The sequence below is a fragment of the Gymnodraco acuticeps genome, unplaced genomic scaffold (genome assembly GCF_902827175.1).
Source record: "Gymnodraco acuticeps unplaced genomic scaffold, fGymAcu1.1, whole genome shotgun sequence".
NCBI lineage: Eukaryota > Metazoa > Chordata > Actinopteri > Perciformes > Bathydraconidae > Gymnodraco > Gymnodraco acuticeps.
This window is the reverse complement of record NW_022992122.1, coordinates 22,501-87,330: the sequence shown is the minus strand read 5'-3', so window position 1 is coordinate 87,330 and position 64,830 is coordinate 22,501. Positions and strand designations below refer to the sequence as shown.

Below are 64,830 nucleotides of genomic sequence, written 5' to 3'. Positions count from 1 at the left end.
GTGTGTGTGTGTGTGTGACGTCTGGTGTGTGTGTTGGTGTGTTGGTGTGTGACGTCTGGTGTGTGTGTGTGACGTCTGGTGTGTGTGTGGTGTCTCTGTGTGTGTGTGTGACGTCTGGTGTGTGTGTGTGTCGTCTGGTGTGTGTGTGTGTCGTCTGGTGTGTGTGTGTGTCGTCTGGTGTGTGTGTGTGACGTCTGGTGTGTGTGTGTGTCGTCTGGTGTGTGTGTGTGACGTCTGGTGTGTGTGTGTGTCGTCTGGTGTGTGTGTGTGTGTCGTCTGGTGTGTGTGTGTGTGTCGTCTGGTGTGTGTGTGACGTCTGGTGTGTGTTGTGCTGCAGGTGTGACCAGCTGGGTGAAGACCTGGAAGGTGAACGGCTGGAGGCTGAAGACTGGAGGTCCGATCACAAACAAAGAGGACTTCATGAAGCTGGACGAACTGAACGCGGAGGTGGAGGTGGTCTGGGTAAATGCAGAAACACTGAAAGCTAAGGAGTTGATATTGTTAAATGAAAAGTCGCCCCATTTCTAACTTGTACTTTCTGAAATGGATGATTTAGAGAGCTTTCATTTCTCCTCCACCAAAGCAGCAACGTACAAAAACGTTGTTGTGTGACTCTGCCTTCATTTAGTGAAAAACAATGTGTATTATAGAACAGCTACGTTTTGTTCTTGTTTCTCATATTTTAAGCTTAACGTGAAGACAGTCAACATAAGGATCAATTACAAATCAATCTAGAACACATAGGTGTGAGCAAGCTCTCTGATTGGTCAATAGGCGTGTTTGATTCCACGATCAAACAACGATCAAATAGAACGTGCCTTTTCACAACAAGTCAGTATCCCTCCGCGTCTGAGAAAAACAGTATACCGTTGGGCCGAAAAGCAGACTGGAACAAGAAAGCAGCGGAGAAGCAACGGGGCAGGAAACCCTCCTTTTCACGCAGCGCTCCAGACATAGACATCAGACGGCGACACATATTCAGTGTGCAGTTCCTCTGGCATCAGGGCAGGATATCTAGATACTTTCCAAGGTTTGACTTCATGAATTGAGCTACTTTTAAAGCAAGGAACGATGTTTTCAAATCTGTAATCAAAGAGGTCCTCAAAAATGCTATCGACCAATCAGATTGCTTGATTTGACTTGTCAGTTTTATAAATATATTTAAATTTCCTCCGTTACGAAACAAACTTACAAAGCATAAGATGGAAACATTTAAGATTAACTTCGACCTCCGGAATAAGGATCAATTACAAATCAATATAACACCAATGTTAGGTTTAACAGACTGGCACTGTTTTAATGTTAGCCTGTAAAGTGTCTTTGAGTACCTGTAATGGCATCCAAGGTTTCCTCTTGCCACTACAGAGCGGGGTTGACGACACGCAATCCAAAGCAATAAGCAGCCGAAGGTCTTCAGTCAAAACATGTAATTTATTAACAAAAAAGTATTGACTTACTTAAATAGTCTCAAAATAGCAAATCTAAATCAATATTTCGGCGGTATGCTTTCCTATATAAACTATACTTTGCAGTCCAATTTGCAACACTAATCTCTCTTTACAATTTGCGGTCGAAAAACTGTTCCGCTCCCCGTGTCATCAGGTCTCCGAGCACGCCGGCTGTCCTCAATTACCTCACTTAAATACACACCGGAAGGTACAAGGAAACAGATCATATGTACGATATAAAATGAACAATCATTTCCTCAAAACATATTCACCATGGCAACATAAATCATTTTCCATCATTAAATCATTTATCAAATTATGAATCGAAATAATAACTTTGTGGCTCGAACAATACCCTTCAAAAACTGAGAGGGCTTTCAAATGTATTATTCTGTCATTTCAATTACAAAATATATTCAAGGTAACATGAGAGGCACAGATAAAAGCATGGGATATTAATATCTAAGCCTGAAGACAGCTTTTTCTGACTCTTATGTGTGAAAGATTGTGTTAATTAATATGGTTAGTGATTATTTGTCACTTATCGTCTCTGCTCTCTGTGGTTTTAAAACTTTCACAATTATTGAATTATTGATCGAGGTTACGTTGGATGAAAGGTGTTTATGACTTAAAATAATTTACGTGACGACTCCGAGTGACGTTGCCCATGTGAGGATAATAAATAGGTACCACTACCATCACATTTTGACCTCAGGGAATTATATTTGTCATTTTAATTGGAGCTTTCTGGAGAATCTGAGTTTATTTGGAACGACAACACTATCTTAAAAGTCAAATCAGTCCGAACAAGCAGCTCGAGCTGAGGTAGTCACATTAGAAGCCTGGTCAGAAAACTAATGTATTTGTTCCTCTTCTTCCTCCAGTTGCATGTCCCGGGTCACTCGGGCATCAGAGGGAACGAGGAGGCGGACAGGCTGTCGAGGGAAGGAGCTCTGAAGCCTCTCCCCAAGAAGCAGCAGTAGCTCGGAGAAAGACACTTTTATTTAGAAGAGATTTGCTGCAGGACAGTTTGGCCTCTTTCTCTACAGGAGAGGACGAGTTTCTGTTAAATGTTCATTTTAATTATTTGTTTTTGCTCTAAATAAAGCTTATTCCACATCTGGATGTTTGTTTTCAGAATCAGAACCAGGTTTATCGCCAGGTAGGTTCACACATTTGACTTGATGTCATGGTGCAGATATAAAACAAGAAATCTTTAAGGACACCGTAATAAAATACAGTTAAATAGCAATAAAATAAAGCAGTCATTTACATGGAAACAGAATGCAATGAATGAATTAGAGGATATGAAACATGTGCAGTAAGCAGTATGAACATTGTGTGCATTAATGCATAAAGAGACTACGTTGTGGCTGAGGTAAGTGTCAGTGGGGGGCCGGGCCGTGTTTAAGAGGCCGGCAGCGGAGGGGAAGAGACTGTTCAGGTGGAGAGAGGTTTTGGTCCTGATGGAGCCTCCTGCCAGAGGGGAGGGGGGTGGACAGTTTGTGGGAGGGGTCGGCCACTCTCTTCCCTGCCCGTGATGCAGCACGACATTAAAGTATGAGGTTTTTTCTGAGGATTGGTGCTTTGTTAATTTTTGAGGAAAGTTTAGAAACGTTTTATTCAAACCGTAACAAAAGTTTTCTCCACCATATCTGTCAACTTCTCCTCTCCTCTGATTTTTAACGTGAAACCACTTAATTCACAGTTTTTAACACTTTTAATCCGTGTTTCTCTCACACTGTTTTGCTGCTGCTAATGTTTTCTCAGCTTGTTTGTCTGATAACTAAAACCCTTCATCCAGTTAGAATATAGAAATAAAAAGCACCTATCAAGTATGGTAAAGATGTGCCTTAAAACCAGATAAAGTCAATTCATGCGAAACAAATATATAACTTCTTTACTTAAGGAAAAGTAAAGAGGTATGGGCTCTGAAATGTACTTCAGTAAAAAGTACCCATAACTACCAGCTGTTTTAAAGAGTACCTGACCTCCCTTTATATTAAAGGTCCCAGGTCATGGCCATTTCTACTGATCATAGTTCCATTGTTGAGGTCTACTAGAATAGATTCACATTGTTCAATGTTCCAAACTCACATTGGTTTCTCACCGCATCTCTGTAAAGTCTGTGTATTCACTCTCTGTCCTACACGGCTTGTTGGAGCCTCTGCTCCCCCCCCCCCCCCCCCCTTCCTGTGAGCCCAGTGTGCTCTGATTGGTCGGGACGTTGCGAGGCTCGTTGCTGCGAGGAGCGGACAGATTTCCGGGTCGACGATACAGCGAGAACAAGCGAAACTCATCCTGAGCACACAAACACTCACAGCCGAAGTAAAAACAATAAGTGTGGCTTGATATTGAGGAAGAAAAAGGTTTCTAACGCTATGAGAATGGGTCTGCGGAGAGCATTCCTCCGCGATCCCAACTCCTCTATTACTAGCGTTCAGGGAGCTCTATGCAAGTCAATGGGGACTCCCTGTTATGGTGCATTTCCACTACACGGCCTCGCTCGGTATGGCTAGGCCTCGTTAGGCCTTGTTAGGACTGGCTCACTTTATGCTACATTTCCATTACAGTTTAGGAACTGGGGCAGTAACTATAGTAACGCAGTGTAGGCGGAGCCGTGACGTCATCTTCAATGCGAAACACAAAAACAACATCAGCCGTTAGCTGTTAGCACTCAGAGCTCACAGCTCCTCATATCTGTTCAGAAACTAGACAGAAGTTAAACAAGTACAAACCACAGACTGCCTGTGTCATGGAGAATACAGTCGCTGGTTTATTTCTGTCTGTAGGCCGTTGTTGTGAGTGTGGACGGTCGGAGCATATAGAACATTAGCTTAGCCGATCTCCATTCAGAAAACACGCATTTTAAAAGGTTTTCCGCCTGCCGTCTGTCTGCAGACTTGTCAAAGCATTAATTCATGGGTTTTACTAACCGGTATCAGTATGTTGTTACTTCGGCATCATTTTGAAACGTGTATTACAATTACATCACGGTCAAATATGTTCATCTTGTTGTAGTTGTAGCCCCCTTGCCAGCGATTCTCTCTCTAGTTTAGCATACTCAGCCCGACTCAGCCTGGTTGTTGGCCCGGAAAGAACCTCGATTTTATGGGGCCAGAAAAACTATGAAATAGTACCCGCTAGCCGGAACTACGTTAAGTGGAAACGCAACCAAAAACGGGCCCCGCGCGGCTCGGCACGCTTAAAGCGAGCTCCGCGCTGTAGTGGAAATGCGCCATTATTAGTTAGCCAAGGGATCCTGGTGTGTGAGCTGCTCCGCGGATTGGTCCATTTGGGCCAATCCGGCCATTTGTTGTTGATTTGGGTGTTCACACGTCACAGAACCCAGGAAGTAAACAATGGAAAATTAGAAATCTCCAACGAGGCGTTCTGGGGCAGCACAGACAGGTATTTTCTGTGTTCGAGTTTTACTCGCTACAGGGTGTACTTTGAGGGTTTGTGACTCTGCAGACCATTTACATGCAGAAAAACCTTCATAACACAAGGGGACGGGTGATAACCGGAAAAGCATGACATGGGACCTTTAATAGAACAATAATGTCATTGCTAGCTAATGAATGTTTCCATGCTGAACAACGGCAACATGACAACGTTTCCATTGGTCCCTCTTCTTTAGAGAAGACCAGGAAATGATGGATACACGGATCGTGTTCAAATCAATAGACACGCAATGACTCTAAAGAATAATGATCACGCATCAAACACACATTCAGACTAAAGGAACCAGCTGTTTGGAAAATGAGAGAAGTAGAAAGTACAGGTATTTGAGTTCAACATGTGAGAAGTAGAAAGTACAGGTATTTGAGTTCAACATGTAAGAAGTAGAAAGTACAGGTATTTGGGTTCAACATGTAAGAAGTAGAAAGTACAGGTATTTGTGTTCAACATGTAAGAAGTAGAAAGTACAGGTATTTGGGTTCAACATGTAAGAAGTAGAAAGTACAGGTATTTGAGTTCAACATGTAAGAAGTAGAAAGTACAGGTATTTGAGTTCAACATGTAAGAAGTAGAAAGTACAGGTATTTGTGTTCAACATGTAAGAAGTAGAAAGTACAGGTATTTGGGTTCAACATGTAAGAAGTAGAAAGTACAGGTATTTGAGTTCAACATGTAGAAGTAGAAAGTACAGTATTTGGGTTTCAACATGTAGAAGTAGAAGAAGTACAGGTATTTGATGTTTCCAACATGTAAGAAGTAGAAAAGTACAGGTATTTGAGGTTCAACATGTAAGAAGTAGAAAAGTACAGGTATTTGGGTTCAACATGTAAGAAGTAGAAAGATACAGGTATTTGAGTTCAACATGTAGAAGTAGAAAGTACAGGTATTTGGGTTCAACATGTAAGAAGTAGAAAGTACAGGTATTTGAGTTCAACATGTGAGAAGTAGAAAGTACAGGTATTTGGGTTCAACATGTAAGAAGTAGAAAGTACAGTATTGTGGTTCAACATGTAAGAAGTTAGAAAGTACAGGGTATTTGGGTTCAACATGTAAGAAGTAGAAAGTACAGGTATTTGTGTTCAACATGTAAGAAGTAGAAAGTACAGGTATTTGGGTTCAACATGTAAGAAGTAGAAAGTACAGATATTGGTGTTCAAAATGTAAGAAGTCAAAGTTAAAAGTCGTCAGAAAAATAAGTTGTGGAGTAAAGTACTACCAGAAAGATGTACTTGAGTACAGTAAAAAAGCATTTGTACTCCACTACTTCCCCCCTCTGATTGGTCGGTTTCATTGAGTTGTTCTCTTACCATGGAAATCTCCCCCGGTAAGAAGTGAACCAGCTTCGTAGGCAGTGGCGGCGGGTCATTAGGGGCAGGTGGGGCACAGCCCCACCTAGTGTCAGAAGAAAGTATTATAAATAATGATTACAAAAAAATACTAAAAAATAAATAAAAAAACATATAAAATATATTTTAAGGTCATGTTTAATAATCTGATTCGTCTGTACATTTCTGTTTTAGTCTGTGTTCTTCTAATTAGTGTCTAGAGTGCCGTTTTGAGCTGTTTAGAGCCATGTGGGACAAAACCCGATCCTGCCCCTCCCTCTCACTGTCTAAGTGAACGGTGATTGTAAAAACTACACTGCGCATGCTCAGAGTATTTTTCTATTTAATGTGTGTGGCAAAAAAATAATGACCGTAGGGGCATAGTGCTCCCATCCCCACCATACGTCATCTCACATAATTCAGAATTGATTGGCTGTAACTACTCACGTGTGCAGTGCTGCGAAACGTCACGTGTAGTTTGAAGAGGAGACGAGAGAGCAGCATATAGCTAACATCACCAGCGATTAAAAGAAGTAAAAAACTGAAAGAAAATGAATGAAGTTGACCATTTACTGGAGCACACGTTTGAGACACTTAGTCTCGGAGAGAAACTGGAGGTAAAGCGCCTCGGTGCCCACCATCCACCGGATTTCCAAATGGTCCAGACTGCGGGCAAAGTTAAACGTGGGTTTAACGCTGAGTGGTTTGCTAAAAAGAAATGGCTAACGGCGAGCATCCAGAAGAATTCCCTCTTTTGCTTTCCTTGCCTGCTTTTTGGTGAAGATCAAGGTACTTGGTCGAGGACAGGTTACAAGGACTTAAAGCATCTTTCGGAGAGGACAATGAAGCATGAGAGCAGCAACAGTCATTTGGAAAATGCCGTAAAATTGGGATTACTTGGAAGGGTGAATGTTGCAGCTCAGATTGACAGCGCCTACAGACGCGGCATTGATTCTCATAATAGGAAGGTGGAAGAAAACAGGTACGTGCTTGGTCGGATCATCACCTGTATTAAACTGTGTTGGAAATGTGAGACAGCACTGCGGGGCCACAACGAGTCGGCGGACTCTCTGAATCCAGGGATATTCAGGTCAATTTTCGAGACAATGTGTGAGGGCGATTCCAGGCTTCAACGGCACTACGAAGCTCAGCTTGTTTTCAAAGGGACATCAAGCACCATACAGAATGAACTCTTGGACTGCATGTATGATGTGTACAGGGAGGAAATAGCCAAGCAAGTGGACAACACATCATTTGTTGCCGTTCAGGCCGACGAGACAACCGATGTCTCCTGTAAATCGCAAATGGTGATTGTGCTGCGATACATTATGCCTGACCTCACAGTTACAGAGCGTTTTTTGGAGTTTGTGGAAGTAAAGGACAAAACTGGTGTAGGTCTCTCTAACAGCATCAAGGCTGTTCCCCTGAAGCTGAAAGAAAAGCTAATCGCTCAGACCTATGACGGGGCGGCCGTCATGAGCGGTAACGTGCGCGGGGTACAGACGGTGATGAAGGAGACGTACCCAAACGCTCAGTTTGTTCACTGCTACGCCCACCAACTGAACCTGACCCTGCAGCAACTGTGTTCAGCAAGGATGAGCATCCTGAAGGGGTTTTTTGCAGATCTAACTGCTTTTTCCACTTTTTTCTCCGGTGCTCCAAAACGTGTTGCAGCTCTTGCAGAGGCAACACAGAGACGCATCCCACGGCCACCGGCTGTGAGATGGAACGCGGTTTGGGAGACCCGAGATGCACTACTTCAGTGTATGAAGCATATACGCGCACAACCAGGATGGGATGCGCTCACCATAAGTGAGGCATACGGCCTGTCAAAGAAACTGCGGGACCGAGCATTTATGCAGCTCCTGGAGTTTTTTTCGTTGCTTATGCCAGAAGTGGATGTTCTATACAACACTCTGCAAAAACGAAGCATCGATGCACCTGGGATCAACAGCGCGCTCGGCCGTTTCAAGGAAAATGTTCAGAAAATGAGGCAGAAAACTGATGCATTGGCCGCCACTGCTCATGATGGAACAGACGAGCCAGGCCGACGAGTCAGCAGCACAGCGCCGGTGATGAAGGAGGCTTGTGACACAGTCATCTCACAGGTGGAACAGAGGTTCTCACAGAGTGACCATTTGATCGCTGCAAAGCTTGTTGACAGCTCATTCTTCCCACAGCATGTCCTGTCATTTCCTACACCTGAGCTTGACTGCGCCGTGAAACTGGCCTGCGTTGGGAAACAAGGAGAAGTTGAAGTCTGAGCTGACCACGCTCTACCGCCACAGTGAGCTTCACACTGGAAACACTGCCCTGTCTCTGTTGAAATCCATTCACGAGAACAACTTGGAGGAAACGTTTGCTGAGACTGTTATTTTGGTCAAAATAATAGTGACAACTCCGATGACGACATCCGAGTCAGAGAGGAACTTTTCCACCCTCAAAAGGATAAAGACTTTCACTCGCAACACCATGGGACAGCCGCGACTTAACGCATTGGCCATGCTTTCAATTGAAAGCCAGTTGATCCAGCAACTACAGGACTTCATCCCCAAAGTGACACATTCTGTCAGAGGAAGGACCGCCGTGCCGCTTTTCTTTTCAAGTGAGCCTTCAGCTTTGGTAAGTTCATTTATGTCATATATTTTGTTGATCTTCTGTGTTTTGCCTCTGCTGGATCGATTGATATTGTGACCTCGATGATGAGTGTCTGTGTTTTCCTTATATTTACAGTCTATGGTGTTTTAATGCTAAAGCATTACGGTTGTTGTTATTGTTAAGAATTACTTTGTGATGGTGACCTTTACTCCATGTATGAAGGTGCATTACTATGACATCCCCACGCTGTGTACGTAAATGTATGCGCTCACAGTGTTGCTCCTGTGGTCTTCAGTATGTAATTTGACACTCCCCCTCTCTCTCTCCTCCCCCCCTCTCTCTGTCCCCCCACTCTCTCTCCTCTCTCTCTCTCTCCCCCGACCTCTTTCTGCCCCCCCAGTTTTGTACACCTAGAAACGCCACTGTTCGTAGGACAGAAAACTCTGAGTTAAACCTGAAGTTACCTCGCTAACCGCAAATCCTGCTTCTTAGTACAGACCTCAGACGTTACCTTGGTTACAAAAAACTATTTCTAGGGGTTTCAACATTGTTGGAAACATTTGGGTTAATGGAAGTACACAACTTGACTAAATACCGTAGGTCAAAGTAGTAAAAAAAAATGTTAGTGCCGATATGTTACTGGTTTTACCTTTGCATCGAAACATAAATGATGACACTCAAAAAAGAAGATGATAAAGACTGGTGGGGTAGAGTAGGAAAACATTTAGTTTGATTTTTGTGGGGACTGCAGAAATGACTCAGTCTGGCTGTAATACAGGAAACTGTCCACCAGGAGGAGCTCCAGGTCGTTGAGAGAGCCCAGACTAAGATCATTTAGGGTTTATTTTAGGATAACACACACACACACACACACACACACACACACACACACACACACACACACTGAAAGAAAGATGTTGCTTCTACAGTAGCTTCCCTACTACGATAACCCGATTTACTGTTCATCCAAAGTGAAGATGAATTAATTATGACAATTTACTGACATAACAGAGCCAAGAAGTAACAGATTAAGTCATGAAGATGGAGATGAAATAGATTACACTTATTATACCACCTTTCATCCAAAAATGCAGTCAAAAGAAAGAAAAATAGACAGTAAATGACACAATTTGGAGTTTTTAAAGGGCCCCCATGCTTTTCCGGTTATTACCCGTCCCCTTGTGTGTTATGGATGTTGTCTGCACGTAAACGGTCTGCAGAGTCACAAACCCTCAAAGTACACCCTGCAGCGAGTCCAACTCTAACACAGAAAAGACCTGTCTTCCTCACACACACACTCAATCTTTTCTCAGCTGCAGCTCCGCCGATTTCTCCTCCCTGCCAGGCTGCGGGTGTGTGTGTGTGTTTCGGGCTGGGTTCCGCGGTGTCTCGCTGTCTCGCAGACGGCCACTGGGCTCATAGGGAGGCGGGGTGCGGGGGGGGGAGTTGGAGCTCCAACAAGCCGTGTAGGACAGAGAGTGAATACACAGACTATACAGGGATGCTGTGAGAAACCAATGTGAGTTTGGAACATTGAACAATGTGAATCTATTCTAGTAGACCTCAACGATGGAACTATGATCAGTAGAAATGGCCATGACATGGGACCTTTAAGATAAAGGGAGGTCAGGTACTCTTTAAAACAGGCAGACATGGGACCTTTAAATAAGAACATTTTTGAAAATGAATAAAATGTAACACCAGGGATAAAAAGTAATGTAAAAACCAATGTTTAAATAAAATAAAAATGCAAGTTATAACTTAATACTATATTAAAATCCAGATTTAAACGATACGTCTCTAATTTTCTTTTTAAAATATTGAGAGGCAGTGACTTCCACAGTTTAGCGGCACTAAAATCAAAAGGCACTCTCACTGCTCATTTTATGGGAGGAATATGGAGCATTTAACGTAAAAATAAAAAGGTAGTTTATTCTCATATTTAGCTCAGATGCAGAATCAGAAACAGGTTTATTGCCAGTTAATTATTGTTTTTGTTCCATACATGAAAATAAAACAAGAATTAAAAACACTGATAAAAACTATTTTAAGAAAACTACAATAACATTAAAATAATATTTACATTGAATACGGTAGCAGGTATACCCATACAGTACCATAGGAATAACATATGTGATGTTACAATGTGATAGCAGGAGATAAGATTCTGCACACTGACTTATATTCATCAAATGTTAGCAGACAAAACATTTCAACACTTTCAACAGTATAATGTAATATATAATCAGAACCACAGATGAGGGGATGACCTGAGTTTGGAGAAGTTGTAGGAAGATAAATTCTCTTGGGTCTAAAAAGGCCAACGGGGACTTGAAGAAAAACTCCGTAAAGTTTCTGCTATCGATTTGTTTTCACACCACGCAACAAGCTCCGACATGTCTCCTTACAACGTGGTTTTTTAACCGCCAACTTGTGAGCAAACAGTTTCAGGCGCAGAGCAACATTAAGATTTAGAAACATGTGAGTGTCTGCGTGATGGAGTCCAATTTACAGTCTGATTGTATCTTGTGTCTCCACCAGCTGCTGAGGGACATCTCGGTGCAGCAGCAGCGATACAGTATCTTCATTGTCTGTTACTTTATTACATCATATCCTCCTCTGTAGTAGCAGGTTTTATTGATGTTGCCAATGTACGTTGTTTGTTGCGTATCGGGGTCATTTTAGGAATGCAACACATGTTTTAAGAAGCTGAGAGGGGGGGGGGGGGGGGAGGGGGGAGTTACATATTTCATGAAAGAAAACACAGAATTTCTGATGTTAAAGTTGTTCATATGTTCTGATCAGAGGTGGGAGAAGTACTCTGATGTTGTACTTGAGTAAAAGTAGAAGTACTCAGATCTCCTCCTCCTCCTCCTCCTCCCTCCTCCTCCTCCTCCTCCTCCTCCTCCTCCTCCTCCTCCTCCTCCTCTCTGACCTCATCTCGACCTCGCTGGAGGCAGCTCAGTCAGAGAGAAAGAGTTTCCTCTCGGAGGTCAAAGGTCGCCCTGCAGCGTCTTCACCTCCTCGCTGGCTGAGCCTCGTTAACACTCTTCCTCCTCCTCCTCCTCTTCCTCCTCAGACTCTGGCACCGGTCCACCGCTGCCCTGCTGCAGGGGAAGAAGACGAGCAAACTGCAAAGAAACTTAACAACCCAGACATTAGAAACGTCCTGCTCGCACTGAACATGGAGGGTTTGTAAATGTTTAGACAGAGTCTGAAATGAAACCTGCATGTTCTGCTGGGGTTCAAAAAGAAGCTCTCTGACCCCTCAGACTGTCGGACACTGAGCGGAGGAGGTTAACTCGTAGAGGGATGATGGAGAAGAGAGAACACTTCATCAGCTTCTAGACAAATCCTTAGGTCCAAGTCGAGTCCTGCTAAATGTTCTATTCGATACATGCTCATGTTCGGTGTAAAGTCCAGCATCCTCTTCTGTGACCTTCTTTATAACCAGAGAACAGTCTGTCTGGTTTAGCTTTGGCTTCTTTGTGAATCTGCCCGTCTTCAAACAGCGTCACTGAGCTGCTGAAATCACTGAAGGTCCAGGTAGCACTCTCACACTCATCCTGATCATGGAGCACATTGTCAAAAGGCAAAGTGACTTCATCTCCAGCTCTGACAATGAGGAAGTGATCTTTCACATCTGCAGCTACAGAAGTTTGAAAATGTATCTCTGTGAGAGGTTGGTTTCCAAGAGTTCTCTAAAGTCACCACGTTACAAACACAACTCACCATTCTCAGTTAAAGGAACAGTACGAAGTAAAGCACCGTTAGTGATATTAGAGCTGTTTATTTAACGTGTGTTTTCTGCATCCTGCAGGTCATTGTTTTCGGAGCCAAGGAAGAACTGGTAAAATGTGCTTCTGCTCAACAGATGAAGCGCTGACTGAACCGGAGGACCAGTCTGAAAGCTGACAGCATGTTGATCAGGGGATTTGAAAGGTCTATAGCCACCTAGCCAGGTTTTCTAGCCTCTTCTCGATGTGCCATTCTTAGAGCTTCCTCTGTGACGCTCTGATGCACTCTCCAAGAACGCTGAAGAGTACGTAAGTCAAATCAAACAGTCTCACTCTCTCTCTTGCCTCATACCTGATCCCAGGATATCACCACAGCTCCACTGAATGTGCAACACCTTCCTTGGCTCTGACACAAACTGTATGTTGTTTACAAAGTGAGAGCCAGGGCAAAGAGAGGGGTTAAACCCAACAAAGCGTTGTGTTGTCAGTGTGTTGGAGATAGAGAGAGAAACACAACTCATTATAACATTCATTAAAAGTACTCTTTTTATTTGGATTATATTTCATTAAAGCCGTAGGAAAAAAAAGGAGTAACATATTCCATTAGGACTTAAGCTAATTAAAACATCCTAAGATACTGGAGGCATTTCAGCTTTAGGAATACACATAGAGTAAAAAGTGAGTATAGTAAATATATGGTATAGACTATTGATCAGATATATACAGCATGTGCAGCAGTTACAGTAGGCAGTACAGGTATATATACTGTAGGTATAAGTACACGCTATGCTAACTATAAGACATTTTATGAATCATTAATAACAAAAACAAATAAAAGACATTCTTAAAATTGATTAGACCAAGTTTGACTGAAAGTACAATGAAAACATATAGATTAGAATTTAGATATTTTATGAATTCAATCCAACGCTTGTATGTTTGAAAATGTGCAGCAGTTATAGTGAGAAGTGAAGATATACGAATACAAATGTACTGTGAGTACAAGTAATGGTGATAAGACATTATATACAGAATAAACAGCTGGAGGTTTAAGTTTTAAGTGTAAGCAGTAATATAACTATGTATGTGAATGTGAGAGCACACTTAAAGGACGTTAAGTCAGAAAGGAATGAATATAATAAGCTGTGCTTCCTATCATATGGAGGTGAGTTTCTGAAGTGTGTCGTCTGTGTGCAGGGGGCGGGGCTTAACTCTCTCTCTCTGTGTGCGGGGGCGGGGCCTAACTCTCTCTCTCTGTGTGCGGGGGGTGGGGCCTAACAGACACGCTGCAGCGGCCTGCACACAGATTTTTAAGAGTAGTAGGCATACCGTTAAAAGTAAAGTGTTAAGAGAGTGAAATGTTGCTTTATGAATTTCAACACTTGATGCTGTCACCTTGATTCAGATTTCAGATTCCTGTATTTGCCGAACTGAATTAGTTTGAAGAGAGAAAACATTTTGACGAAAAGTTGACTAAAACGTAATGATTTTTCATCGACTAAAACTGGACTAAAACGTTTTGAGTTTTCGTCGACTAAAACTAGATTAAACTATGAAAATGACTCAAATGTGACTAAAACTAATAACCATTTTCGTCTAAAGAGTAAATCTAAAACAGCTGCCAAAATGAACACTGCTCAGGTGTTCTCAGTCATCAGAAAGGAATGAATACAATAAGCTGTGTCTCCTATCACATGGAGGTGAGTTTCTGAAGGGCCTCTCGTGGGGCTCAGGTGTTCTCAGGCATCAGAAATGTTCCAATGATCTCATGGTTCTCCTGTTTTCTCCTGTAACATATGAGGAGGTGATGTTTGACAGCATGGACTCTGAGGGGAGTTGATGTTGTTGATCAGTCACACAGAGGCAGAAGCCCCTCCAATGTTTTCATACTCTGCCTCATCTTCATCTTCATCATTCTGCTCCTGTCAGCATGGAACAGAGACATGGTAAAAACACAGAGCAGAGCTGGAAAGTAACGAAGTACATTTACTCAGTTTTCTACTTCAGTACATATTTGAAGGATGTAACTTCAGTGTGTATTTTTCTGTTTTACTTTGATTTTCCACAACATATTTCTAGACCGAATGGAAAACTGGGTGGGACTTTAGGCAACAGTTCTACATTGGGTTGAATCCTACTTAAAGGACAGGTAACTACACATCTGAGTGAACACATATGACATGTGGGGTTCCTCAGGGCTCCGTCGTGGGGCCTCTTCTCTTTAACATCAACATGCTACCACTGGCTGCATTTAATTTAATTTTAAGCATTATAAAGAACTGTTGATTGAATTACATGGTCACTTTGAAGCGTCCTTAATAGCATTTATTACATTCTGTTGCTGTTCTTTGTTACTTTGCTTAATGAACTGTTTTGCTTTTTTGAGATCATTTAATTTGGAACATAAATACTCTAAATTAATCTCGTGTTGCATCTTCTCATGCCTTTCATATTTCCACTGTTAAAGTTGGATAACAAATAATACACACATTGAATGATTCAATGTTGAAACTCACCATGTTTTCTTCCGTCTGTGCTTTGCTCCCTGAAAAAAGGACAACACAAGTTGATATTAGATTTCACCTTTATTCGTATTGTTTTCATTTGACCTGTGAATGATCTCACCTTTAGCTCTTGTCCATATGTTGACTGTAACCACGGTGATGATGAGAGCCGCTAACCCCACAGACACCAGGATGAGCCTCAAGAGACCTGGAGAGCGAAGTTAGAAGAGTTACATAGTCTCTCAAATGTGAATGAACAAAATGTCTCTTGGCTGTTTAATGCTTCCTCGTCACCTTCCAACCCAGTCTCACGGCATTTCGTGTTCACCAACACGATTTTTAATCTATTGATTCGTGTTCACCAACACGATTTGCCCCTTTTTTTCGTGTTGCACAGCACGATTTTAAAAGCAATGTATTTCTACTGCCTGCAGCACGTCTTTTTCTCCGGTCGGGTCGAGGAAGACCGGAAGCTGTGTGGTTCATAAAAACATGTTCTTACACAATATCAAGCCACAGTTATTGCTTTTATTTGAAATCGTATAATTTCGGACTTTTGTTGCCGTCTGTGAGGAAAATAAATGGGGCTCAGAGCCTCAGGATACTGAAATCTGTATTTTTAAAATCTTTTTTTCCTTCTAATTTGTTATTCTTTTCAAAATAACACACTGCTATTTACTCACCAATAACACACAATTATCCTTGCTTTTATTTATTGGTTTAATTCCATAATCTCGGGCTTTTTTGGCGTCCGTCAGGAACTGAATTTCAAAATAAAAATAACCGGAAACAGACTTAGGCATTTCGAGCGATTACCCAAGATCCTCAGCTATGGTTTTAAGCTCGCTTATTGGATGTTTTAGCCGCAATGCATGCTGGGATTTGGTGTTTATATGATATGAAATCCGGAAAACATTTTAAAAGAATACAAATAATACTTAATTCCGAGTGCTCTTGCTTTTCTCTTTGAAAGTCATCACATAACGGCATTGTAATACACGGTTCGGCTGCATTGTATATTACAGATCTGCCGTAGTTCTTTATTTATAGAGCCCTGATGAGAAGACCTTTGGAAAAACTGAGAAAATGCCGTCGAAACTGAATACTTGACGTGGATCATAACTATATTCAACAACATCTTCAATTTCTCTTCACACAATACGTCTCCTTGCAGTGTCAACACTAATTCGGCTGACTTTTACATTTGATCTAATTCACAGATAGGTTATATTTACACCATAACGCTGCACAGCTGATATAACAGGACTGTAGTTTTTAAAGATATTACTGATTTTCTTTGAATGTAAGAATGTAAATACTGAGTCTGAAATAGTATAGCAATATGCTGTAAAATGATGTGAAAGCACGAATAAAACTACACATTTTCAGATGTTGTACGAAAACAAAAGTGTCCTACACTAATAATACAAAGTTATTATGGCTGTGTACCTTGTGTGCACCGCCTAGTGGTTAAAGCACGTTATTGAATTATTGTGTTTTATTTGATTTAAAAAAATATTAAGAGTACATACTTTCATAGGGGGAAAGTATAAATATAGAATATAAAAAATCAAGAAGATACTATAAAGTGATCTCTACAATAAAACAGTTTAGTGCAGAATGTACAAAGATATTAATAGGAGGAGGTGCAAAACAGAAAAACGAATTAACCTTTATTTAATCATTAAATAACAGATTAAGGTCTTCTTTTAAATAAGAACAAAACTTTGGGGGTATCTATCTACAGATAAATATTAAGCCTGACAAAGTACTTAACGTCTAATATATTGCTTTCCTGCAATGTTAACTATGTTGAAGCACTTATTTTAACTGATATTATACATATGGATTATACTCTTATGTATGTAGATAGAATAAGAAATGTGCAGAATATGACAGTTTAATGGTGGAGGTATACACACATATTGATAGATGTCTTGTAATGCACTGTTGAGGAACCTGTGACCCAAGTGTTTCATTCATTGCATAACTACACCGTAGTTGTGTATATGATATGTCAATACACCTTTGAAAATCTTGAAAGGGATGTGCAAAATAGCCATAATATACAGTCTTTAATTAACTATTAGTAGAGAATAACGAGTAATGAATATACTTTATTACTCGTTTCCATTCATGTCAATTGCAGATACATGTTTAGTCTTCTCAAGCACCAACTATCAAATATCTCTCCTGATTGTTGGCACTTGACAATCACCTTCCCTGAATTTTACTCAGGTGTAACTAAAGTCTGATTTAAGGGTTGTTTATATTTCACATAATTAATCAGAATCTGCAAAGTAACTCAAATAAATGCAGTGGAGTAAAAATACCAGGTTAACCTCTGAATTGTAGTGGAGTAGAATTACAAAGTATCAATGAGCTGTCATGTGGGTATTAATGCTGCGCATTATGGACACAAGCGATTTTCACCCATTTATTAATTATATGTTTTACATTTGATAACACCAATGTGTTTAATACTGGCAACTTCTAATTGTGGGAAAAACGAAAACGTTCAGTAGAGACGTCCCATAGAACATTTTGCGAAACACAATAGCCAGCATGTGTAGTTCTGGGGGGGCGTTCGATTCCAGTTTTGGATAGTCTGGCGTGGTTTCGTTCCATTTCACACAGCTGTTTGACGCTCTGCGTAACCTTACGGGACTGTAGTCCTAAACGATAGCTGGGGATTATGGGTAGTGTAGTGTCTTCGGCCATCCTAGTAAACTCAGAAATGTTGACAATCGCAATGGTGCTCGAAATGTCCCTTATAGGCCTACGTCTGTTTCCGGTTATTTTTATTTTGAAATTCAGTTCCTGACGGACGCCAAAAAAGCCAGAGATTATGGAATTAAACCAATAAATAAAAGCAAGGATAATTGTGTGTTATTGGCAGTGTTGTGCTAGTTACTGAAAACCAGTAACTAGTTACACTACTAGTTACTTCATTTCAAAAGTAACTCAGTTACGTTACTAGATACGCACACCAAAAAGTAATGCGTTACTAGTGAAAAGTAACGTTTTAGTTACTTTACAAAAGGTCTCCCATTAATGCCCTTATAGCCTTCATTTCAGTACTGTTATTGCATTGGAGAATAATACAATCTGTTGATCAACTTGACATGCATTATATGCAATCTGGATTGCATCGATATTAGCTGGCTTTCCATTTTTGTATATTCTTTCTCCAGGTAGTTGGAAAAAGATTTCCGTCCCATATGCCGTGTGCCGCCCGGACATGCTATCATGCTAACTAGCTCCCTGAAAGCGGGTGACTCCACTGTAGCAATAGCCTGCATGTGTTCTACAACATACCGTGCAATGGCTTTATCGACTTTTCCCTGGCCAGCAGTCCCTTGGTTAAAATCCAGCCGCTGTTGCTTAGGTGGAGGTGGAGTGGCGTCGGCTGAGTCTCTGTGGTCTTAGCTACTAGCTTCGTCCCAGCATGTTGTTTTTGCAGATGTTTTAAGAGATTTGAATGACTGGTTTGGGCAGTAGATAGGATCTTTGACCCGCCAAGACACAACTTACATTTAACTAAAACGTTCTTTTCTTTGTGCTCGACAAAAGTGAAATAGTGAGAATATCTCCAGGTGGAGAAACTAGACTTGAGATCCGCCGCCGCCATGATAGTCTTGTTAGTAAACAACACAAACACGCCCACAGCCCGTCTCCGCATGTGACACAGGAAGTATCTAAGTACATTTACTCAAGTACTGTACTTAAGTACAGTTCTCATCTCTGAGTGGCTTGATATTGAGTAAGAACATGTTTTTATGAACCACACAGCTTCAGGTCTTCCTCGACCCGACCGGAGAAAAAGACGTGCTGCAGGCAGTAGAAATACATTGCTTTTAAAATCGTGCTGTGCAACACGAAAAAAAGGGGCAAATCGTGTTGGTGAACACGAATCAATAGATTAAAAAATCGTGTTGGTGAACACGAAATGCCGTGAGACTGGGTTGCACCTTCACACAGAGACACAGAGCATACAGATACACACACAACTTATTATAATCCACACCGTTCTTCTTTTCTACATCAAATGTTACCTTTATGAACTATGTTGGATCTGAGTCCACTCCTTATCACCTTCCAGTACATCCAGGTGTGTATGTCCTGCATGTGTGCTTGTCTTCTCTATCTGTTCTCTCTCTATACCTTTATTGTTGTCCTCTTGTTCTGTGTGATTGTCTTCAGATGCAGTGTTGGTCGTCTCTCCGGCTGCTCTCATTCTCACTGTTGTCCATGTTGGTGACACTGAAGTCACCTTCCCTGCATCCTCACCTTAATGAATAAAATAACAACAAGCTGGACAGTTATAAAAACTAAAGTAAACATCTCACATCACGACATAAAGATGTGACGCATCAGGATGAATGATTTTAAACAGCTCATCATGTTCTCACCTGAGGACTGAAGAGAAACAGCTGAGGTTCTGTGACCATCAGACACTTCACAAGTAAATCAAGTGAACCTTACCTGAGTTCATGTTGCTTTTAGTTGTTGCTGGTTTTGTGTCCTCGCCTAAACAAATAAACACAACTCAACAAACTATTTAGTCTGTAACTTCTGTAAAACAAACATTTAAACATCTCAACATGTTCTCACCTGAGGACTGAGGGCTGAAGGGAAACAGATGCACTTCTCTTGTGTAACCATTAGTTACTTCACAAGTAAACAACTCAGACCTGTATGTGTTAACTAAAGAGAGAAGTCAGAAATGTCACAGAGGCAGAGCAGCGAGACTGTGATGTGTTTATCTCTCTGTGATCTTTATCCACATCTCGACCCTGAAGCAGCCACTTCACTGGGTGTATACATCCTCCTCTATATGTCTCCACAGAGCAGCGTAACGTCACCTCATCATTGACCTGATGTTCAGTCACTGCAGACGGAGATATTGAGAGAGAAAGACAACGAGAGTAACATTAACTTCATCACTGTAATCATTATTATTGTAATGTTTCAGTATATTGCTCTATAGAGACAGTTTGAAACATCATGATGTAAATACTCACTGGAAACAACAGACAGAAGAACATCAGAGTCTGGACCTTGTTGTTCTCCTGATCTGAACTGTCTGCAGACGTAAAAACCAGCATCCTCCTCTGTGACCTTCTTTATAACCAGAGAACATTTCTCTGTAACTCTCAGTCTGTCTGATTTAGCTTTGGCTCCTTTGTGAATCTGTCCGTCTTCAAACAGCGTCACTGCTGGTGGGTATGGTGAACCTCTTGAATGTCTGAAGAGCCACCTAGTACTCTCACATTTATCCTGATCATGTATCACATTGTCACAAGGCAAAGTGACTTCATCTCCAGCTCTGACAATGCGGTAGTATTCGTTCCCAGCTGCAGCTGTTGGGGGAAAAAAGCAGAAAGAAATATAGACGTGATAAATGCTGACAGAATAATGATGTATTATATAAAAAGGTAAAGAGTTAGAGTTCTGGTTGATCTGTTTAATGAATCATTTAACGACACATTCAAACCAGAGTTAATTACAGATCCACATCACTAACTGAAGTGTTCATAGTGAGTGTGACGATCACTTTAAAGAATATTGCTATGTGGGTTTTAGTGAGCAAGAGTTCACTAAAGTCACCACGTTACAAACACAACTCATCACTCTCAGTTAAGGGGGCGGGTGGCGCAGTGGTCTGTGCATCTGATCATCAGATCAAGGGGGGTGCTGGGGAACTCCAGTTCGAAACCCGCTCCTGCCGCCACTGCGTCAGGCCGTTGTGTCCTTGGGTAAGACACTTCACCCGGATTTGCTCCTGTGGGTATTGTCCACAGTACATGTATAATACCAATGTGTACTTGTAAAAGTACCTCGATGACCTCGAGGCGTGAAGATGGACGGTGTGGCGCAGTGCAATGATCATCAGATCAGGGGTGAAACCCGCCGCTGCTGCGTCTGTAAAGCCGGTGTGTCCTTGGGCAAGACACTTCACCTGAACTTGCTCCTGTGGGTATTGTCCACAGTGACCATTGCATGTATAAAAAATATGTGTAATGTGTATTTGTAAAGCGCTTTGAGCATCTGGAAAAGCCCTATAAGGAATGTAAGGAATTATTATTATTATTATTATTATTAAAGGAATAGTACGTAGTAAAGTACCGTTAGTGATATTAGAGCTGTTTTATTTCATGTACTTGGTAAATGGTAAATGGACTGTATTCATAAAGCTCTTCATCCAGTCTCTCACCCCTCAAAGCGCTTTACATACAAGTCACCCATTCACCCCCAGTTCATACAGAGCAATGTGCCCCTTGCTCAATGAAGGGGTTAGAGCCATTTCCCTTTCATCATTATGCTTTGAATGTTTGTCTTGTTACTAAAAGGCTTTAGAGGAAACTCTTAACTATCTATTTTTGTGAGTCACTGAGACTGACCGTTGAGCGGCCCGACCAAGCAAGGAGGCAGAGGCAAAACGTCCCAAATACAACCCGGTGTGGGCATTTATTAAAATCATGTGCACATAGTTCACATAGTTCACAGCCTCGATCCGGCTGTTCTCCCTGAACACTTCCTGCAGCCACGAGGATCGCTCACCACCTTACGAACAGGAAACAGAGCCTAAATACCCACAGACTAATCAATCAACAAGACACAGGTGAGGGGGGAGGAGACAACACAGGGCACCAGGTGAACACAGTCAGCAGCAACAGACATGGGGGAGTGATATGTCAACTTTACACAGTGGTAACTTGTACAATTAATGCAACTTAACGTCATGATTTTCAGACCCTCAACATATTATTCGCACCCTGATTACTCTCAACCGCTGTCATTCTTACACCAGCATATATCCTCTCGGCGCTCTCGCTAACTCCCCTCTCTTTTCAGGCGGAGCCGAGGACCCGACCAGCACCTGCCAGACGACATTCCAATCAATACGGTTTAATCAGTTAATAAATACCACCTCAATAATTAGTATAAATTATATAAAATGTGCAAATATGCAAAGCAAACTGTAGCCTGCTGTGCAATCACGCTAATAAAGTGCAAACTGTTCACTAAAGTGCTACAAGGCCCGAAGCCGTCAGTCCACTGTGATGAAGTTACCTTCGTCACACTACGCTTTAAAAGATGTTAGTTTAAGCCTCACTTCTTTGCGGTCAGATGTGACGTGCATGTCTGCATGTCTGTATGTCTATATATGGCATGACGTTGGTTCACAGCTGAGGGTGTGATTAGACAGGAAGTGGTAGAGTCTTTTGACCGTGTTCTTTTAGTTATTTTTTGATACGGAGAACTTTGAGTTACTTTGAAGCGAGGAAGTTTGTCTTCATGTTTGAATGTCGCCTGGATCAAAGAATAAACCTGATGTGATTCAACGCTACAACGATCTCTGCAAAGTTAGTTAGGAAGCAAAGAGAGGCGCGTCGTAGCCCACACCCCGATAGAGGAACGTGGATATTAAATGTAGAAACGGATCAAAACGCCACGACAGAAGGTATCATTCACACACCGTTCCCCATTGAGAGCGACTTGGGGTTCAGCATCTCGCCCAAGGATACATCGATTTCAATTGAGCGACGCCCTCACTAGCTTTCATTAACAGTCGTGAACAGTGTGTGTTCTCTGCATCCTCACCTGGAAAGTGGAGCAGCAGCATCAGGAATGAAGACATCACGATCCTTCTGAATTCAGACATCGTGCTTCTCTCTCGGTCTCTGGCTCTCGACTGTCAGAGTCTCTAACCTGCTGCTTCTTCAACAAGAACTCAGTACCTACTTCCTGTGATAATGAAGTCATTTCCTAATTCTAACTTCATCTCTCCTCTGACGGCTGTTGACTTTAAATGAGCTTTTATTCTTTCTTGTGTAAATCTCTTGTAACATCAGACTTTTAGATTTGGTCATCAATGCAACAGAGGAATGTGAGAATGTAAAAATGTTTGGTTTTAATAAAAGTTAACAACCTGCTGGTTCCTCTCGGTATCTTTGCAGTTTTATGTGTAACTTTTATCAGAGAACTGAAGGAGAGGTGTTGTTTGGAGGATGTGGGTAACACCAGCAGCAGAGCTCTGCAGGTTCAAACCCCTAATGCTGACCAGATAAGGTGCAGAAACCAGAAGAGTGCAGAGTGATGTACATAAAGGAATATATATACACAGGAACAAAACAGTAGTGGGTAGAGGGTGATATGCCTTCATATAGACACAGGATGAACAGCAGTCACAAAAGGCAGTGCAGGTGTAAGTAAGTAATGCCATTCAGTCCAAGTTGTGAAAGCTATGTCATGACAAACCTTACAAGAAAGGCTAATGTTCAGGTGTATAGTATGTAGTGTCTCTACTTTAAAGAGTCCTCTCTTGCTGATGTTCAGGTGTATATCAGTATGTAGTGTCTCTACTTTAAAGAGTCCTCTCTTGCTGATGTTCAGGTGTATATCAGTATGTAGTGTCTCTACTTTAAAGAGTCCTCTCCTGCTGATGTTCAGGTGTATATCAGTATGTAGTGTCTCTACTTTAAAGAGTCCTCTCCTGCTGATGTTCAGGTGTATATCAGTATGTAGTGTCTCTACTTTAAAGAGTCCTCTCCTGCTGATGTTCAGGTGTATATCAGTATGTAGTGTCTCTACTTTAAAGAGTCCTCTCCTGCTGATGTTCAGGTGTATATCAGTATGTAGTGTCTCTACTTTAAAGAGTGCCCTCCTGCTGATGTTCAGGTGTATATCAGTATGTAGTGTCTCTACTTTAAAGAGTCCTCTCCTGCTGATGTTCAGGTGTATATCAGTATGTAGTGTCTCTACTTTAAAGAGTCCTCTCCTGCTGATGTTCAGGTGTATATCAGTATGTAGTGTCTCTACTTTAAAGAGTCCTCTCCTGCTGATGTTCAGGTATATATCAGTATGTAGTGTCTCTACTTTAAAGAGTCCTCTCCTGCTGATGTTCAGGTGTATATCAGTATGTAGTGTCTCTACTTTAAAGAGTCCTCTCCTGCTGATGTTCAGGTGTATATCAGTATGTAGTGTCTCTACTTTAAAGAGGCCTCTCCTGCTGATGTTCAGGTGTATATCAGTATGTAGTGTCTCTACTTTAAAGAGTCCTCTCCTGCTGATGTTCAGGTGTATATCAGTCTGTAGTGTCTCTACTTTAAAGAGGCCTCTCCTGCTGATGTTCAGGTGTATATCAGTCTGTAGTGTCTCTACTTTAAAGAGTCCTCTCCTGCTGATGTTCAGGTGTATATCAGTATTTAGTGTCTCTACTTTAAAGAGTCCTCTCCTGCTGATGTTCAGGTGTATATCAGTATGTAGTGTCTCTACTTTAAAGAGTCCTCTCCTGCTGATGTTCAGGTGTATATCAGTATGTAGTGTCTCTACTTTAAAGAGTCCTCTCCTGCTGATGTTCAGGTGTATATCAGTATGTAGTCAGTGTCTCTACTTTAAAGAGGTCCTCTCCTGCTGATGTTCAGGTGTATATCAGTCTGTAGTGTCTCTACTTTAAAGAGTCCTCTCCTGCTGATGTTCAGGTGTATATCAGTATGTAGTGTCTCTACTTTAAAGAGGCCTCTCCAGCTGATGTTCAGGTGTATATCAGTATGTAGTGTCTCTACTTTAAAGAGTCCTCTCCTGCTGATGTTCAGGTGTATATCAGTATGTAGTGTCTCTACTTTAAAGAGTTCTCTCCTGCTGATGTCCAGGTGTATATCAGCATGTAGTGTCTCTACTTTAAAGAGTCCTCTCCTGCTGATGTTCAGGTGTATATCAGTCTGTAGTGTCTCTACTTTAAAGAGTCCTCTCCTGCTGATGTTCAGGTGTATATCAGTATTTAGTGTCTCTACTTTAAAGAGTCCTCTCCTGCTGATGTTCAGGTGTATATCAGTATGTAGTGTCTCTACTTTAAAGAGGCCTCTCCAGCTGATGTTCAGGTGTATATCAGTATGTAGTGTCTCTACTTTAAAGAGTCCTCTCCTGCTGATGTTCAGGTGTATATCAGTATGTAGTGTCTCTACTTTAAAGAGGCCTCTCCAGCTGATGTTCAGGTGTATATCAGTATTTAGTGTCTCTACTTTAAAGAGTCCTCTCCTGCTGATGCTCAGGTGTATATCAGCATGTAGTGTCTCTACTTTAAAGAGTCATCTCCTGCTGATGTTCAGGTGTATATCAGTATGTCGTGTCTCTACTTTAAAGAGTCCTCTCCTGCTGATGTTCAGGTGTATATCAGTATGTAGTGTCTCTACTTTAAAGAGTCCTCTCCTGCTGATGTTCAGGTGTATATCAGTATGTAGTGTCTCTACTTTAAAGAGTTCTCTCCTGCTGATGTTCAGGTGTATATCAGTATGTAGTGTCTCTACTTTAAAGAGTCCTCTCCTGCTGATGTTCAGGTGTATATCAGTATGTAGTGTCTCTACTTTAAAGAGTTCTCTCCTGCTGATGTTCAGGTATATATCAGTATGTAGTGTCTCTACTTTAAAGAGTCCTCTCCTGCTGATGTTCAGGTGTATATCAGTATGTAGTGTCTCTACTTTAAAGAGTCCTCTCCTGCTGATGTTCAGGTGTATATCAGTATGTAGTGTCTCTACTTTAAAGAGTCCTCTCCTGCTGATGTTCAGGTGTATATCAGTATGTAGTGTCTCTACTTTAAAGAGTCCTCTTCTCCTCATGTTCAGGTGTGTATCAGTATTTAGTGTGTGTCCATTTTTTAATGTCAGTCTGCTCTGATTGGTTAGCTGGCCGGCTCTGTTGTGATTGGTCAACCAGCTTAGAAATGTCCCGCCCCTTAGCCTATCACGTACAATGTGTGTGTCACTCTGTTCCTGAAGTAAACAAAGGAGTGCAGTGGAACTCCCTCTTGTGGGAAGTTTAGGATTTTAGCCTTTGCAGATCATTTGCATGGGGCCTCACTTTGGGCAGCCTAGCTTTAGAGCGAACGGTTAGGGATAATTTCTTGTAGTTTTTGGTCATTACATCTCCTTTTCCAGTGGCCTGAGGTGAGGAGAAGGTCGCTGGGTGGAGGTTCAGCGCTGTAATACTGCAGCTTCTAACCGAGCGTGAGATGTCACACAGATGGAGCTCCAGAGGAGAGAGGCTCTGTTCGTCTGTGTGTCTGTCAGCATGCATCAGTGTTCATCTGTGTGTGTGTATGTGTGTGTGTGTGTGTGTGTGTGTGTGTGTGTGTGTGTGTGTGTGTGTGTGTGTGTGTGTGTGTGTGTGTGTGTGTGTGTGTGTGTGTGTGTGTGTGTGTGTGTGTGTGTGTGTGTGTGTGTGTGTGTGTGTGTGTGTGTGTGTGTGTGTGTGTGTGTGTGTGTGTGTGTGTACATTGCATCCATTATCTGAGGCAGCGTTGCTGGGAGCAGTGCAATGTCTCATAGGACAAAGTGGCGAATGCTTCCTAATCGAGCTGCACGATATAACGTTTCAGCATCCACAAAGACTGCTGCAGGATGACATATTTTTGTAGTCAGACCCGGCTGTTAGCGTCTATCTGGTTCCTTCCAAAGATAGTCAATTCGATTTTTGGATTTTGGGTTATTGAAGCAGACAAACATGCATGATACCTACCCGTTTTATTCACCAGGATAATATCCACATATGAACACCACTTTTTGAAGTAAATAGCGTTAAGAACTACAGCACGGTCACATGACTTCACGTCACCACCGCTAAGCTAAAGGCGGCTAATGTTGGGCTATAAAGGAACTACAGCACGGTCACATGACTTCACGTCACCACCGCTAAGCTAAAGGAGGCTAATGTTGGGCTATAAAGGAGCTACAGCACGGTCACATGACTTCACCACCGCTAAGCTAAAGGCAGCTAATGTTGGGCTATAAAGGAACTACAGCACGGTCACATGACTTCACGTCACCACCGCTAAGCTAAAGGTGGCTAATGTTGGGCTATAAAGGAACTACAGCACGGTCACATGACTTCACGTCACCACCGCTAAGCTAAAGGAGGCTAATGTTGGGCTATAAAGGAAGTCTAGAAAGGTGTAACCTTTAAAAGGGTTAAATGCAGTTTGTGGAAAACAGAACTACCTAAGAACAGTCACAGTTTTCTGTACATTAGATAAGTGTCAATGTGTTTTTATTCTGATTCTGATATAATTAGCTTCAACAGATGCTGCATAAGAAGCATAATAAGAGTCTTTGTGTGTGAATGATCCTGAAAAAATATTTAAAAAACGTTCAAATCAGAGGAAAACACTCACCTCCTCACCAAAACTGACTCATAAAGATTTTTTTTCATTGCTGCTTTCAATGTTTAACTCTGCACTGCGAGCACCCGTCGTCCTCATTATGAGGAGAGGTGAATTGTGGGTAAAATCTGCGGGTGGTTGGACAGCATGCTGTGAGTACTGATGTATCAGAAGACAAAAGAGAGGACAGACGTGATGGAGAAACAAGAGGAGAGTGTGAGGACTAGATGGTGAGGGAACAGAGACAGGAAGTGAGAGAGGGGGAGGAACGGAGATGAATGATGGAGACAGATGGAGAAAAAAGAAGAAGCAGCAGGAAGTGAAATGAGGAACATCTGTGAGGAAAAACAATGGAAAATACAAATGGAGATGGGGGAGTTTACTGAAAATGTGAGAAATATTTTAATGTATTTATTAATCGGTCACAAAGCTTTACCTGCGTGCAACAAATACAGTCAAGTAAAGATATTTGAAACATTTCATCCTACGCGAAAACCTAAATACATAAAGAAAAGAAAATGTTCCAACTTTTTATGTCTTAATATTAATTTATTTTGTGAAGTTTTGTATTGCTTATTTATCTTGATAGAGGAACTACAGCACGGTCACATGACTTCACGTCGCCACCGCTAAGCTAAAGGACGCTAATGTTGGGCTATAAAGGAACTACAGCACGGTCACATGACTTCACGTCACCACCGCTAAGCTAAAGGAGGCTAATGTTGGGCTATAAAGGAACTACAGCACGGTCACATGACTTCACGTCACCACCGCTAAGCTAAAGGGGGCTAATGTTGGGCTATAAAGGAACTACAGCACGGTCACATGACTTCACGTCACCACCGCTAAGCTAAAGGCGGCTAATGTTGGGCTATAAAGGAACTACAGCACGGTCACATGACTTCACGTCACCACCGCTAAGCTAAAGGCGGCTAATGTTGGGCTATAAAGGAACTACAGCACGGTCACATGACTTCACGTCACCACCGCTAAGCTAAAGGTGGCTAATGTTGGGCTATAAAAGAACTACAGCACGGTCACATGACTTCACGTCACCACCGGCACCGCTAAGCTAAAGGTGGCTAATGTTGGGCAAATGCCGTTTTTAAATTCACCAGTGGAGTATTTACTGACATATTTTAAGTCATATAATTTAAATCTCTTCAGCTTGTGTTAACAACTTATGTTATTTCAGGCTAACAACCAAAAACACATACAAAAAAAACAGGAAGTAAATGCTGACTCATTCTTGGGTCAAAGACTCATACCTGCACCACTCAACCAGATAAATGTACTATATCGGTTAGAAAGTACACTTATAACCTCAGAATTGTTTTATTTCATCGTATTTAAGTGCAGTATACTGGAGGAAATGTGCTCGCTCTGCTCTTGGTACTGTGTGCTTCTGTTAGAAATGGAACGCTGTTAAAAATGCTGTTCATGTCTGAAGCAGGCTGAGATCCAGACAGTCTGAATCCCACACACACACACAGCCTCCAACGTCTTCCTGCACACACACAACACACACAAACACACACACACACACACACACACACACACACACACACACACACACACACACACACACACACACACACACACACACACACACACACACACACACACACTTTTGGAGGCGTCACCGGTTGTGTTTTAGCTTCAATAAATCATCACAAACCCTGTAAATAAAGACTTGTTTCTGGATCAGATTTGGAGGGAACATCTCCTGCTTTATTATCAGTGAGGGAGACGGGGCTGATAATGTGGTCCTGATTTGACGACACAATGACAGGCAACATTTCGAAGTGCTCCTGCTGTATCTGTTGATTACAGGCAGCCAAAGGGAAGCCCTCTGAGAGCTGCCACAGGCCAATGAGCATCTGCATATTTCTGCATAAATTACTTTCTTTTTTCACATCGTTTGCTTCAAGGGAAACGGAGCTTTCTCTGTGATTCAGTCCAAAGTGAATAGGAGGGAGCGTTTTACGTGGGTGTTTCGTAATTGACTAATAAAACCAAACAAAATGGCAGGAGTTTTCAGTTTCTCCACACTGTTTTTTGTATGATTTATTTTGCGTTGTTGTGTCTGAAGCTTTGTTGAAAAACTCAATTTATGAAAAGGAATCATCAACAAGCAAGAGTGCAGTTTCAGGATCTCAAAAGGAAAAATGTATTTGGTTAGATCTGCTATACTCTGGGTGGCATGGCTTTAAGCATCCTTATATAAAGTAAGGCAACCTGAGAGGCAAAACTCAGGGCAAGGCATTTGGCAAAAGACTGATTGCCTATAAGCAGTAGGGAGTATTATGCCCACAGTAATGTCTGCAGGCAGAAGAGTGCTTGATCTAAGTTTTTTTAAACAACTTTTCTAGTGTAGATTTTTGCAACTGCTCAATTAGACAACAATGTTAAAAGAAGGCCGTAATTTGTTAAAATATTAAATATTAATGATATGATGATTTTATTGGTTTTCCTCTTAATTTCCTCAAAAAAATTCCTTTCAAGAAAAGTATTTTCTCGCTAAGTAATGTGATCTAATATGAATGTATACTTTTCTAACGAATAACTTATATTTTAAACATGATCCTAGGTTTGCACCACATTAAAAATCCCTTTATTTTACACGATAATATGTGTTTAAAATGCCCAGCACGTTGCAAACAATGGGACTTTATCAGTGGTCAATGATCACGTTGCAATATGTCAAATTCTTATTTAAGTAAAAGTGGACAGTGCTTATGCTTCTCTGCATTTGTTTTTATTGTTTTTTTAAAAGTTTGATTGTTGAGTTCTAGAAAAGAATATCAAAGGAAGTACACCAAATATGTCGCATTAAACTTAAATACTGATTGAACAACAGAAGAGTTCAATTCAAGCATTTCGGGACGAAACATTCTGACCATAACCCTCAAAATGAAAACGTCTATTACGCAACAGTATAGTGGTTTTTTTTGTATTCCCAAGGTTATTTCTCCTAAAGCTCCTCCAGATCCATAAAAGACATAATATTCAATGAAGTTAACGTGTAAATATGTTTCAATGGCCGTTTAATTATAGAGGAATTCTTCCAGGGGCTTTGAATAACATTTAATGACAACACAGGAAATCCTAATGAGTCGTTTTATTGTTATGATATTGTTTCTCGTTCTTTTACAGCATCTCGTTTGATTTCCTCCAGTGAAACGCAGTCCGTCCGTCTCTCCGTCTCTCCGACGCATTAAATGTTAATCAGCCTCCTGCAGACTCTGCTTCTTCCTTTTCTGTTTCTTAATTCGGCTCCAAATCTTCTCCTCATTCTGTATGCAGAAATCAGCCTGAAAGAGAAACCCAGTGAAACCCTGCAGAGAGACACGCCACGCTCCAGAAACACACAGTAGATCTTTTTAGAGTTTAGGAAAACAATGGTTATCCTCTGGGGACACTGTCTACACATTTGATGGTAATTTGCTAACTGTTTATTATAATATTTCTTTGATATCGGTGGGAAACTTTGCAATGATGTTTGAAGGGTTAAGAGATCACTAAAATAATTGTGGTTCATCCTCTGGGGATCATCAATGTCCACAGACCATTTATCGCCAATTTGGACGATTAAAGCTGCATTATTTTATGTTTTTTTGTCGCTTGGAAGCCGAGGAACTCCAACACACACCAAACTTAATGAAGTTTTATTAGGGTGGTGCAGTGATGACATTTTTTTCAGGCTTACAACCAAAACAAGTTAATAAAATCCATTGACATTGACTCATTCCTGCACCACCATTGTTATGTCATTTTAAAGAGTCCTCTCCTGCTGATGTTCAGGTGTATATCAGTATGTAGTGTCTCTACTTTAAAGAGTCCTCTCCTGCTGATGTTCAGGTGTATATCAGTATGTAGTGTCTCTACTTTAAAGAGTCCTCTCCTGCTGATGTTCAGGTGTATATCAGTATGTAGTGTCTCTACTTTAAAGAGTCCTCTCCTGCTGATGTTCAGGTGTATATCAGTATGTAGTGTCTCTACTTTAAAGAGTCCTCTCCTGCTGATGTTCAGGTGTATATCAGTATGTAGTGTCTCTACTTTAAAGAGTCCTCTCCTGCTGATGTTCAGGTGTATATCAGTATGTAGTGTCTCTACTTTAAAGAGTCCTCTCCTGCTGATGTTCAGGTGTATATCAGTATGTAGTGTCTCTACTTTAAAGAGTCCTCTCCTGCTGATGTTCAGGTGTATATCAGTATGTAGTGTCTCTACTTTAAAGAGTCCTCTCCTGCTGATGTTCAGGTGTATATCAGTATGTAGTGTCTCTACTTTAAAGAGTCCTCTCCTGCTGATGTTCAGGTGTATATCAGTATGTTGTGTCTCTACTTTAAAGAGTCCTCTCCTGCTGATGTTCAGGTGTATATCAGTATGTAGTGTCTCTACTTTAAAGAGTCCTCTCCTGCTGATGTTCAGGTGTATATCAGTATGTAGTGTCTCTACTTTAAAGAGTCCTCTCCTGCTGATGTTCAGGTGTATATCAGTATGTAGTGTCTCTACTTTAAAGAGTCCTCTCCTGCTGATGTTCAGGTGTATATCAGTATGTAGTGTCTCTACTTTAAAGAGTCCTCTCCTGCTGATGTTCAGGTGTATATCAGTATGTAGTGTCTCTACTTTAAAGAGTCCTCTCCTGCTGATGTTCAGGTGTATATCAGTATGTAGTGTCTCTACTTTAAAGAGTCCTCTCCTGCTGATGTTCAGGTGTATATCAGTGTGTAGTGTCTCTACTTTAAAGAGTCCTCTCCTGCTGATGTTCAGGTGTATATCAGTATGTAGTGTCTCTACTTTAAAGAGTCCTCTCCTGCTGATGTTCAGGTGTATATCAGTATGTAGTGTCTCTACTTTAAAGAGTCCTCTCCTGCTGATGTTCAGGTGTATATCAGTATGTAGTGTCTCTACTTTAAAGAGTCCTCTCCTGCTGATGTTCAGGTGTATATCAGTATGTAGTGTCTCTACTTTAAAGAGTCCTCTCCTGCTGATGTTCAGGTGTATATCAGTATGTAGTGTCTTTACATGTTTCCATGGTTTAATGTTCAGAAAGCTCTTTATTTTTCTCATACCTCCTGCTGCAGCACCTCTTTTCACCCTCTGTCTAAAACCAGAGCCCAGTCTGCTCTGATTGGTTAGCTGGCCTGCTCTGTTGTGATTGGTCAACCTGATTAGAGATGTCCCGCCCCTTAGCCTATATCACGTGCAATGTGTTTGAGCGCTAGCCAATGGGAGCGCGAGTGTTACATATTGATGTCACTACGTTCTAGAAGTAAACAAATGAGTCCAATGGAGGCGTGTGGGAGAGAACAACAATAACAGAGACTTTCAACATTCCTTCTTTCTACTCCACAGAGAAGTTCTCCTCCACTTCCTGGCTCTCTGATGGCGCCTCTGATTGGCCGTTCATCACTTCAATAGCTCTCTCTCTCTTCTCTCAGAGAGGAAGTGACCTACATAGCTGCTCGCCTCGGCTGTCGTTTGCATTTCAAGAGCAGATGAATAATTTACGAACACACGACTCCAAAATCTCCTCATCCGAACATCGAACGCACCGCAACATGACAGCCCTCAATAACGTTAGATAGTTCTGTGTGTGTGTGTGTGTGTGTGTGTGTGTGTGTGTGTGTGTGTGTGTGTGTGTGTGTGTGTGTGTGTGTGTGTGTGTGATGAAGGAGGGCTTCACACTTCACTTGAGAAACTACAGGTGAAACTTTCTATCTGGAGAGGAGATTAAACGGAGGTAAAAGAAGAGTAATTGAAAGAGGACAAATACGTGTGTGTTAAACTACATGCTGCAATTGCTTGCTGGCAGTTCAACGTGTTTGAAAAGTGATTCTAATAGTGCAAATACACTTTTTTGGACCTATTTTTGTTAAGAACCTTGACAGACACTTGGACTCAAACGCACGACTCAAAAGAAAGTTTGTTGTTCAAAAGGTCTTTACTTTGGATAAGTATAAAGTTCAAACAAAAATCACTCCTGAGGCAAAACGTAGCAAAGCAAACTAAATAAACTTGACTATGATCACAAAGTACAACATCCCTTGGCGAGATAAGCTGGCTCTCTTAATGGCACAAGACGAACTGGCACAGGACAAAGGGAGACAGGACTATTTATACATGAGGTAAGTAGGAACAGGTGGAAACAATCAGGGGCGGGGCAGACGCTGACGATGGCGGGAAAACACACAAAGGGAGGAAGTAAGGGGGTCTGAAATGAGAGACAAGAGGCAAGTACAAAATAAAACAGGAAGTGCAATGACAGGACTAGACAGGTGAACAAAAAGACTTGACTAAACATAAATCTAACCTGGGCTATGAACTAGACGTGAAACAATAACATGAACCTGATTAACATGACATGACGGGATGTTACAATTTTGTTTAGTTAACTACTGGAACTAGTAGTTAGATGTGTTTTTACAACCAACTCTTGAATCTGAAGTCTTCCTTTTAGTTGTTTAATGCTCTTCTATTTCAACCAGCAAACTTCTAACTGTGTCTGTTTACTTTTTGCTTCTGAAAAAGTAGCATACAGATGTTTTTTTTGCAGATTAATCTCTAAAACAACACTTAAGTTGTGCAAAAAATGGACTACAACTCATTAAAAAGCTGCATAAACGATGGGAGGAGCTGCAGATTCAGATAATAATAATACATGTTCATGATAATATTATAAATCATAGCTGCTTTAAAGCGAGATGGTCCTCATTCATTCAAAGGGTTAACGATAGAATTTTGATTTATTTACCATTGTTAGGGGTTAGCGTCACAAACCTCACAATGACAGAAATACAATAACGTGTGTGTGTGCATTTGTGTGTGTGTGTTTCTGGAAGCCTAAAGCTCCTGGCTGCACAGGATTAGCAGTCTTGCGTTTCAAACACAGACGGATGTCGGCTTGATTCTCTCTCTCTCTCTCTCTGCAGAAGCTAATAAGCTCCGCTGCTCTCCCTCCTGCAGTGAGCTGATTACAGCGTTTATACCTCACACACCCCCGTCTGCCTCCCAAAACACCCATACACTCCCCCATAAAACCCACTGCGCTGTACCTCCATATATGAATATACCCTAGCAGACACCCCAGTGCACCATCACCACACGGAGCATCTAATGAGGCCTATTTCTGCTATTTAAAGCATGCATTAATATGTCTCATTTATATTTTCTTTAGACTTTTGAGTACTTTGATGGAGAAGGTAATTCATGTATTGTCTGTCTTTTCTTACATTGTTGTCAAAGAAACTTAAAATGAGCCACACTGGGTGATATGAACACACACACACAATGTAGTTTATTTTATCCCACACACACACACTACTCCTGCCACACATACTCACTAAAACACCAGAAGTGGATTCATCCGCTGCAAAAAATAGTCCCCAACAAAAGCACTGTTTCCACACACTACCACCACTAGAGGTCACTGTCTTATATAATAGAAAGCTGCAGGATTGAGTCCTAAAACCCGGGAATGAGTTAGCATTTTGGCACTTCCTGTCCCCTGGTCTGGAAGTCAATCGGTTTTTTGGATGTGTTTTTGGTTGTTAGCCTGAAATAAGGACCGTGGTTAATACAAGCTGAAGAGATTTAAATTCTACGACATAAAATACGCCAGCAACCCACCTGGTGAATAAAAAAGGGAGTTGCTAACAATTGTCTAAATGAGACGATTAAACGTCATCCTGCCCAACATTAGCCTCCTTTAGCTTAGCGGTGTTGACGTGAAGTCATGTGACCGTGCTGTAGTTCCTTTATAGACCAACATTAGCCTCCTTTAGCTTAGCGGTGTTGACGTGAAGTCATGTGACCGTGCTGTAGTTCCTTTATAACCCAACATTAGCCACCTTTAGCTTAGCGGTGTTGACGTGAAGTCATGTGACCGTGCTGTAGTTCCTTTATAGCCCAACATTAGCCTCCTTTAGCTTAGCGGTGTTGACGTGAAGTCATGTGACCGTGCTGTAGTTCCTTTATAGCCCAACATTAGCCTCCTTTAGCTTAGCGGTGTTGACGTGAACTCATGTGACCGTGCTGTAGTTGCTTTATAGCCCAACTTTAGCCACCTTTAGCTTAGCGGTGGTGACGTGAAGTCATGTGACCGTGCTGTAGTTCCTTTATAGCCCAACATTAGCCACCTTTAGCTTAGCAGGGGTGACGTGAAGTCATGTGACCGTGCTGTAGTTCCTTTATAGCCCAACATTAGCCTCCTTTAGCTTAGCGGTGGTGACGTGAATTCATGTGACCGTGCTGTGGTTCCTTTATAGCCCAACATTAGCCACCTTTAGCTTAGCGGTGGTGACGTGAAGTCATGTGACCGTGCTGTAGTTCCTGTATAGCCCAATATTAGCCGCCTTCATGTGTTAACACTAGTATTTTAAACTTTGTATTCATCATGATTCGTGACATATTATGATTTTGACTAACACCATGAAGTTTAGATTGATTGACAGCACTTCTCTTAACTTTTCTACATGTTTTTATATATGTTCTAGCTATTGGTCTTTTCTATATATTATATGTGTTCCCTGTACAGCACTTTGGTCAACTGAGGTTGTTTTAAGTTTGATATATAAATAAATAAAGATTGAGATTGAATACAACTTATAAACACATGTTATTGAATACACTCACTTCATCCGCTATGTTTCTGCGTCTGGAAAGATTCACGAGGGCAAAGTGCAGCGTTTCCCGCCCATGCATTTGGAAGAACGGGGGGGGGGGGGGGGGTTGCTATTCGACGGCCATCTTTACGTGTTTATCTCTCTCCAAGTCGCCCCCCCCGCAGGCCAGGCTCAGCCCCGCTGTAATTGACTTTCTCCCACTGAGGCTCGGGGCTGAAAAACCCATTACACACTACTGCACACCTACACACACACTGCAGACACACACACTTCTGCGCACCTACACACGCTGCAGACATACAGAGGTCTGCATCCAAACAGCGTGTGTGTACAGATCTGAATAACCAGCGTGCATCAGTGTGAGGATGACGGATTTGTGCGTGTGTGTGAAAAGGTGTGAATGCTTTCTGAAGACGATCACAGTACACATCTTTTATTGTCAGAGTGATGTGAAGAAGAGGAAGAGGAGGAGGAGGAGGAGGAGGAGGAGGAGGAGGAGGAGGAGGAGGAGGAGGAGGAGGAGGAGGAGGAGGAGGAGGAGGAGGAGGAGGAGGAGGAGGAGGAGGAAGAAGAGGACAAGGTCACCTTCCTTTATCACGTGTCGTAAAGTCTGGTGGAAAAGTTTTTGTCAGTAGTCGTGAATTAAGGCCGGGTTAAAAAGACATTAGAAGGAAGTATATATACGTTATTGTACACATCAGGGGTGTCAAACTCAAGGCCCGGGGGCCAAATCCGGCCCGTGACTTAATTTCATGCGGCCCCACAAGAACTTGCAAAGAATATAATATGTTTATTATACGTTTACATGCCGATTTACAGGAGCACGTTAAACTACATGTCCCACAATGCATCTCTCATTTGACTTTTTTCTTAGAATTTGAAATTTTTTCTTCAAATTTCACTTCTTTTTTTGGATTTTGACTTTTCTTTTCTCCGGAATTTGACTTTTCTTTTAAAATCATTTTGTGACATGCGCACTGAAGAGACTTGCAGTTATTTGCCCTCGACTTCTGCTTTCAGACGTAGGTAATGATGAAGTTATTACCCTATCTGATAATAATCCAATGCAGAGGCAATAATGTAATATAATACATTATTTTATATATATCAAATATTTATATATGTATTTTTATATAGTCTTAAAGTTACAACCGGCCCTCTGAGTGCAACCATAATGCCAATGTGGCCCGTGATGAAATTGAGCTTGACCCCCCCTGATCTACATAGTTCATATCGCACAGCAGTTATATTAGTCTCCACTCTGAATCCCATGACAATGTTTTAAATGTTGTTCTATTAGTTTATAGAATAAATGCTGCAGACATACAGCGTGTTTGTACAGATCTGAATACAGCGTACATCAGTGTGAGGATGACGGATTTGTGCGTGTGTGTGAAAAGCTGTGAATGCTTTCTGATCACAGTACACATATTTTATTGTCAGAGTGATGTGAAGAGGAGGAGGAGGAGGAGGAGGAGGAAGAAGAGGACAAGGTCACCTTCCTTCATCACGGGTCGTAAAGTCTGTGGAGAAGGTTTTAGTCAGATAGTCGATAATCTTGCACTCTGCACATTCCCTAAGATACTGAAGTGTTATTTTGTATATTGGTTGTTGTGTTGTATCTAAATGTGTGCACATGTGTAAATGTGTCTGTTGATTGTATATATATAGGATATACATATTTATACATATTTGTATATTTATATTCGGGATTTTTGGAAACGTTATTTCGATCTCTGTCTGTACAAACACACAGAAACATGACATTAAAGTTGACTTTTTGACTTTGATAGTCACAAACTGAGGCCGTGTTAAAAAGATATACAAAGGGAGTCAATTCCACTTTATTGTAGTACAAATGTATTTTTTGTGTCTATCTACGCCGGGATCCTGAGTCGTGGCTGAACCTGTCTCTGCGGTCCTGCCTGACTCTCATCATACTACTTCCCTGATGGCTCCCACAGGATTGTTGACATCCTCGTGGATTCATCTTCTTATTACAGACACATGCATTTCCGAACATTCGGTCTATATGCTGTAAAATGTATTATCTCTTCGATTTACATACAGCATCTATTGCACGTCTGTCCGTCCTGGGAGAGGGATCCCTCCTCTGTTGCTCTCCCTGAGGTTTCTCCATGTTCCCTTTAAACTGTGGGTTTTCTCTGGAAGTGTTTCCTTGTACGATGTGAGGGTCTAAGGACAGAGGGTCTAAGGACAGAGGGTGTCGTATTGACACCTCCTCATCTCCACCGCTCCCATGTTTTCTTTTGTGTTGCCATAAGTTAGTCTCTGCGTTTGTGCGCTGGGCTAATGCTAATAATGCTAATGCGAGGATAATAAAATGGTTTGCAATCCGCCCAGCCAATCAGAAATAGGAACCTTTTCCTCCCACGAAAGTACCTGCTCTCTAGCAGGGACGGGCAAGGGAGTAAAAAGGTTCTCGTGAACTCATTTTAGTTTTTTTGGTGTGACCGCAACATTTTGGAACTATATCGTAACTAAAGTGGGAAAAGTACAGCGGTGTGAAAGCGTCTATTAGCTCCACTAGTATATAGGCCTCCTTCACTCTCACCTCAGTGTCAGATCGTACTTCGCAGCATGCAGTTTTTTCCAGCATTACCTCCCAGATTGCTCTCCCGGTTTCGACCCTGCCTGTCCCTGACCAGCCTGCCTCGCCTGCTCCCTGACCCTGCCTGTACCCGGACTATTCTGCCTCGCCTGCTCCCTGACCCTGCCTGTACTTGGACTATTCTGCCTCGCCTGCTCCCTGACCCTGCCTGTACCCGGACTATTCTGCCTTGCCTGCTCCCTGACCCTGCCTGTACCCGGACTATTCTGCCTCGCCTGCTCCCTGACCCTGCCTGTACCCTGACCAGCCTGCCTCGCCTGCTCCCTGACCCTGCCTGTACCCGGACTATTCTGCCTCGCCTGCTCCCTGACCCTGCCTGTACCCGGACTATTCTGCCTTGCCTGCTCCCTGACCCTGCCTGTACTTGGACTATTCTGCCTCGCCTGCTCCCTGACCCTGCCTGTACCCTGACCAGCCTGCCTCGCCTGCTCCCTGACCCTGCCTGTACCCGGACTATTCTGCCTCGCCTGCTCCCTGACCCTGCCTGTACTTGGACTATTCTGCCTCGCCTGCTCCCTGACCCTGCCTGTACTTGGACTATTCTGTCTCGCCTGCTCCCTGACCCTGCCTGTACCCGGACTATTCTGCCTCGCCTGCTCCCTGACCCTGCCTGTACCCGGACTATTCTGTCTCGCCTGCTCCCTGACCCTGCCTGTACCCCGGACTATTCTGCCTCGCCTGCTCCCTGACCCTGCCTGTACCCGGACTATTCTGTCTCGCCTGCTCCCTGACCCTGCCTGTACCCGAACTATTCCGCGTCGCCTGCTCCCTGACCCTGCCTGTACCCGGACTATTCTGTCTCGCCTGCTCCCTGACCCTGCCTGTACCCGAACTATTCCGCGTCGCCTGCTCCTTGACCCTGCCTGTACCTGGACTATTCTGTCTCCCCTGCTCCCTGACCCTGCCTGTACCCGGACTATTCTGCCTCGCCTGCTCCCTGACCCTGCCTGTACCCGGACTATTCTGTCTCGCCTGCTCCCTGACCCTGCCTGTACCCGAACTATTCCGCGTCGCCTGCTCCCTGACCCTGCCTCTACCTGGACTATTCTGTCTCCCCTGCTCCCTGACCCTGCCTGTACCCGGACTATTCTGTCTCCCCTGCTCCCTGACCCTGCCTGTACCCGGACTATTCTGTCTCGCCTACTCCCTGACCCTGCCTGTACCCGGACCATTCTCCCTCGCCTGCTCCCTGACCCTGCCTGTACCTGCGTCTCCCGTCTTGCCTACTCCTGGACCCCTCGCCTGTCCCCGACCAGCCCTTTGCCTACTGTCTGCCGGTTTGCCTCACACCAGAACTTTTCTGTGGAAACAAGTTATAATAAAGCTGGTTACTGACTTTCCCTGGTCTCCCGTGTGTTGCATTTTGGTTCTCAGCTCGTTCGTGACATTAAGGACATTGAATTGAACTGATTGAAAAATTAGGCTTAGATTTTGTTTGTAGTTCCAGTCTCAACTCTGAATCCGTCTTTTATAACAGGAGATAGATGTTGCGTATACAGAATAACTATAATATACAATATAATGCAAGGTTCATTTATAAAGCACCTTTCAACACAAGGCCATTTCAAAGTACTTTACAATTTATTTTAAAATAGTAAGAGCATTAAGAGAAAGTGCAATGGAAACCTCTGTATATTTTCTGTAGATAAATCTCTAAATGACAATATGTGTTGTTTTAAATGTTGTTGTCTTAGTTTATAGATTAAATCACACACGTCCAACCGGCAGTGGCTCGGTCAGTAGGGGCTTGGACTGTGAGCCGTAGGGTCGCCGGTTCAAGTCCCCGACCAGACCTGAATATGGAGTGTGGACTGCTACTTGGAGAGGTCCCAGTTCACCTCCTGCCCTGCCGTGGTGCCCTTGAGCAAGGCACCGGACACCCCCCTCCCCCCCCACTCCCATTGCTCCCCGGGCGCTGTACAATAGCTGCCCACTGCTGCTAGTGCTAGACTCCTGGTGCTAGGATGGGTTAAAAGCAGAGCCCTCATGTCACTGTGTGCTCTGCATGTGGGACCATTAGAGGGTTCATCTCTCCCACTCTTCTATTCCTAAACAACTCATATATTTTTGGTAAATTGTTCTTAGTTTTAATAATACATATTTGATTGTCTTTCTAAGGCTTTCTTTCTTTATTCTTTGTTTGCTTTTATCCTCTTTTTACTTTACTGTTTTATATCTCACACAATTTTGTTTTTATTTTACATCTTCTTGACACATTTTAACAACTTAATTGTTTAGTGTAGTTTCCACTTTTACCACTATGTGTCGCCAACATGGAACATGTTCAAACCCTACATTCATTGGCTTTTATACAATTAAACATTCAAGTAAATATATTGTTTCATGAAATCAGAATACATGGGAAAAGAGTTTGCATGTTCTTTAAAAGTATAATCAGACAACATTTAATTAACACGTTTAAGCTTAAAAAACATTGAAATATCATTGAACTTCAACCTGTTAAGCCCCAAGCCTGGTTTTCAGGTTTCAGGCTCGAAAGGGTTAAATTAATAATGTTTTTTCTCAAATACAAAATTAAAAAAGAAGATCGAAATATCAATGTTCTGCTCAAATAATGCGGATAGGAACATGTTAACGACACAGTTAGGCTCTAATGGAATAATATGGAGATTACACTTTTGCGCTACATTTGAAATTAAAATGAACATAGAAATCACACGTTCCTGCTTTAATAAATCAGAATGAAGGAATCCTATATTTGTCCTGCTGCAGGAAACAACAGCAAGAAATACACAAACATGACAATTAACGTTTCTCCAAAGATAACAAATAACATGGAAATAATATGTTTTTGCTGAAAAGAAAGACTTTCTGAAAGATTCTCAAGAAATATCCTTCATTTCACATAAACTTAAACTTAGGTCTTTAGCAGAGGTGGAAGAAGCACCCAGATCATGTACTTGAGTAAAAGTACAAGTACTCAGATCATGTACTTGAGTAAAAGTACAAGTACCCAGATCTTGTACTTGAGTAAAGTAGAAGTACTCAGATCTTGTACTTGAGTAAAAGTACAAGTACCCAGATCTTGTACTTGAGTAAAAGTAGAAGTACTCAGATCTTGTACTTGAGTAAAAGTAGAAGTACTCAGATCTTGTACTTGAGTAAAAGTAGAAGTACTCAGATCTTGTACTTGAGTAAAGTAGAAGTACTAAGATCTTGTACTTGAGTAAAGTAGAAGTACTCAGATCTTGTACTTGAGTAAAAGTAGAAGTACTCCAGATCTTGTACTTGAGTAAAAGTAGAAGTACTCAGATCTTGTTACTTGAGTAAAAGTAGAAGTACTCAGATCTGTACTTGAGTAAAAGTAGAAGTACTCAGATCTTGTACTTGAGTAAAAGTAGAAGTACTCAGATCTTGTACTTGAGTAAAAGTAGAAGTACTCAGATCTTGTACTTGAGTAAAAGTAGAAGTACTCAGATCTTGTACTTGAGAGTAAAAGTAGAAGTACTCAGATCTTGTACTTGAGTAAAAGTAGAAGTACTCAGATCTTGTACTTGAGTAAAAGTAGAAGACTCAGATCTTGTACTTGAGTTAAAGTAGAAGTACTCAGATCTTGTACTTGAGTAAAAGTAGAAGTACTCAGATCTTGTACTTGAGTAAAAGAAAGAACTCAGATCTTGTACTTGAGTAAAGTAGAAGAAGTACTCAGATCTTGTGCTTGAGTAAAGTAGAAGTACTCAGATCTTGTAAGTAAAAGTAGAAGTACTCAGTAGAAGTATCAGAAAGTACTCAGATTGTACTTGAGTAAAAGAGAAGTACTCAGATTTGTACTTGAGTAAAAGTAGAAGTACTCAGATATTGTACTTGAGTAAAGTAGAAGTACTCAGGTCTTGTACTTGAGTAAAAGTAGAAGTACTCAGGTCTTGTACTTGAGTAAAAGTAGAAGTACTCAGGTCTTGTACTTGAGTAAAAGTAGAAGTACTCAGATCTTGTACTTGAGTAAAAGTAGAAGTACTCCGGTCTTGTACTTGAGTAAAAGTAGAATTACTCAGGTCTTGTACTTGAGTAAAAGTAGAAGTACTCAGATCTTGTACTTGAGTAAAAGTAGAAGTACTCAGATCTTGTACTGAGTAAAGTAGAAGTACTCAGGTCTTGTACTTTAGTAAAAGTAGAAGTACTCTGATCTTGTACGTGAGTAAAAGTAGAAGTACTCAGGTCTTGTACTTGAGTAAAGTAGAAGTACTCAGGTCTTGTACTTGAGGTAATAAGTAGAAGTACTCAGGTCTTGTACTTGAGTAAAAGTAGAAGTACTCAGATCTGTTACTTGAGTAAAAGTAGAAGTACTCCGGTCTTGTACTTGAGTAAAAGTAGAATTACTCAGGTCTTGTACTTGAGTATAAAGTAGAAGTACTCAGATCTGTACTTGAGTAAAGTAGAAGTACTCAGATCTTGTACTTGAGTAAAAGTAGAAGTACTCAGGTCTTGTACTTGAGTAAAAGTAGAAGTACTCAGATCTTGTACTTGAGTAAAAGTAGAAGTACTCAGGTCTTTGTACTTGAGTAAAAGTTAGAAGTATTCAGATCTTGTACTTGAGTAAAAGTAGAAGTACTCAGATCTTGTACTTGAGTAAAAGTAGAAGTACTCAGATCTTGTACTTGAGTAAAAGTAGAAGTACTCAGATATTGTACTTGAGTAAAAGTAGAAGTACTCAGGTCTTGTACTTGAGTAAAAGTAGAAGTATTCAGATCTTGTACTTGAGTAAAAGTAGAAGTACTCAGATCTTGTACTTGAGTAAAAGTAGAAGTACTAGAGTGTAGGAATAATCTGTTTCAGTAAAAGTCCTGCATTCAAAATGTTCCTCAAGTGAAAGTAGAAAAGTATTCTCATCAAAATATAGTGAAAGTAGCGACAGTGAAAGTAGTCGTTGTGCAGATTGGTCCATTTCAGAATAATATATATGATATGTTTTATAATGATTGATCATTGAGGGAGGCGTGTGGTGCAGTGGGTTGTGAGTTGGTATTCGGATCAGGAGGTCACAGGTTCAAACCCCACTGCAGTCAGCATGTCGTTGTGTCCCTGAGACACTTCACCCCAAATTGCTCCTGTGGGGATTGTCCACAGTATTGAGTATGTAAGTCGCTTTGGATAAAAGCGTCTAACAAGTAACATGTAATGTAATGTAATGTAATGTAATCATGAAAGTGTTCTCAAAGCTGGTAAAGGTGCAGCTAGTTTGAAGGACTTTGTATACTGCAGGGTAGCTGGTGGATTTACTCCAGGTGGAACTAAAGTCTGATTCAACACTTGATTATATTTCACATCTGTGAAGTAACTAAAGGTATTACATGTAGTGGAGTAGAAGTACACCATGTACCTCTGAACTGTAGTGGAGTAGAAGTACTTAGTTAGTTCCCACTTTGTAGTCTTTAGTGATATCATTATGTCTAACCTCTGCTTGTTGCTCATTGAGAGATTTAAAGAGAGGCAGACGTGTGGTTATTTCCTCCGTCTGGATGTTTTATTGAGGGAGAGTCTAAGTGGGTCAGCCTGTTTCAACTAAACCCTCTCTATCGCTCTCTCTCAGTCTCTGTCCTCAGTTCACTCCTTTAGATATACAGTCTGTGGTATCTGCTGCAACAGAGACAGAGGGCAGGAAGAGGAGATGGTGGGAAAAGAGAGGAAATAACAGAGAGGTGAATGGGAGCATGCGGCGATTAAAAAAAACAAGAATGGAGGAGGAGGTGATAGAATACAGGAGTTACAACATTCATGAATGGAAGTAAACTAATGAAGAAGAAAGGGCCATATTCTGCTGATGTTCAGGTGTATATCAGTATGTAGTGTCTCTACTTTAAAGAGTCCTCTCCTGCTGGTGTTCAGGTGTATATCAGTATGTAGTGTCTCTACTTTAAAGAGTCCCTCTCCTGCTGATGTTCAGGTGTAATATCAGTATGTAATGTCTCTACTTTAAAGAGTCTCTCCTGCTGATGTTCAGGTGTATAATCAGTATGTAGTGTCTCTACTTTAAAGAGTCCTCTCCTGCTGATGTCCAAGTGTATATCAGTATGTAGTGTCTCTACTTTAAAGAGTCCTCTCCTGCTGGTGTTCAGGTGTATATCAGTATGTAGTGTCTCTACTTTAAAGAGTCCTCTCCTGCTGATGTTCAGGTGTATATCAGTATGTAGTGTCTCTACTTTAAAGAGTCCTCTCCTGCTGATGTTCAGGTGTATATCGTATGTAGTGTCTCTACTTTAAAGAGTCCTCTCCTGCTGATGTTCAGGTGTATATCAGTATGTAGTGTCTCTACTTTAAAGAGTTCTCTCCTGCTGATGTTCAGGTGTATATCAGTATGTAGTGTCTCTACTTTAAAGAGTCCTCTCCTGCTGATGTTCAGGTGTATATCAGTATGTAGTGTCTCTACTTTAAAGAGTCCTCTCCTGCTGATGTTCAGGTGTATATCAGTATGTAGTGTCTCTACTTTAAAGAGTCCTCTCCTCCTGCTGATATTCAGGTGTTATATCAGTATGTAGTGTCTCTACTTAAAGAGTCCTCTCCTGCTGATGTTTCAGGTGTATATTAGTATGTAGTGTCTCTACTTTAAAGAGTCCTCTCCTGCTGATGTTCAGGTGTATATCAGTATGTAGTGTCTCTACTTTAAAGAGTCCTCTCCTGCTGATGTTCAGGTGTATATCAGTATGTAGTGTCTCTACTTTAAAGAGTCCTCTCCTGCTGATGTTCAGGTGTATATCAGTATGTAGTGTCTCTACTTTAAAGAGTCCTCTCCTGCTGATGTTCAGGTGTATATCAGTATGTAGTGTCTCTACTTTGAAGAGTCCTCTCCTGCTGATGTTCAGGTGTATATCAGTATAGTGTCTCTACTTTAAAGAGTCCTCTCCTGCTGATGTTCAGGTGTATATCAGTATGTAGTGTCTCTACTTTAAAGAGTCCTCTCCTGCTGATGTTCAGGTGTATATCAGTATGTAGTGTCTCTACTTTAAAGAGTCCTCTCCTGCTGATGTTCAGGTGTATATCAGTATTTAGTGTCTCTACTTTAAAGAGTCCTCTCCTGCTGATGTTCAGGTGTATATCAGTATGTAGTGTCTCTACTTTAAAGAGTCCTCTCCTGCTGATGTTCAGGTTGTATATCAGTATGTAGTGTCTCTACTTTAAAGAGTCCTCTCCTGCTGATGTTCAGGTGTATATCAGTGTGTAGTGTCTCTACTTTAAAGAGTCCTCTCCTGCTGATGTTCAGGTGTATATCAGTATGTAGTGTCTCTACTTTAAAGAGTCCTCTCCTGCTGATGTTCAGGTGTATATCAGTATGTAGTGTCTCTACTTTAAAGAGTCCTCTCCTGCTGATGTTCAAGTGTATATCAGTATGTAGTGTCTCTACTTTAAAGAGTCCTTCCTGCTGATGTCCGGTGATATCAGTTAGTAGTGTCTCTACTTTAAAGAGTCCTCTCCTGCTGATGTTCAGTGGTATATCAGTATGTAGTGTCTCTACTTTAAAGAGTCCTCTCCTGCTGATGTTCAGGTGTATATCAGTATGTAGTGTCTCTACTATTAAGAGTCCTCTCTGCTGATGTTCAGGTGTATATCAGTATGTAGTGTCTCTACTTTAAAGAGTCCTCTCCTGCTGATGTTCAGGTGTATATTCAGATGTAGTGTCTCTACTTTAAAGAGTCCTCTCCTGCTGATGTTCAGGTGTATATCAGTATGTAGTGTCTCTACTTTAAAGAGTCCTCTCCTGCTGATGTTCAGGGGTATATCAGTATGTAGTGTCTCTACTTTAAAGAGTCCTCTCCTGCTGATGTTCAGGTGTATATCAGTATGTAGTGTGGCGTTTTTATATGTACAAAAGTGGTGGGGCACAAAAAACTTAGATGTCTATATATAAGCTTCTGCAGTGAGGTTCATGGCTGCTGAGGATCTGACTCTTCAGGTTTACTAATATTATATTTTGACCTAAATCAAAATATCATATTATTTTCAAAAGCTTTTTTTGTCTGATGCTTCAATTAATTTTAAACAGACAGTTCAACAAAAGGATACCCAAAAAATGTAATTTTATCATTTAAATATTGAATTGTTCTCTCTTAGTAAGATCCCATTTTCAATAAAATTGCAGTCTTACCTTGACATGAAGATGAAGTCCATTTGCCTATCCTTCTGGACAAAAATCTCTATTACTTTTTTGTAAAAGTCCTCCTTATGTTCTTGTAGTTTCAAAAGTCTATCATAAATCTGATCTAATCGATAGATTTATGATTCGAAAATGATAAAAGTAGGGTAGACATGTGGATATTATCCGGCTGAACAAAACGTGCATTTATCTAACAGGTTTGTTTCCCACAGATCTTATTTGAGCTATTTTCTAAAATCCTATGGAGAAATATCATTGCTTTTTTGTCGAGGGAAGCCATGCGCAGCTTACTTCCGGGTTTTAGGACGCCTCACTGCAGCTCTCTCTCCTCCTCTTCACACACCACACTTTTCGCGGCACACGTACTTACAGCCAATCAGCTCTGAATGATGTGAGATGACGTATGGTGGGGATGGCAGCTCTATGCCCCTATGGTCATTATTTTTTGCCACACACATTAAATAGGACAATACTCTGAGCATGCGCAGTGTAGTTTTTACAGTCACCATTGACTTAAACAGGGAGAGGGAGGGGCAGGATCGGGTTTTGTCCCACAATGGCTCAAAACAGCTCAATAGGCACACACTGTAGACACTAATTAGAAGAACACAGACTAAAACAGCAATGTACAGACGAATCAGATGAATAAACATGATCTTAAAATATATTTTATATATTTTTTAATTATTTTTTGCATTTTTTTGTAATCATTACTTTTAATACTTTCTGCTGACACTAGGTGGGGCTGTGCCCCACCTGCCCCTAATGACCAGTCGCCACTGGTAGTGTCTCTACTTTAAAGAGTCCTCTCCTGCTGATGTTCAGGTGTATATCAGTATGTAGTGTCTCTACTTTAAAGAGTCCTCTCCTGTTGATGTTCAGGTGTATATCAGCATGTAGTGTCTCTACTTTAAAGAGTCCTCTCCTGCTGATGTTTCCAGGTTGGTGTATATCAGTATGTAGAGTCTCTACCTTTAAAGAGTCCTCTCCTGCTGATGTTCAGGTGTATATCAGTATGTAGTGTCTCCTACTTTAAAGAGTCCTCTCCTGCTGATGTTTCAGGTGTATATCAGTATGTAGTGTCTCTACTTTAAAGAGTCCTCTCCTGCTGATGTTCAGGTGTATATCAGTATGTAGTGTCTCTACTTTAAAGAGTCCTCTCTGCTGATGTTCAGGTGTATATCAGTATGTAGTGTCTCTACTTTAAAGAGTCCTCTCCTGCTGATGTTCAGGTGTATATCAGTATGTAGTGTCTCTACTTTAAAGAGTCCTCTCCTGCTGATGTTCAGGTGTATATCAGTATGTAGTGTCTCTACTTTAAAGAGTCCTCTCCTGCTGATGTTCAGGTGTATATCAGTATGTAGTGACTCTACTTTAAAGAGTCCTCTCCTGCTGATGTTCAGGTGTATATCAGTATGTAGTGTCTCTACTTTAAAGAGTCCTCTCCTGCTGATGTTCAGGTGTATATCAGTATGTAGTGTCTCTACTTTAAAGAGTCCTCTCCTGCTGATGTTCAGGTGTATATCAGTTGTAGTGTCTCTACTTTAAAGAGTCCTCTCCTGCTGATGTTCAGGTGTATATCAGTATGTAGTGTCTCTACTTTAAAGAGTCCTCTCCTGCTGATGTTCAGGTGTATATCAGTATGTAGTGTCTCTACTTTAAAGAGTCCTCTCCTGCTGATGTTCAGGTGTATATCAGTATGTAGTGTCTCTACTTTAAGAGTCCTCTCCTGCTGATGTTCAGGTGTATATCAGTAGTGTAGTGTCTCTACTTTAAAGAGTCCTCTCCTGCTGATGTTCAGGTGTATATCAGTATGTAGTGTCTCTACTTTAAAGAGTCCTCTCCTGCTGATGTTCAGGTGTATATCAGTATGTAGTGTCTCTACTTTAAAGAGTCCTCTCCTGCTGATGTTCAGGTGTATATCAGTATGTAGTGTCTCTACTTTAAAGAGTCCTCTCCTGCTGATGTTCAGGTGTATATCAGTGTGTAGTGTCTCTACTTTAGAAGAGTGCCTCTCCTGCTGATGTTCAGGTGTATATCAGTAGTGTAGTGTCTCTACTTTAAAGAGTCCTCTCCTGCTGATGTTCAGGTGTATATCAGTATGTAGTGTCTCTACTTTAAAGAGTCCTCTCCTGCTGATGTTCAGGTGTATATCAGTGTGTAGTGTCTCTACTTTAAAGAGTCCTCTCCTGCTGATGTTCAGGTGTATATCAGTATGTAGTGTCTCTACTTTAAAGAGTCCTCTCCTGCTGATGTTCAGGTGTATATCAGTATGTAGTGTCTCTACTTTAAAGAGTCCTCTCCTGCTGATGTTCAGGTGTATATCAGTATGTAGTGTCTCTACTTTAAAGAGTCCTCTCCTGCTGATGTTCAGGTGTATATCAGTATGTAGTGTCTCTACTTTAAAGAGTCCTCTCCTGCTGAGGTTCAGGTGTATATCAGTATGTAGTGTCTCTACTTTAAAGAGTCCTCTCCTGCTGATGTTCAGGTGTATATCAATGTGTTGGAGCGTGAGTATTCCATAGTGATGTCACAATTTTCAGGAAGTAAACAGAGGAGTCCAATGGAGGCGTTTCAGGCTTCTTACTTCAAAATTCAATGGAGAGATCCCATTGGACCAGGGAGGGAGATGCTGCCTTCAGGGTCCACTATCGAAATACGTTTTTAACATTGAACTTTTACATCACTTTTATTTGATAACTGTTGACGAAAATAAATTAAATAAAAAATGTTTGGTTTCAACTTGGAATGGATAGATCCTTCAGGAAGGCTTTTAGTCCAAGTAGAAAAATAGCTAAAAAAAAGACAAAACAAGGGACATCTGACAACACAGAAATTATTTTAATTAACGACATTATGTAATAAGCTTTAGAACAATACACATTTAGTAAAAGAAGTACAACTGCTTATAATGAAGTCTAAATTAGAGTCTGACTGCTTTGTTACACAGAGCTGAACAAAGGAAATTACACACTGATGCATTTTAACGCCTAGAGACTGTGTGTGTGTATGTGTGTGTGTGTGTGTGTATGTGTGTGTGTGTGTGTGTGTGTGTGTGTGTGTGTGTGCGTGTGTGTGTGGTGGAAAACCAAAAGCAACACCCAGAGACTGACTGCAGGGCCACACGAACACACACACACACACACACACACACACACACACGCGCACACACACACACACACACACACACACACACACACACACACACACACACACACACACACACACACACACACACACACACACGTACATTGCCATCCTTGGAGAGTCTGCATACGCGCTCCCGCTGCTCTCTATCGGGCACGTCGCTGCTGGATTTACGTGCGCGCCCCCGAGAGATAAAGAAAAGGGAAAGAGAGAAACCCGCCGCTACTCGCGCTCTTCCTCTTGTCCTCGCGCTGCTGCAGTGTCTGATTCTCCCTCTACCTTCTTCATCATCGCCTACCATCATCATCCTCTCTCTCTCTCTCTCCCTCCTGTCTGTCTGTCTGGGTCTCCCCTCCTCCCTCCTCCTCCCTCCTCCTCCCTCCCCCTCCTCCTCCTCCTCCTTCTCCTCCGCCTCCTCAGTGAAGGCACGGCGACAAAAGAGAGAGAGAGAGAAGAAGAAGAAGCGAGAGAGAGGCTGCAGACTTTCCGACGTGAGAGGAAGAGGAGAGGAAGAAGAGATCTCCATCTTCGCCATAAACCAGTATGTATTTCCTTTATCTTTTCCCCTGTCTGTAATAACGCGCATTATATGGTTATTTATGCGCATTTTATTGCGTTTTATCTCCTCTCACCTCTGCCGCTTCCCTTTAATATTCACTCAATGTGTCAGTCATGCTTCCGTTGTTTCACATTTGTTGACAGTCCTCTATAATATGCTCTTAATAATAGTGTGCATGTGTGTGTGTTTTATGGTAATACTTCTAATGTTATTATTTAGTGTCATGATGCAGTGTTTCTTATATCACTTTAATATTCACGACATTCCTGCAGTGAGTGACCTTATGCCACCTTTTGATATTCTCACGTTTTAATATGAATATTATGATGACTTTGAGGCTCTTAGTGCTCCAGGATGTCTGATATTATCTCTGTGTTGTGAGCGTAATGGAAACGGTGTGTTCTGTAATGTGGCTATGGCATGGACTTGTATAGGATATGATAATGCAGGAGCTGTGTGAGAAACATGGTGTATTCCTACAGGCAGTCAGTGTTCGTCTATACATATAAGGTATATATATATACAGTATATGTATATAATTATAATGTTTCCACTGCTGCTGATTAGTGAGTCTGCAGTGTCCTTACAGCACCTTTTTATTCAGCTTGTCTCCCCTCGTAGTAATAATATTAATGATAATAATAATATAATAATTACACTTATAATTAATAATACAAATAATTATTAGTATTCTTCTTCTTATTAAAACATATTTTTGTATTAATTGTTATAATGATAATAATAATTAATTCGATTTGTATTATTATTATAATGACCCCCATTAATATACACCAATTAGTCAACCATTATTAACTACTGTTAAATAGCAATTCAATTATAATAAATAGTGTTTAATAAAAGTTAGTTTTGCTGTGATTTCTTTGCAAACATTAGAATATGTTATTTCAATTATTTAGTATTTGTTATCAATAACCAAACAAGTTTTAAACGTAATAATACATGTTTTGTGAAGTCTAAGCAAAAATAATACAAATTAAATAATAATAATAATACGAAGAATAACAAAACAAACATAATTATACTCTACTTAAGATACCAAGCCAGTACTTTAAGATACTAGGTCATCATTTTTGAGATAGTAAAACATTTAAAAGTCATCATTTTAATATTTTAAACTTAATATTCTTGGGAAAGTTTATCAATAACAACTAACCGAATCTTCATTTTTTACGACAGTGGCGTCAATTGGCTTCCATAACTTTGTCAGTACGCTTTCTAATTGTTTCTCCAATAATCTTTATTTAATATCATATTTTTCATCATCGTTTGGTCCTTAGATAATTGTCTGTCTGACCTTTGACCTGCTCCTCTGTCGGCTCACAGTCAGAGTCAACTTTGGGATCCGTCTGTAATGAAAGAAAAAGCCCAGAGTCTGCTGTGTGCCGAGACAGAACACACACGGCAGCCCACCTGTGTGTGGCTGCGGAGATGAAAGCAGATATTATCCTCACACACACACACACACACACACACACACACACACACACCTGCAGTCTGATGCAGTCTAAAATACAATAGAGTGACTTTTACACATTTGAGGTACTTATTCTTATCAATTGTCTTGTTCAACAATACTTCCCACAGATGGGCCGAAACAGTAACACAATGAGTGAGTTGTGCAAACGTAGCATTACATTCAAAAAGTAAAGACATTATATAGAAAATAAAAACACCGCCACATTTGAGGTATTTTTAACGGGACACACAGTAATTACATTACATGTCACTTGTTAGACGCTTTTATGCAAAGCGACTTGGGGTGAAGTGTCTCAGGGACACAACGACATGCTGACTGCAGTGGGGTTTGAACCTGTGCCCCCTGAGCCCAACACCTACGCACAACCCACTGCACCACACGCCTCCCAGTAATGTTACGACACGATACGATATACGTTATTGTCCCTGTAAGGAAATGTGTTCTGGACTCCGCCCTGCAGTTCCACATACATGTACAAATAGAATTCCTTTATTGTCATCGCACCAGGTACAACGACATTTAAAAAAGAAATCCTTGCAGTGCATTTCCACATAAAACGAATACATATCTACATATACATATTTTAGGGGCGGTGGTGGCGAAGTCGAAAGGGACTTGGCTTGGCAACTGGAAGGTCACCAGTTCAAGTCCCGGAAAGACCAAGTGCTACGGAGGTGTCCCTGAGCAAGGCACCGTTCCCTACACTGCTCCCCGGGTGCCGTTCAAAATGGCAGCACACTGCTCCTAACACTAGGATGGGTCAAATGCAGAGAAACCATTTCCCCACGAGGGATTAATAAAGTATATCAAAATCAAAATATCAAATATCTATATAAACATATACACACATAGTAAACATTACAACACATACATGTATCATCACTCACAAACACAATACACAGAACTGAAACTGTTGTACCTAAACTGCAAAAACTGTATTTTTATCTGCAAGAACTTTCGGATTTGTATTCATTTTCTGACATATGTTCATGTGCAATAGCAACTATATGTTGTAGTGGGTTAAGTGATGCTTACAATGAGATACGTTCCCATGTTAGGCGTCCTAAAGGTGAGCCGCATCATTAATTAGACCGAGCCGATTGTGTTCATGAAGTGATCTGTATTTTCAGGTGAGGAAAAAAGTGATGAAAAGACGTGTAAAAGTAGTGCCACGGATGATTAATGAACGTTTAAGTGTTACAAACTCGCTGTAAAGCAGATATGAGATCTTTTTCACATTTTTCCCGAAGTGAAATGATGAGTTTGTTGGATGAAGCGGTGCCTTGGTGCGCTGTTTGCTAATATGGCCTCATGCCTGCAGTGCAACCACCTGTAGCTGAGTTGGATCTCCGAGCTGAATATCATCAGTTTGTGTTTTGCGGTTTATTTGCAGACCTTTTGATGTTGTATGTTTCATGCATCATTCATTAGACCAAGCTGACGGATGTGCTTGTGTTCCTGTGTGTTCACGGGAGCAATCACAGAACGTGTAATTGTTACAAACTAGTGGCAATGCAGATATGGGAGTTATAACGCGTTGTTATTTGAGTTTTTACGGTTTCATTATTAAAGTGTGTTGTTGCTGGCGGATACGGACTCAAATCTGTTACCACCTGTCTTGCTAAATAATAAGTTGTGTGCTCATGCTGAATATCGTCAGTCTGTGTGTTTTCGGGTTCAATTGAGAGAAGACTCTTTGGCATGTTGTGTTTAAGATTATATACATGAACAAAGCAGTGACGCAGATGCATAATGAATGTGTTACAAAATAGTGGTAATGCAGATATGAAAGTTGTGAGGGAATAATTCTGTTTTACTCCTAAGATATTTAACCTTTTCTGTGTGTTGACATTTACGACCAACCCTGGCTCTGGTATCTCTCTTATGCCCCTTTCACACCAACGCGTTTTCAGCTCCGGCTCGGAGCTGGAGCCTGAAAAGTACCGGTTTTTCCTGTTCACATCGCAGAGGCGGAATCCGGTTCACTTCCAGCTCCAAAAAATTGTCGGTCTAGAGGCAAGAGCTTCGGAGCTAAGAGGCGGCGTCGCTTACGTCTCTCTTACGTCGAGGCGGGTTGAAGTAGATGCTGAAGACCACAAAGAAGTCTTGCATTTCGCATGTGATGTTTGTAAAGTTCCAAGTAAAGTCGTCCCTTGTAAAGTCGTCCGATGCCTTCCATTTCGTTTCGTAAGAGGATAACCAAAGCGAACAGCGCTTCGATACAATCGGCCATTGTTGTTGTTGTCGATGTGAGGGATTTCCGCGCGGTTTGGATTTTATGAAGCAGGCACGTAAACGGTGACGTCATGACGCAGCAGCGGCAGCTCTGGGCGGTGTGAACAGAGCGGGAGCAGAAAAGAGAAACCGGAGCTGAACCAGAAAAGCTCCCGCTCGGAGCTAGAAAGGGAAAAGCGCTGGTGTGAAAGCCGCATTAATGGGAGGCTCCAGCTATCTTGATAAACCAGTTCAACTCTCGGTCACAAAATGGTTTACGGCTGTGGGAACGCTGGCTGGCTTCGAGGCCATTAACGGCCCGTCCACACTACAGCTTCGACAGCTTCAAAAACGGTTTCCAACGCGTCTGCCCATTCAATTTGAATGGGGTGACGTCACTTTTCGCCGAACTGCATTGTGGGAAGCAGAGCGGAGCTTTCCTGGCGTTTCAGGCTGCAAAAGTTGAGCAATGTTCAACTTTTGAAGCTTCTGAAGCTTTCGGTGGAAGCGTCAAAATCATATGCCAGTACAAGCGTCTCGCCAATCAAACCGCTGCTTGTGTGTCAGGGGCGGGAGATTCACGTGATTGGTTGTTGGTCGAGCTTCAGACACGCCGAGCTCCAAGCTTTTTTTGAAGCTGTAGTGTGGACAGGCCGTAACAGCCCCTACACACGGCGGCGTGCGTTGCCGCTTGGCGGTGGGCGTGTCCTGAGCTTGAGGAGTCAACGCGAGCAACGCGACCAACAACCAATCACATGAATGTCCCGCCCCGGACATACAAAGCAAAGCTCATGCTACATCCATGCTGGCTAAATATACTGTCTATGCTTGCTAGCTGTCCATTCAAACGAAGTACACTGGATATAAACTCCCCAAACAGGCGAAAACCTACCAGTGTCACCCACTGTCTCTGCCACCTCCCCCCATGCCTGGCTCCTCCGGTTTGTATCCCTGTATGTAAAGAGGGACTGGTCATATAGTACCGGCTGATTCCCTACCGCCACGTCCCTACCGTCCCTACCGTCCCTACCGTCAGATGCAAGTGATTCTCCCCAAATATGTTGTTTACTCTCTCTGAACTAGTTTAAAGGGCTATCGAGAGAGAGGCGCGGCAGATTTGACGTGGCAACCCACCCGTGCAGTCAGAACCTCTGACTGTGTGACTTGTGATGTGAATTTCTCCGGCCGATACTTGTATTAAAGATCCGTGTTTGACATCAGAACTCCCGCTCGTCCCGTGTCTCTCTGAGTCCTGACTCTTCATTGCTGCAGAAGTTTCCCATACAAAGTTATATCGCATTGAAATCGTGTTTTTACAAGTTTAATGAAGAGTGAGTTGCGTGAAATGGTGCAACACCTGTTTGCTAATGCCTGCAGTGTAACCACCTGTAGCTACGTTTGATATTCGTGCTGAATGTCATCAGTCAACATGGTTGGTGGTTTGATTGGAAGCAAAGCGAGCATGCATCGGTCTTTGTTGCAGTGATGTGATATGTAATGCAGATAAGAGAGTTCAATCACATCTGAGTTTTACCTTTTAAATGGCAATTGTAGCTACTGTGTGACACAATGCGTAATGTATGAGATAATATGGACTACTGTCAGTAGTTCAACTACCTGTAGCTAAATAATGATAAGTTGTGTATTTGTGCACAATATCGTCAGTCATTAGCCAGGTTTATTGCACAAAGACTTTGGTTATTTGAGGTGTCATCAGTCAGTGTGTTTAGTTGCAGACTTTTTGACGTTTTATGTTTCGTACATCAGTCATTAATAATAATAATGCATTTTATTTATATAGCTCAAAGACGCTTTACAGTATGAGGGAGGGTAGACAAACAAGGACAGGCAAACAAGTAAGTACAAAATAAAAAGGCAGTGAAGAGGAAGTTGATCGAGAGGGGGGGGGGGGGGGGCTTATGGGTAGACAGAGTTGAAAAGATGTGTTTTGAGGCGGGACTGAAAGACTGTGAGGGACTCAGAGTCACGGAGATCTTGGGGGGTTATTAGACCTAGTCGATAGTATGCAGCTACTTTGAAGTGATGTCCTCTATATTTTGTATTTTCACGTGAGCAAAAGCCATAAAAATATGATTTTGAAGTAGCGCCACAGGACGTGTAAGGGTTTCAAATTAGCGGCAATGCAGATATGAGAGTAATATATCGCATTCCTATCATTGTTTTACCCGTTAAATGAATAGTGTGTCATCTGTTTGCTAATACCAGGAGGGTCTGTATGCAAGTTTAAGAAAGTACATGAATGTTTTTTTACAGATGCATCAATCATTAGACAGTTAGACCGTTGTGGAAAATACAGGCGTGCGGCGCAGTGGGTTGTGCGTTGGTGTTGCGAACACAGTACTGAGGATGTTAGTCGCTTTGGATAAAAGCGTCTAACATGTAATGTATTATATATAAAGGCAGTGACACAGATGTAAAATAAGTGTAATAAACTTGCGGAAATCGGAGTTATATCAAATTGTTAATCCTAGTTTCACCGGTTAAATGATGAGTGTGTCATATCAAACAGTACGTCCCCTGTTTGCTAAAAAGGACTAACACCAGTAACACCACCTGTAGCTTGCTTATTAATGAATGAATGGATTAAAAAGTCAAATGAAGCAGTACATTGAAAAACCAAAGAACAGTAAAAGTACTTAAGGACAGCGCTTGAGTCAATCGACCAGTGACATGTTTGAAACTATTGGCATGTCACAAGCTGGGATTTACAACACACCTTTTTACATCTGGCTTAATTTGGAACATTTTGCATGAGAATTTGTGAAACTTGATGCTTCAATTTGCAATCTAATGTCTAATTAATCGGGAAATCACAAGAAAATATAACGCTGTCAGATCAATTCAACTTTAACATTGTTTATTTGTACTTTCTGTCTTGTTTTTGGCAAATGATTTACACCCGGGAGGGAGACTGAGAAAGAACAGAAAGAAATGATTAGAGAGACGCTGGTTGATAAACACGATTTCATCTTAATACGACGAGCACTGAATATAGAATCTAAGGAAAAAAACGTTGCTGATAACGAAAAGCGACTGAAACCTTATTTGAACTACGTGTGTGTGTGTGTGTGTCTGTCTTTGGGTTATTAAATCTGAGCTGCTGCCAACACACCCATCAATCTGATTCTCACACACACACACACACACACACACACACACACACACACACACACACACACACACACACACACACACACACACACACACACACACACACACACACACACACACACACACACACACACACACACACACACTATTCTGGAGCATCGAATGACTCATAGTATCAAAACCACACACACACACTTTCTAATGACTCATCGTGGGTAGATCCTGTTCTTCGTGAAGTGTGTGTGTAAAGAATCCTGCATGTGAATGGCAGAGTGTTTGAGAGCAAATGACAAACTTTTTATTTTATCCGACACGTGACATTTAACCTTCACACGCTGAGATTTCCTGAAACATATCGGAAAGGGTTTCCAGTTCAAATATGTCTGTATACAGTCAGATAACTTTAAATCAAATGTCTTTTATTCCCAGGTTTTTAAGTCTTGAAAAGTGACAACATATCTGCCCGAATCCCCTCCTGTTGGTCTGGATGTGTTTCTGTTAACACACACTAATCTCAGGAGTAGCGATCGAGGATCCTTGTTTCTTTTACGACTCGCTTCGTCTGCTTGTTACAGATCATTAAAGCTTCACTCACTGATCACATCCACATCTCCACCTGTCAATCACATAGTCAGGGGGCGGGGACTTGTACAAGTGCTTCTTGTGGTGTTCCATTTCCTGTAGTGTGTTATATAGGTTTTAGTGCATGTAAATGGTCTGCAGAGGCTAAAAGAGGGGGGTTTCACTTATGTCCATAGCTCCCTTTTTGGATTCAGTAAAGTACAGTTTAGTTAATTTTAATTAAAGTGATTGTAATTATAATTATCATTCAGTATTTGAATATATATGCGTTAAGGGTTTTTTAATTTCTGTACACATTAATCTGTTAATTAAAGAAATCATAGTTTTGTATTAATAATAATAATAGATTACATTTTTATATCGCCTTTCAAGGGACCCAAGGCCGCTTGACATGCTGTGAACAAACATTATTGGAGAATACACCCGTCTTCTGGTCTCCGTTTCGAGATGACTGCATCATCATAAACGGGTTTAATGACAAATGTACTTTTTTACTTTCTGAGGCCTTCAATTAGTATTTTTTTACAGTAGTCTGACCAATAGGAACAGCTGTGTGCAGAAACTCACAGTAGATGAAGCGAATATCCTCCGACAGAAGATGGTCCGAGGGCTGAAGAGGACTTCATCTCCTCTGAAGTGCTGACTTGACACCAGATCCAGACCTTTTTCACAATTTCTACTTTCCCAAATGTACAGAGCGGAGAGGGCAAGCAAGCAGTGCACCAGGGTTCATTTGGGCCAGTAAACCTTGAAGGGGTCTTTTTTTAAACATCATGTGTGGAGTGGGCTCATGTTTCCATCAGTTTATGGGAAATGGAAGTGCAGGAATCTCCCAAAGAGTCACTAAAAACATCAGAAGTATAAGCGCACGTTGCTCAAACATGTCAGTGAAAGACACATAATGTGAGCGTTGGAGTTTTTGCAATTGAGCATCCTTAAAGTTTGAGAATGCATTCACTTACAAACCACCGTCGTTAACTACATTTAATTTAGCTGACACTTTTATCCAAAGCGACTTACATTAAGCGAGAGCTAACGGCTAACTAGCTAATGGCTCACTAGCTAACGGCTAACTAGCTAATGGCTCAATAGCTAACGGCTAACTAGCTTATGGCTAACTAAGCAAGGCCATTTTATTAATTTAGCACTTTTCAACACAAGGCAATTCAGTGTTTTACAAAAATGAAAGACATTTAGAGCATTAAGAAATAGTGCAGCGGAAACATAGCTAACGGCTAAATAGCTATTGGGAGCTAGACATAGCAATACTGTAGTTAGCGGTTAGCATTACTTAGGCAAAGTTGTACATCTCTCTGTTCCTTCAATTAAAGCAGAGCAGGTGGAGGACATCAAGGGAAAAGCAGAACATATTTTGATCAAGTTTCACCAAAATCAGCAAAAGCCTTACGCACTTGTTTACGTTAACTACGCCATTTGTTTGGACATCTTTTCGTTTGACTCATAAGGCGCATTCACACCGCAGGACTTTCCCTGGTACTTTGGTTATTTAGTTCCGTTAGTACCAATATAGTTTCGTTCACACCGCCGGGACTACTTAGTGCCGGGAACTCTTTTGGCCATTTTCAGTCCCTGCTAGAGAGGTGGTACGAACCTGGTGATAAAAGAGTGCCAATTTCTATTCTATTTCTATTGGCTGGGAGAATTGCAAACCACGCCCCGTTAGACTCTGAATTGTTTTTGTTAGGCAGCCATTTTTTTCCTCGCTACAAAACCACATCCACACCTGAGCGAATAGGTTGTTTGTACTTTAAAGCATGACTACACGTACTACAACACCGGAGCGGTGGAATGACGAGGAAGTGTCTGCGCTTCTAGACATTTACTCTGAGGACGGGATGCAGCAGCTTCTACAGAAAGCAGTTCCCAACTCCAAATGTTTTGAGCGATGTTCGCAAAAGCTACTTGAGCTGGGAATCGTGCACAGTGCACACGGATGCCAGGTAAAAATAAAGAAACTCAGGCAGGACTATAAAAAAATTAAAGACCACAATAATAAGAGTGGTAACGATTTTCTATTGTTATTATATATATATATTGCCACTGTTTTTTAATACTGACACCTAACTTGCACTAAGGTGTGTATACTAGGGCTGTGCATCTTCACTGGTCTCACGATTCGATTCGATTACGATTATCCTGTGAACGATTCGATTCAATTCGATATCCCGATGCATCACGATTCATACCAATGCGTTGCATCCTCAATTTTCTATATTACTGCACATGGCTTATTTTTCATCAATGCATACATGCAGTAAATACATATGAGCTCTCTTTTTATTATTTAGAAAGTGCTTCAGAAATCAATAACATAAATGTCTTGACATTCATTTATAAACCAAAATAAATGAATTGTAGGCCTAGCCTCCCTATATCTGTGTGTGAAGTTGTTCCATCCTCAAAAACTAAAAAATAATGCTTCTGCAGTCTAGCTGCAGCTTCTAGCAACGGCCTTCTGTTAAAGAAAGGACACTGAATGTCCTGAATGTGGCATCACACACAGGACTTGAGTCTGAACACAGACAACAGGAGTATTTACAATAGCATATAACAACAACAATAGTGCATGTGGGTGCACACGTACACTCTCTGTCTTACTGTTACATAAATCCCATGAATGTATGAGATTAAATTAGCTTCATTATATCTCAGTGATTAAGTGAATAATAAAGTTTCTATCGGGTCACTATCAGCCTGTCACTCATTATTTTCAGGGAGGGGGCGGGGCTTAGAGGAACGGAGAGGAGACGGTGATCGCGGAAGCTTTTTTCCTCCTGCTTTCACAAACTTTACACACGTATATCGTCTGAAAATTGCTAGAGGACATTCATACTTTGCAATCCAAGACTTAATTAAATCCACCAAAAACCTGACATAATTGTAACGCGATTATTTTTGAAAAACATAAATCCCTGTGTGTCTGAGCCGCAGCGACACGGAGTGATTCAGAGCGGGTCCTGCTGCTGTTGGTTCTGGACTGGTGTTCTTGTGTTGGTGGATAAAGCAGACTGCTCCGTGTTTGGTGCTGCTGTGCCGCTGTCACGTCTGTTCCCTGATCTCTGCGTCACCGACCGGTTTGATATTAAAGTGACCGGGGAAAAAAACGTTATAGTAAAGCCGCGGCCGGAAAATCAGGAAGCAACGTTACTACGCTATAACCGATTATCTTCCGTCACTGCATCGAGACCGAATCGTCCACGTCCGCATCGCATCGTAGAAACGATTATTTTCAACACCCCTAATGTATACCCCCTCCCCCTGTAGTTCTTCTTCTCTCGTTTTTTGTTGTACTCGCCGTGAAGTGGTTTTGCGGCCTGCCAGTAAACCCAGAGAAGAAGAAGACGAAGTGACGTCAGCGTAATCTTGCCTCAGGGAAAGTCCTGCGGTGTGAATGCGGCTATGGCACTAGCCCCCTGGCGGATTCAGTGCCGGCACTAAAGTACCGCAAGTCCTGCGGTGTGAAAGCGGCTATTGTCTGATGTTTTCTTCGGCAAGGACTTCCTGTTTTCTGAATCTGTCCTGGTTTAAGAAAAGGTAAACAAATAAATGAATGCATCTTTACAGGAATTTGAACGAGCCAATCAAGTAATGCAAAAAGAGACTTATAGCATCTTAGAGACATCATTCTCGATATTACGAGTCATTGAAGCATTGAAATTATTTTAAAGCTGTTTTTAAGGAACATTTGTAACATAATGTGGTTTTTAAATTGTAGTAACCCAAAAGAGAAATGCCAAAACAAAACAAAGCATAATTAATTTGTTCTTTTCCAGATAAAACAGACATGATATTAATACATACCAAAAGAGAAAGAGAGAATGACTCTTATGGACTTGGTTATAAAACAAGTGCAGGAATCTTTTTTGCTAATTGCAGAATCCCCATCAGCCTCCATTGCTGTGTAGCATGCACTGTTGGGATGTCTGATTCTGCAGATCACAGTCAGCTGCTGCTGCTCTGTGATTGGTCAGAGGTTAATTGACGCGACTAATCACAAGATCGGTCCAGTCTCCATGGAAACCAGGAGTAGGGCTGATGTACAGGGGGGGCTTCACACCAGACTGCTGCTTTCTGTGTGTGTGTTAGTGTGTGTTGGTGTGTGTTAGTCTGCGTTAGTGTGTGTTAGTGTGTGTTAGTGTGTGTTACACCACCAACTGTACACACTGTACTGCAGAGCCATCTGTCCAGCAGTCAGTTTAAAATGCATCTGAATGCAGCAGAGTAAAGTCATCAGCTAATATTATGAAGGTTTGGTTTATGAATTAGTTGTGTAAATAATTCACTTATTGACGTTTTTTGACCTGCACTTGGATCTGAAATTGAAAATCAATTAAGTTATTAGGTGATTGTTAGAGAGTGCAGTCGAGTTGAATTACTTAGTGGGTTTTCTCGTCTTAAAAAACGTTGCAAATATGGTCTATTATTATTTTAATACTTTATTTATATTATTATATATCATTAAGTAGTGGAATTAAAGCACACTATTAACCTCTCAGTTGTATTGAGGTAAAAGTACACAGTAGCATAACATGGATACACTCAGGAAAAGTACAAGTCCCTCAAATTGTACTTAATTAAAGTAAATGTAGTTAGTTACTTTACACTACTGCCTGCTGATAATGTCGTCTGGATTTTCATGCAAATGATTCGTAGGCTTTCTCCTCTGTAGACCTCAAATGTCTTATTTAGGTTAGTTTTTTAAGTTTGGACCAAAGTACAGAACCAACCACCCAATCATTAGCCTCCCTGGAGAAATGACAGCACTGTGGCCAACAATTTGAGGAGACTTTATGCGTCACTCGTGTACGTAGTTTATGACCAGAATAACACAAACTCTCCCTTGATGTGCAGACAGACAGAAGCACTGCCTCCCCCATTTTCTCCCCCCCTTTTCTCCCCCTTCTCTCTCTCTCTGTTCAGTTGTGTTGTTTGGTTTGTGCACTGCAGCGTCACATCGCACACCAGGTGTTTCTGTTTGTAGGGTTTGATAAAAGTGCTCTGCTGTAATGAAACACTGAGCTGCTGTCGGGCTTTGCTGCAAACACACACTTCACCTGGCTGCTGCGTGTGTGTGTCTATGTGTGTGCATGTGTGTGTGTGTGTGTGTGTGTGTGTGTGTGTGTGCGTGTGCGTGTGCGTGTGCGTGTGCGTGTGCTTTGTCTGAGCTCACAAACATTTGCCTGTGATTGTTTGGCTGCAGGCAGACTGAAACTGGAACATTTTTAAGGGAGTTGGGACTAACAAATATTTTGTGTGTGCAATTGAGTCCTCAGGTTTTGGGTATTTTATTTTTTATCTGATCTGATACTTGGCTGGGAATTGCTTTACACACTAACCTGTGTTGTGGGTGGAATAAAACAAGCCGCATTTCACTTGTTAACCTGTGCAATAACACTTTAGTTTCTGCTTTAGCCAAGGACCGTGTCCAATAGATCCTGCCGACCCACCCACATATCGACGTTTTGTCGTATAAAACCTTTCTACATAATTAAGGGAACTTTTTATAGACAAAATATATATGTTGTAACTTCTCCAAAAGCAGGATGCTCAACTCTCTGCACCATTAATCCATTTTCATTTTGAAGTCATCCCAAAATTCACTGAGCTGCTCAGGTGTTTTATGAAAACAGAAACAAATCGGTTTTTTAAAGTTTTATTTTATTTCATGAGCTTTTATGCTTTTTGTGGTTTTCCTTTCCCTATAGTGTGTAATACTTGTGCTCCTATTGGCTAGCGCTCCAACACATTGTACATGATAGGCTAAGGGGGCGGGACATCTCTAAGCGGTTGACCAATCACAACAGACCCGGCCAGCTAACCAATCAGAACAGACTGTGCTCTGGTTTCAGACAGAGGGTGATCAAAAAGCCAAAAATACAAATAAGGAACACAGGGTTTCCCACACATAGACTATACTTGGGCGGGCCGCCCAGGTATATTAACGGCCGCCCAGGTATATTAACGGCCGCCCAGGTATATTAACGGCCGCCCAGGTATATTAACGGCCGCCCCAGGTATATTAACGGCCGCCCAGGTATATTAACGCCGCCCAGGTATATTAACGGCCGCCCAGGTATTACAGGGTATAACGGCCGCCCAGGTATATTAACGGCCGCCCAGGTATATTAACGGCCGCCCAGGTATATTAACGGCCGCCCAGGTATATTAACGGCCGCCCAGGTATATTAACGGCCGCCCAGGTATATTAACGGCCGCCCAGGTATATTAACGGCCGCCCAAGTATATTTCGCAACCCATTTAGGTTTTTTTTTTAATCATTTTTTTTTTAATTCGTCCGTGACCACGACGCCATCTGCGATCGATTAACTTGTAGACAATGATCCCTCACTCCCTTGCTCTGATCTCGCCTCCTTCTGGCCTGTTAAGTGGCCTGCCTCACACAGGGTGACTGGCTGTCCACATGATGTGGCCTGCCGACATGGCCACTGTCATACAGATCATAAATCAAAGCCCTTGATTGGTCTCTGTGTGTCATTCAAGCTCGGGATAACCTCAGCTCAGGTGAGGTAAAGGACTCTCTGAGTGTTTAGATAGTTAACTTAGTCTAAGTTCTCAGTGGGTCTCAAACGGTGTGGTCACCATTTATGTAAACACATATTTCCATTTGAGAGGGTAGTGATTGGTCTAATGGATAGTGAGGTGGGCTGAAGATCGGAAGGCTGTGAGTTCAAATTCCGCCAGGAACACCACCACTAGTGTGCCCTTGAGTAAGGCACTTAGCCCTTAGTTACTCCAGGGAGAATGTCCCTGTAATCGGTCATTATAAGTCGCTTTGGATAAAAGCGTCAGCTAAATGAAATGTAATGTGATTAGTAAAATATGCATTAATAAATAAATATAAAGTTAACTAGGTGAAAAAAGGTAAGATACCATTTTAAAACTTGTTGAGAGAAAACTAGTCTTTGCTGCTGCCTCAAAGAGGAGGGGGGGAGAGGAGGGAGAGGAGGGAGAGGGAGGAGAGGAGGAGAGGAGGGAGAGGAGGGGGGAGAGGAGGGAGAGGGAGGAGAGGAGGAGAGGAGGGAGAGGAGGGGGGAGAGGAGGGAGACAGGAGAGGCT

The 64,830-nt window shown here is 41.6% G+C and overlaps 2 protein-coding genes and 1 long non-coding RNA gene across 3 annotated transcripts in view; 2 read left to right on the top strand and 1 right to left on the bottom strand.

Moving 5' to 3' along the window:
- rnaseh1 (ribonuclease H1) overlaps window positions 1-2,571 on the top strand; it is a 7,778-nt gene extending 5,207 nt beyond the window's left edge. The window contains 2 exon segments of the mRNA XM_034203221.1: window positions 264-462; window positions 2,333-2,571. Of these exon segments, the coding sequence (XP_034059112.1) occupies window positions 264-462; window positions 2,333-2,431 (298 nt within the window). The 3' untranslated portion in view covers window positions 2,432-2,571.
- Window positions 2,572-13,093: 10,522 nt separating this feature from the next.
- Window positions 13,094-22,743, bottom strand: LOC117537838. The gene is made up of 8 exons (XM_034203222.1): window positions 22,683-22,743; window positions 20,099-20,437; window positions 19,689-19,781; window positions 19,560-19,604; window positions 19,239-19,364; window positions 15,196-15,282; window positions 15,087-15,115; window positions 13,094-14,492 (listed from the first exon to the last, which is right to left on the bottom strand). The coding sequence occupies exons 1-8, from the start codon at window positions 22,741-22,743 to the stop codon at window positions 14,424-14,426; spliced, it is 849 nt and encodes a 282-aa protein (XP_034059113.1). The 3' UTR covers window positions 13,094-14,423.
- A 27,407-nt stretch (window positions 22,744-50,150) lies between these two features.
- LOC117537839 overlaps window positions 50,151-64,830 on the top strand; it is a 32,179-nt gene continuing 17,499 nt past the window's right edge. The window contains exon 1 of the long non-coding RNA XR_004567777.1: window positions 50,151-50,288. This is a non-coding gene — a long non-coding RNA (uncharacterized LOC117537839). The remainder of the gene's footprint in view (window positions 50,289-64,830) is intronic.

Bases quoted from the DNA above. Each gene is read 5' to 3' on its own strand.
- LOC117537838 (XM_034203222.1), bottom strand. From the start codon at position 22,743: ATGTCTGAATTCAGAAGGATCGTGATGTCTTCATTCCTGATGCTGCTG. The intron at 20,438-22,682 runs GTGAGGATGCAG...TTCCCCCAACAG, and splicing joins GCTGCTGCTCCACTTTCCAG to CTGCAGCTGGGAACGAATAC. The intron at 14,493-15,086 runs GTGAGTTTCAAC...CCATGCTGACAG, and splicing joins CACAGACGGAAGAAAACATG to GAGCAGAATGATGAAGATGA.